The sequence below is a fragment of the Furipterus horrens genome, unplaced genomic scaffold, assembly GCF_987537825.1.
Source record: "Furipterus horrens unplaced genomic scaffold, mFurHor1.1.pri manual_scaffold_9, whole genome shotgun sequence".
NCBI lineage: Eukaryota > Metazoa > Chordata > Mammalia > Chiroptera > Furipteridae > Furipterus > Furipterus horrens.
In genome coordinates, this window is record NW_028327179.1 from 71,248,015 (window position 1) to 71,306,647 (window position 58,633).

General features: G+C 42.2%; 1 pseudogene; it reads left to right on the plus strand.

Moving 5' to 3' along the window:
• Positions 1 to 1,680: 1,680 nt before the first annotated feature.
• On the plus strand, positions 1,681 to 37,663 carry LOC150001905 (mitochondrial import inner membrane translocase subunit Tim17-A pseudogene; annotated as a pseudogene).
• Positions 37,664 to 58,633: the final 20,970 nt, after the last annotated feature.

Genomic DNA, 58,633 nt, shown 5'->3' on the forward strand with positions numbered 1-58,633 from the left:
TGCCTCTCCACAATCTCCCATGTGTGGGTTATTGGAATGATTTCCTTGTGATAATGTGGAAGAACCTAATTCCCACCTCCAACAGCTCCATCTCAGAGAAGTACTTTCTCATAGCAAATGTGTGTATTTGGTCCAACAAGTAGGTCTATGACTGCAGAACCAACTCAGAATAGTCCTATCTTGTTTGATGAGGTGCTGAGTTGTTTTTTAGGGACAGCAAACCAGGACTACTGGTCATGCAACTAAAGCATGGGCAGAGGAGAGAACTTTGGTCTCTAGTTGTACCTGGAACCAAAGTCTCATTCTCCCTCACCTCCCAATGGAACCAAAGGACCATAACATAACCAGAACTTGAAAACCTGAACATTTTCAGAAGCCAAGAGTCAATTTTCCAGAAAGATCTGGTGTTGACACTCCTCCAATTAAAGCCTACCCCACAAGCACTTGTTCATAAATATTCCCCCAACCCCTTAAAAAAACTTAACCTAGTCCAGCAAGCAAGATGGATTTGAGGCACCATTAAGTCTCCTATATTCTCAGTTGGCACCTTCTCAATCAATAAAGCTTTCCTTACTCCAAACTCTTATATTGTGAGTTGTGGCCTTACAAAACATCAGGTACACAGACTTTGGTTAGGTAACAGGCCCATTAGGGTTGACTTACTTATTAGACATAGTAGGTACAGTACCATAGTGCCCATGATACTTTTAGGGCCCCGTGGAAATGTTTTAGTTTTTGTTTCTTTTAAGATCAGAAAAAATATATTTTTATATAATAACATATTCAGTCTAAATTATATTCATCTTTGCACCAAAATAATTTTAAAGCCCTGGCCAGTGTGGCTCAGTTGGTTGGGCATTATCCTGCAAATCAAAAGGTCACCTGTTTGATTCCCAGTCAGAGTACATGCCTGGGTTGTGGGTTCAGTCCCCAGTTGAGGCATATATAGGAGGCATCCAATAGATGTTTCTCACATCAATGTTTCTATCCTTCTCTTTCTTTCTTCCTCCCTTCCTCTCTCTCTAGAATCAATACAAGAAAAAGATTTTAATTGTTAAGTGTAATTATTTATATTTTTATGGAGGAAGGAATCTACAAAGGCAGCATGCCTATAACCCCTTAATGCCATAATGCAGCCCTAAAGCGTACAGTTCACGGGAGTGATAGATCACAAGAGGTACTTGATGTGCAGAGCCCTAGCCCAGCTCAGAATCTATTTTCAGTGACAAATACCCAGTTTGTGTCATGGAACTTAATCATTCCCTTTTTGTCCTGATGAATTCCTTGCCTAGCATGTTAGAATTTTCCTATTCAATCTGAGGTGGCTGACCAACAGGATGGGCATCACGGGGCTTGTTAGAAATGCTAACTCTCAAGCTTCACCCAAGACCTAATGAATCAGAATCTAATTTGGATTTTCATAAGATTTTGAGTAATTTATAAGTGTATTAAAATTTGTGAATGGCTGGATGAGGCCAAATGATTCAGTTGGGGAGAATGGGGAGAACTGAGGCTACAGACAGAAAAGGCTGACCCTGAGGCAAGATCAATGCCTGAGGGTAACTTGGGATTTCCTATAAAGGACAGTAGCAGCACATGTAAAGAGAGAAAATGCTAAAAGGAGAGTCAGGAAGGAAGCAGGGATGAAATTTAAGAGAACCTGTCAGAGATTTTGCCTTTATGGTGCTTTCCCCATTGGACTCTGGAAAAGGCTCTTTAAGTGCTCCAAAAGCTGAAGGGACAGTGCAGTATCTTCCACCATTACCAGCACCACGGTCTCCTGACCTGGGCCCAAGCAACAGCACTGCATCCCTCAAAGCCTGTGCCATGAGCTTTGAGAAGGTGACCAGCAGCAAAGCCCTGGTGCACACTGGAGTCAGAATCAATGCAGAGGCAGAGACAACAAAGAGCGGCTTCCTTTTAACCATCTTAATAGGGATACAAAACCAAAATGTCAACTTTCCCACTGTTCTAGAGAAAATGGAGACAGATGCTAGTTCTTAGGTAATGTTTCATCTATTTTCTTCTTAAGGAAGTGGTTGAACAGTAATTCTAAATTTAGGAACTCTTAAGTTCCTTCCAGCTGTAACACCCTGTTTCAACCCTACTCCTCCCCATCTGGGAAGGTTTAGGGGTACCACTCACAGCTTTCCTCTCTCTAGCTCCTAAGCAGTTGAGAAATGCACACAAGGAGCCTGAAGATGGTAAAAGGACAATACCAACTTTATTACTCATGAAGCTGAATTGGAAAATAAAAACAAATTTCCATACCCTTAAGAAAAGCCTGATTGTCTTATATAGTGATGATAAGTAATACTCAGAGCCTGCTTGAAACCTGTTCACACATCAACAACTCACTTCAGTGGAAGGCTTTTACAAGCCAGCTAGTTAATGTCAGTCCCTTACTCAAAAGTCAGCCAATCACAGACTTACCCCAGTAAATACACCACATTGACAACCAATTGACAACAGCTTTATCCAAGTATCTGGGCTTCTGTGGATGAGATCCTCACCCCTTAAACTTCTGTAAATCTGCCAGTCCCTGAACTCTACACTTCCCCTATAAAACTCCATTAGCAACGTGATTGGCAGTGTTCTCAGAAAGACTGTGCCTCCTTTACTATGGTTAGCAATCGATTCAGTTTTGTCATTTTATTTCAAATATTGAATGAGGGTCACATCATACTTGATACCCTGAACCTAAGAATCTGTATGAATATTACGTCCCTAGCCAGTTGCTGGTGGAGAACTTAAGTTTGCTAACTCTTAGGTTTCAGAAATTCTGGTATAATTTTAGCAAGCCCCAATAAATCTGCTGCCCCACCCCCCAGTAATTGCTGACACCAGTGATTAGCTGTGTCCTTCAAAAATATGTTAGTCTGCTGGCAAGAATTTAGTAACTTTTTTGCTTTAGTAAACTTCTTTGTTCTCAGAGCCAACTCCCCCAAAGCCATCTTCGGAAAGTCTCTTCAACTCCCTCCCCTCTTATCCCCTTTAAAAATCCTTGCCTTACTTTTGTTTGGGGCTGACACCTTAGGGTCTCAGCCTGCCTGCTGCAGCTGGCCAAATAAACGTTTTAAACTCATGGCCTGTTCTCCTGTCATTTCTCCTCTAACTCTCACTGGATCTAACACTAACTATGTAGAGAAAGTGGCCATGTAGGCTCTGGCATCCTCATGCTAATGCAACGTACAGCAGAAAGGGGAAGAGAGATAATAAGAGGAAACCTTGTTTTCACTGTCCAATTGTCTAAGGAGTGGAATGTTCACTGGACCATTGCCATTTAGCCAAGCCTTTTAGTTACTTCTTGGGGCAATCACCAATGGCCAATGATTTAATCAGTCATGCCTAAGTACTGAAGCCTCCATGAAAACCTCAAAGAACAGGGTTCAGAGAACTTCCAGGTTGGTAAACCATAACACAACCATGTGCCACTCTACTGGGTGCCAAACTCTTCAGGGACAGAAACTTCTTTGTTTGGGACTTCACCCTGTGTACCTCTTCATCTGACTATTGATTCATACCACCTAATATGCTTTTCATTAAACTAGTAATCTGGTGTATAAACTGATTTCCTGGGTTCCATGAATTGCTCTAGCAAATTTACCAAAACTTAGGAAAAAATCATGGGAACCTGTGATTTATATAGTTAGTTGGTCAGAAGACTGGTAACAACCTTGATTTGTGACTGGCATCTGAAGTGAAAGAGGGGAGTAATTTCGTGGGACTGAGCCCTTAACAAGTGTGGTATCTGATGCTATCTTCGGATTGAATTGTGGGTTTCCCAGCTAGTATCGAAGATTGCTCAGTGGTGTAGGGAAAAACAACACATTGGAATTGGTGTCAAAATCATTAAGGGTAACCCTCAAACATCCAAGTGGAGATGTTTTATAAAAGGTAGAAATATGGCATAGCTGGTCTTAGAAATGTAAATTTGAGAGACAGCATAGAAGTTTTAGATAGAGCCTGGAAAAAGGACAAAAGCAGAGGTGTGGGGAAAGCATCTGGGACCAGCTTTGAGGCTAGTCAGAGCTTCACCTGCAACTAAGACTAGATGCCTCTCTTAACTGAAGGAGCCTCTTACCCAGTTATGCTTAATAGAATTTATAATATAATAATAAAGAATACATACATATACACATATATATTTGTGGATATTAAGACCTTTTTCTAGATCAGTGTTTTCTATAATGTTGTTTAGGAGAAATTATTCTTAGTGAAACTAAGAAAACAATACCTAATTTGATTCTATTATTTATCATTAAACACTTAAGCATGTCCCAGAGTCTTTATCCTAGGGTGAAATGCTAAAAGGAGAATCTAAGACAGTTTCTTAAGCATATTTGATAAGAAAATCCTTTATTCTTGGAGCACTGATAACATCTCCTGGAATCAATGTTTGCCAATAGTTTGGAGATTATTAATCAAGATTAGGATACTAAACCTTCTGCATCAGAATCAAAATGCAGATGCCTGCGCTCCACCCAAGACCTAAAGAATCCTTTTTTAACAAGATCCCCCAGGTAATTCTGAATTGCAGTCAGGTTTGGAAAAAGCTGATTTGGATCATTTCTAAGACTTTCTATAAAAGAAAACAAAGTATTTGGCAAAGAAGAACTTGGAAGAAAAAAGAAAGATGTCGGAAATGTGTTTGGCAAAAATTAAGCAAATGAGGCAAAAGAAAATATCATTGAATTGATAAGGCTAGGTCACAAGTGACTTTACTGCATGTTTTGGTCCATGTAAACTGAACTCTACCCCTTTCTGTAACACATAACTCTTTTATAGCTGTTCACCATTCCACTTATACAGTAAGCTGTGAGGGAAAGTTACATAGTGTTACAGAATGGGAGTGTCCAAAAAACCCCCAGAGCTTGCGGCTGGGGGATGGGGAAAAAGAAGCAGCTTTTAGGATGCCTTTGCATGCTTGGGGCTAGTGGCTGGCAATTTTGTTGCAAATGGCTTTGATGCTTCAGGGCCCAGGAAGATGGGAGGGGTCTTGGACCACGGGATGGTATTGAAAGAGCTTACAGAACCTGCGTAAAGTTCTGTGAATGGTCAAAACTGGTTACCACACCCACCGCATGAGAGGACCCAGTCGGGGATTTAAAAAGCAGTTGCAGACATTTTTAGTTGGGGCTCTCACCGTGTGCTTTTGAGAAGGAGAGGAGATCCATGCGGTTTGCAGGAAGAAGGCACTCTCTCTCCCCATGTGGATTAAAGAGGCTGAGTTCTCCATGTAGCTTGGTGAAGAGGTTCTCCATGCTGTTTTGAGAGGGAAACACCATGCGGCTTTGAGAAGGCAGTTTATAAGGAGGCTGAGAATCCATGCAGTTCTGCATTGAAAGCTGGCGGGCACCACAACACAGAAAGACCTCCCCAATCAGAACTGAATGATTGGCAGCTACCAGTAAAGCTGAACTGTGTCTAGGAAGTAGGGAAACAGTATCTCTAACTTTTCTAAAACTAGCCTGGTTTGGCAAGGGGAGGCAGAACTATATGTTTGTGGGTGTTTTAAAGAACATAAGACTTAACAGCAGAAATCCACAAATAATCTAAATCTATATAACTATTACCTCCTGGCTGGTTTGGCTCAGTGGATTGAGCGTCGGCCTGCGAGCTAAGTGTCGCTGGTTCGATCTTCCAGTCAGGGCACACCAGAGAAGGAAAACTCTGACTCCAAAAAACCTCCGCTGCCTTGCGGCATACCTCTTCAGGGGAAAGGCTAAGGAGAAGGGAAACTCTGACTCCAAACCTCCGCTGCCTTGCGGCATACCTCCTCAGGGGAAAGGCTAAGGGAGTAAACCCCGACAGAAAACCCGGGGCCGGAGTCCCTAAGGCGGTTTGACGTTGTAGTCAACACTGGCAACTCCTGCGGCGCACCTGAAGCCAAGCTGTATCGACTCTGTCTTTCCCCTTGGATCCTTCAGCTGCGAAGAGAGGGGGGGTCTGCTGCATGGGCAACAGCTGGCCCTCCATATCACCCTGCTCAGGCTTTGTAGCTTCACTGGAGAGGACACTCCAGCGTCATCGCAAGATGTCGACTCAACACGGGAGGAGACAGATACCGGTTATAAGCTCATCCGATTGGCGAAGGAAACGAGCGCCAGGGGTCTCCTCTGACGGTGGGAGAGGTCATCGCACCTCACTGGACAGCTACCGCCCGCCTCAAGCTGGGAAGCCCCCAGCCAATTAGGTGCCGTCTCGCCATGGCTCGCCTGCCCCACTGGGTGCGTGGGGATCAGAGAGGCGTCTCTTGAAAAGTGGGCCACAAAACACTCGCACCAGGCAATTCCAAGCAAACAACAAGAAAGAAGCCTCCAGCTCTTCGCCTCGCTAGCTGGAACATCAGGACCATGTGTCCCGGACTTACTGCAGACCTTCCGTGGATCAATGGTGCCAGGAAAACCGCCGTCATCGACAGGGAACTGGCACGACTAAACATCGACATTGCGGCTCTACAGGAGACCCGGTTGGCCGACAACGGAACTATCAGAGAAACCAACTACACCTTCTACTGGCAAGGGAAGTCTCCGGACCAACCGAGACAGCACGGTGTTGGGTTCGCTGTGAAGAACACGCTTGTTAACTCCATAGAGCCACCCACAGGAGGCACAGAGAGATTACTTACCCTCCGATTGTCAACAACTTTCGGCCCAGTCAGCATTCTTAGCGTGTATGCCCCAACCCTCTGCGCCACCACCGAAGAGAAAGAACAGTTCTACCATGCACTGGACGAAGCGTTATCCAAGATCCCCAGAAGTAACGCTCTTTATCTCCTTGGAGACTTCAACGCAAGAGTAGGAGCCGACCACATGGCCTGGCCCACCTGCCTCGGAAACTTTGGGAGAGGAAAGATCAATGAGAATGGTCAGCGACTGCTTGAGCTTTCGTGTCACCACGGCCTGTGCGTGACAAACACATTCTTCAAGTGCAAAGAGATCCACCAGGTGTCATGGAGGCACCCCCGCTCCCGCCACTGGCACCAGCTTGACCTCGTCATCACCAGAAGAACGGATATTGGCAGCACCCTCCTCACCCGCAGCTACCACAGTGCAGACTGCGACACGGACCATGCCCTCGTGGTAAGCAAGATGCGCATAACGCCGAAGAGGTTGCACCACTCCAAGATGAAGGGTCGCCCACGCATCAACACCAGTTGTGCCAGCAACCCAGTTAAGACCCAGCAATTCATCAACAGGATGGAAGATGCACTCGGCGAGGGAATGGCGGCAGATGACATTATCAAATCCAATTGGCCACGTCTCCGCGACGCCATATACAACTCCGCCATTATTGCTTATGGGAAGAAAGAGCGGAAGAACGCTGACTGGTACGAGGCTCACTGGGAAGAAATGGAACCCGTGATCGAGGCTAAGAGGAAGGCCCTACTGGCTTACAAGGCCACGCCCACTCCCAGTACACTTCAAGCTCTACGGGCTGCCAGGAACAAAGTCCAGAAGACCGCCCGCCACTGTGTCAACACCTATTGGCTAAACCTGTGCAGAAGCATCCAGGAAGCCGCCGATATAGGCAACGCATGAGGAATGTATGAGGGTATCAAGAAGGCAACAGGCCCAATCCCCTCCAAGATCGCCCCCCTTAAGTCCAAGACAGGTGAGGTCATCACTGACCAGGAACAGCAAATGCGGCGGTGGACCGAGCACTACCTCGAGCTGTACGCAACGAGGAACGCCGTAACAGACACTGCTCTTAACTCCATCCCAGACCTACCAGTCATGGAGGAGCTAGACACCCCACCTACTGCGGCAGAGCTCGGCAAAGCCATCGACCGCCTCGCTTGTGGGAAAGCACCAGGAAGCAACGGAATCCCTCCAGAAATCCTAAAGAGTGGGAAACCAGTCCTGCTACAGCCGCTCCACCATTTACTCTGTCTCTGCTGGAAGGAGGGTTACATCCCTCAGGATATGAGAGACACCAACATTATCACCATGTACAAGAACAAAGGAGACCGCAGCGACTGCAACAACTACCGGGGCATCTCTCTCCTCAGCGTCGTCGGCAAAGTATTCGCCCGGGTCGCTCTTGCCCACCTGCAGACCCTTGCTTCCCGCGTCTACCCAGAGTCCCAGTGTGGCTTCAGAGCTGGCCGATCAACAGTGGACATGATCTTCTCCCTACGCCAGCTGCAGGAGAAGTGTCACGAGCAGCATAAACCACTCTACCTCTCCTTTATCGACCTCACGAAGGCGTTTGATCTGGTCAGTCGAAGCGGACTCTTCAGCTTGCTACGGAAGATTGGCTGTCCACCACATCTGCTTGCTGTGGTCATGTCCTTTCACGACAACATGCACAGCACGGTGTCCTACAACGGCGCAACCTCTGAGGCCTTCCCAGTCAGCAGCGGAGTAAAGCAGGGCTGCATCCTCGCGCCTACGCTGTTCGGAATCTTCTTCTCCATGCTCCTCCAATACGCCTTTAAGGACTGCAGCGAGGGTGTCTTCATTCACACAAGATCCGATGGCAAGCTCTACAACCTGGCCCGTCTACGAGCCAAGACCAAAGTCAAAGAGGTGCTCATCCGTGAGATGCTCTTCGCCGACGACGCAGCCTTGACCTCACACTCCGAAGAGGGACTCCAGCAGCTAGTCACTTGCCTTTCCCACGCATGCAAGGAGTTCGGACTAGCCATCAGCCTGACAAAGACGAACGTTATGGCTCAAGGCACGGGGACTCCCCCATGCATCACCATCGACGGATACACCCTGGAGGTTGTCAACGACTTCACTTACCTCGGGTCCACCATCTCGAGCTCTCTGTCAGTTGACTTGGAGGTCAACCGGAGAATCGCCAGGGCAGCCACAGTTATGGCCAAACTGAACCGGCGAGTGTGGAACAATTCCAGCCTCACTGAGAAAACCAGACTGCACATCTACCAAGCCTGCGTACTCAGCACTCTCCTCTATGGCACTGAGACATGGACCACCTACGCAAGGCACGAAAGGAAACTCAACAGCTTCCACATGAGGTGCCTGCGACGCGTCCTGCATGTCGCCTGGCAGGATAAGGTTCCCAACACGGAGGTGCTGAAGCGAGCCAACATGAGCAGTTTGCATGCAGTTCTTAGTGAGAGACGCCTCAGGTGGCTCGGCCATGTCAAAAGAATGGATGCAGGCCGTATTCCCAAAGACCTCCTCTACGGCGAGCTAGCAGAAGGCCAGAGGATGACAGGGCGCCCAAAACTGCGGTTCAAAGACATCTGCAAAAAGGATATGACACAATGCTCCATCAATCTCAACACATGGGAAGTTCTAGCAGACGACCGCCTAGCCTGGAGGCTCGCGGTCAGGCAAGGTACGTCACGCGCAGAGGCTGCGCGCAACGAGGAGGCGGTCCAGAAAAGATCGAGGGGGAAGCAGCGTCAACAGCAGCAACAACAGCCATCTGCCTTCACCTGTAACAAGTGCGGCAGGGATTGTCACTCCCGAGTCGGACTGCACAGCCATTCTCGGCGGTGCAGATAGACTCTCAAGAAGCTACGCCATCGTCTCTCGAGACGGACGGCTGCTGATGATGAAGATGATATAACTATTAAATAAACAGTTATTTTTCTTTTCACTAAACTCTGGTATTGAGAGTTATAATTCTGGCAGCGGGCAATCGGGTCCCTAACTAAACAGCCTGTGGGTTCTGTTTCAAATTGGAGCAGCCCAAGGGTTCTGTTACAATAGTACTATTAAAGTGTAAGCAGAAACTGGACCATTTCTTTCCCTCCTCTGCCCCCCATCCCATCAATTGGCTGGCTCATTTTCACCCCTCAGGCCTCAGCTCAAATGTCATTTCTCAGAGAAGCCTTCACTGGCCACTGTGATGGTCTCCCTTAGTTACTTGTAACAGTGATTGCAGTAAACACAATAAACTAATCAGGTGGTAATTATAGAATAGTTTGTACTAACAAACTCATAGAAGATTTATATATTACAAGTTTCCTTATAAGTTTTTTATAGACATCAGCAGTTGCAGTTCCTGCTTAACCGAAGAATGACCCTGACCACAAGAAACTGGGCAAGTGAATGTAACTCATATCAGAACCAACAGAAACACTGGCTGCACATCCTGTTCCCAGATATTGGCAGTGAAATGAAATACGTGATGACGCACACAGGAGATAACATTGAAACCACCCAAGAGCAGAGCTGAGAAACTACACATCGTCAGAAATTCCTTAGTTACCCTCTTCCCATGGCTCCCCTATATAAACTAGCAAAGATGCCTGAGGTGCTGAAATGGGCTTTGAGACAAGAGTCCCCCACCTTCTAGGTTGCTGGCTCCTGAATAAAATCACTTTTCTTTACATCAACACCTACCTCTCGAGCATTGACTTTTGAATCGGTGGGCAGCCAGACCTGTGTTCAGTTACATTACCATCTCACTCCTTTGTTTACTTCATTTTACAGCATTTTTAGAGAAAAATTGTAAAGATAACAAAAATACAACTGGTATCTCTCAAAGATTTGGCCAACTCTTCATTTTTGTCATCATCTTGCTTCCACTGTTCCATCACCCTTCCCTCTGCGTCTTGTATTTTTGTCAAGCTGGGGTTAAAGACATTTCAGGCCACTGATACTTCTGCCTACACTGGCTTCAGGGCTTGCACTAACCACTGAAATGCTGGTTCCCCTACAGTTTCACTTCTCTGCCTGGGAAAGGTAGTTTATCTTTTCTGTGAGCCATGCAGAAAAGAAATACTGCATTTTTCTCCTCCTGTTCACTCTTCTTCCCCCTCTACTGCCCTGATGTTCCAGATCAAGGCTCCAGCCTCCTCCTGCTCAGCCAAAGAAGCCTTCAGAAGCCCTTTCTTTTCTCCCAGTAGGATCAGAATCTAGTGAAACAATTCTGAATATGCAACTGACAGTAAAGATATGTCCTAATTATAAAGAATCTCAGCTTCCTCAAAATTCTGTTTACCTCACAATAGGATTTTATTTGTGAAGATGAGCATTGTAAAATGCAGTACAATTCTATGAAATGTAACTTCTGTAACTTACAAGGGTAGAAACAGCCTTTTGTTCCTGTCTCAGATACGCAGATATGCTTGATTTGCATATATTTTTTTGCTTGGTTTTAAAATCACATTTTTATTTATTTATTTTTTATAGTTGACACTATTACAGATGCCCCCATTTAACACCCTTTTATCCCCCTCCACCCAGCCCACCTATTCACCACATTGTTGTTTGTGTCCATGGGCTATGCTTATATGCATATATGTTCTTTCGCTAATCTCTTTCAGTCCCCCTCTACCCCTTCCCCTCTGAGACCTGTCAGTCTGTTTTATGTGTCCATGCCTCTGGTCATATTTTGTTCATGAGCTTATTTTGTTCATTAGATTTCACATATTAGTGTATCATGTGGTATTTGTCTTTCTCTGACTGGCTTATTTTGCTTAGGATAATAATCTCCAGGTCCATCCACGCTGTCACAAAGGGTAAGAGCATTTTCATTCACTCATTTACTGAGGGGAATTGGTCTCTATCCAGATCTTGGTTATTATAAATAATGCTGCTATGGACATAGGGGTGCATATATTTCTCCTGAATGGTATTTTGGGATTCTTAGGATATATTCCCAGAAATGGGAACACTAGGTCAAAAGGCAGTTCCATTTTTCTTCTATTCAGGCCCTCAAAACAGTTCAGGTGATGTTCACCTACATCAACAAGGGAGATCTTCTTTACTCAGTCTACTGATTCAAACGTTAATCTCTTCCAGAGAAACTTGATAAACACCCAGAAATAATATTTTATCAGCTATCTGGCCAGAGAAAGGCACCTAAGAGCATAGGTCATAGGGAATGAGGTCTTTACCCAGCAGAGATGACAGATACTATCAACCAGATTCTCTTTCTTATAAGCTTGAACTGGAGACACAGCGAAGAATTAACCAGTGGGATTATGAGGGAGCAAAACTCTCAGGAAAGTGGAAGAGACAGGTTGGGTGTCATTTAATTTCCTCCACCCACATCTACTCTGGTTTACCTTTTTTCTTTTTAAATAAAAATAAAGTGTTATTTTGTTTTTTTTTCTGTTTTTAATTAAGATATAATTGACAAATAACAATATATTAGTTTCAGGAGTACAAGAGTCAACATTTGTACATATTGCAAAATGATCACCACAATAAATGTAGTTAACATTAGTTAACAAATTTTTTTTCTGTGGGTTTGATCTCTGGTCAGGGCACATACAAGAATCAACCAATGAATGCATAAATAAGTGAAACAACAAATCGATGGATCTCTCTCTCTCTCTATCTCTATCTCTCTCTCACAATAATTAAATTTTTAAAATTATTTTAATAATTCAACATGTGAGATAATAAAAATATCAGAAGCAAATGGTTAAAATTTTAAATAATAATAGATTCCAATACACTGTCTAAGATTTTATTGGACTCAGTGGTAAGCAAAACAAGTTGATGTACTATTTATTTATTTTTATTTTTTTATATTATTTTGCAATTAAAGTTGACATACATTATTAAATTAGTTTCAGGTGTACACTTCAATGATTAGACATTACATAGCTTAATAAGTATCTTTCTGATAAATCTCACACCCATCTGACATCATACATAGTTAATAGACTATTATTGACTATATTTCCTATGCTATACAAGAGCTAATTTTAAACCATGATTAGATAATATTGTGGTCAAAATAAATTTTCAACCCAATACCTCTATATCTTGATTTAGTTTTCTGTATTAGCATTATCTGCTTCTTGACACGCTTAATAAGAGCTTTCTTGGGCAATGTCCCCAGCCTAGATTTTTCCAGTGCAAGGGGTGGCTAATGAAACCACCCCATCTCAAGCAGGATCCTCCTCTATGTCCTCCAGCCCACTGAACCCCACCCCAGGCTCTCGGCCCTGCAGCCTGGCATCCCCACATCCAAGTTGCCCTGCCTCTGCACCTCCATCTCTGGCTTATCTTTCTTACTTTTGCTTTTTCAAACAACTGGGGGGAAGAGTAAGAATGAGTTAATTGATTTATAACTTTGGAAGTGCTAGCAGCAGGAGCAGAAAGGACAGAAAGGAGTTGAGTCATTTTAATGGCTAATCATGGAGTAGGGTTTGGTGAAATGAAGAGATGAACAAATAACCTGTATTCACAGCAGCCTTGACCCATTCTGAAGTGATCTTCCAGGTCCTGAAGGCAGTCTGGTCTCCAGGAGTCTGAGATGCACTTAGGGTTCTGTTTTTCTAATTAGAACTGGGGGCGTTCCTATTCTTGGGCCTCACACCTAACAATATCTCCATCTTCCTTAATTCTCCATTTTCCTTGTAATAATACTTAGGACTGAGGGAACTCCAATTTGCTCTGGTTCTGTATAACTAAAAATTATAATTAGAACATAAATTAAATTTAGTTTTTTTCATGTCACTATTCAACTGTGAAAACAAACAAAAAAAATCACTCTAGATAATTTTTCTTGCACTTTTTAAAAGATAGCCACTCTATTTTAGGTGCTAAACAAGTGTAAAATTTAAAAAAATAAAAAATAAAAAACCTACCTCTAATCTAATCATCACCAATGTATTAAATGTGGGATATACTTAACTACAGATGAAATTCTTTTAGGAGTTTCGTTTGTTAAAATGTGACCTCTTAAAGCTCCAAATATTTTTAGTGCATAAAACCAACTTCAGTGGTGTTTAGAAGAGAATATAGGAAGAAATTTAATGTAACTTGTTACAGAGCGAGCCTATACTTATGTATATTATTCAAATTTATTATTTTTGCTAATTGGTATGTTATAATTGTGTTTGTGTGTGTGAATTGTTTCAGAGATAATCATTATACTAGTCCAAGTTTACATATATATTTTTTGTAAGATGACAGAATTATAATACTAATAAAGTAATGCAATTTACTCTATAATTTAGTGGCTTTAACATGTTGAGAGTGTCTACCAGAATGTACAAAATAAATATTGACTTTCATGTCTCACAGATAATTGGGTGATCTATGAATTAGGGTATGTAATCCATAAGAACATTATAACACTTAATTATAATGTGGTGAAGTCTTATGCATTTATCAACCAAGAGAAACAAACTAATCATCCTCAAGAGAACTTGCATTTATACAGGCCTCCAATGTTTCTACTGTTTATTTTATTTTTCAAAGTGGGTGTGAATGTCAAAGTGTTTAAGGAGACAATATCTTCACATTCTTACTGTGTTTTACTATATTATTTTTTTGGAACATGTGGTGTTTGTTTGTTTGTTGTTGCTATACTCTAACAAAAAGTCTGAATGTTTAAATAAGGAGTCAGGCAAATCACTGCAATACACTTTGTTTTGTTTCAGTTTAGTTTGTTTTCTTAGTTTAATTTTTTTTTTGTTCAAGTAAGCAATTTTTATATGTTTTATTGCTTATGCTGTTACAATTGTCCCAATTTCTTTTCCCTTTGCTCTCCTCCCCCCAGCACCCCCCTCCCTCCAGCAGTTTCACCCTCCTTAGTCCATGTCCATGGGTCATATGTATAAGCTCTTCTCTACATCCCCCTGTCTATTCTGCCCCTTCTGACTATGCTTCTTAATTGCTGCCCCATTTCCCTCCTTCTCCCCCTTTCCCCCTTCCAGCTAACACCCCTTTACATGCTCCCCCTAACTATGATTCTGTTCCCACTCTGGTTGTCTGCTTAGTTTGTTTTTGTTTTTATTATTTAGCTTCTGTTGTTGATAGTTGTGATTTTGTTGTCATTTTACTCTTCATAATTTTGATCTCTTTTTTCTTAAACAAGTCCCTTTAACATTTCATATAATAATGGCTTGGTGATGAACTCCTTCAGCTTTACCTTCTCTGGGAAGCACTTTATCTGCCCTTCCATTCTAAATGATAGCTTTTCTGGATACAGTAATCTTGGTTGTAGGTCCTTGCTTCTCATCACTTTAAATATTTCCTGCCAGTCCCATCCTGCCGGCAAAGTTTCTTTTGAGATTCAACTGACAGTCTTATACGTACCCCTTTGTAGGTTACTCTGCTTTTCTCTTGTTGCTTTTAAGATTCTCTCTTTATCCTTAACCTTTGGTGTTTTGATTATGATATGTCTTAGTGTGGTCCTCCCTGGGTCTAGTTTGTTTGGGACTCTCTGTGCTCCTGGATCCACATGTACATTTCCTTCCCCAAATTAGAGAAGTTTTTCTTCATTATTTTTTCAAATAATTTTAAAATTTCTTGTTCTTTATCTTCTCCGTCTGGCACCACTTTGATTTAGATGTTGTTCCAGAGGTTCCTAAGCCTCTCCTCATTTTAAGAAAATTCTTGTTTCCTCCTTTTATACTGGTTGACTGTTTATTTCTTCCTTATATTCCAATTCATTGATTTGAATCTTAGTTTCCTTTCCTTTGCTACTAATTTAGTGCGGATTTTCCTTCATTTCACTTAGTACAGCCTTCATTTCTTCCCTATATGCTTAATCTTTTCTGTCAAGTCTGTGAGTATCATTAACACCAGAACTTTGTACTGTGAATCTGTTATATTGTCTACCTCTTCATAAGTTCTCCACTGGAACCCTGATCTGTTCCCACTGTTGGGCTGTACTCCTCTGTCTCCTCATCTTGACAACTTTCTGTGTTTGCTTCTGTGTCTTAAGTTCAAACAAAACACTCCAAGTTGATATTTTCCTCTTTCCCCCAGTCATTTTACACTTAGTACATAGTATCTGTGTTCACCCAGTTGATCAGGCCAGAAACCCAAGTGTCATTTTTGACTATTCTTTTGTCTTCACTTCCCATATCCAGTCAATCATCAAATTTTGTGCCCTCCAAAATATATTCTGTCAAGATGGAGGCATAGGTAGACATGCTTCACCTCCTCACACAACCACAAGAAGAATTACAACTAACCTCAAAGCAACACGCAGAACTACTAGAAAAGCCACGTTCATGCAGACAGGTAAGAGGGGTGGAGATGTGAAGTCAGGATGCAGAGGTGAGGAGACACGATGTGGTGTGGAGAGATAGCAGCGGCAACAGAATAGGTGGTCCCGCATTCACATGTGGTGGATAAAAATTGGGAGAGACACCTTGGGAGCAAGTGAATCCAATCCAAGCCAGAGAATACAGCCCGGGATTGAGTGCAGGGAAGATAAAGTCATAACTTCTGTGTGTAAAAACCATTGGGGTTTGGGGCAGCAGAAAAAACTGCCAGTTTCACAGGAAAGGCCATTTAAAGGGCCTGCACAGTCCAAGAATGTATGCACACCCATCCACTCTGAAAACTACGACCAGGACAACAACTAGAGGGGTGCCAGTTGCATACAGGAAATGGGTGAAGTGATCGGAAACAGGGCAAGTGCCAGGCAAACCTCCAGAAGCCAGGCAGTGTCATTGTCCCCTCGCTGAGCCCTCCCTCCACACAGAGCCACAAAGTAGTGTAGTGGGTTGCCCAGTCCTGGGAAACACCTAAGGTTCTGCCCAATAAAATTAAAGAGGTATACTAAGACAGGGAGTCAAAACAGCTCTACCTAATACACAGAAACAAACACAGGGGGGCCGACAACTTGAGAATACAAAGAAATATGGCCCAAATGAAAGAACAGAACAAAACCCTGGAAAAAGAACTAAATGAAACAGAGATAACCAACCTATCAGATGCAGAGTTCAAAAACTGGTGATCAGGTTGCTCAAAAAATTCATTGAGTATGACAAAAACATAAAAAAAGAAATGAAGGTTACACAAAGTGAAATAAAGAAAAATCTACAGCGAACCAAAAGTGAAGGAAAGAAAGCCAGGATTCAAATCAATGATTTGGAACATAAGGAAGAAATAAATAGTCAACCAGTATGGGATGAGGGAATAAGAATTGAAAAAAATTGAGGAGATGCTTAGGAACCTCTGGAACAACTTTAAATATGCCAACATCTGGATCATAGAGGTGCCAGAAGGAGAAGAGGAAGGACACGAAATTGAAAAATTATGTGAAAAAATAATGAAGAAAAACTTCCTTAATTTGTTGAAGGAAATAGACATAAGTCCATGAAGTACATGGAGTCCCAAACAAACTAGACCCAAGGAGGACCACACCAAGACACACCACAATTATAAAAGTCAAAGGCTAAAGATAAAGAGAGGATCTTAAAAGCAGCAAGAGAAAAGAAGAGAGTTACCTACAAAGAGATGCCTATAAGATTACCAGCAGGTTTTTCAAAAGAAACTTTGCAGGCAAAAAGGGGCTGGCAAGAAGTATTCAAAGTGATGAAAACAAGGACCTACAACCAAGATTATTCTATCCAGAAAAGCTATCGTTTAGAATGGGAGGGCAGATAAAATGCTTCCCAAACAAGGTAAAGCTAAAGGAGTTCATCATCAGCAAGCCCTTGTTATATGAAATGTTAAAGGGAATTATTTAAGAAAAAGGAGATCAAAATTATGAAGAGTAAAATGACAACAAAATCACAACTATCAACAACAGAATCTAAAAAACAAAAACAGAAACAAACTAAGCAAACATCCTGAATAGGAACAGAATCATAGATGTGGAGATCATTTGGAGGATTATAAACTGGGAGCGAGAAGGGGAAGAAATGGGAAAAGGTGCAGGGATTAAGAAGCATAGGTGGTAGGTACAGAATAGACAGGGGAATGTAAAGAACAGTGTAGGAAATGGAGTAGCCAAGAACTTATATGCATGACGCATGGACATGAACTAAGGAATATGGGATTACTGGAGGGTAGGGGGCTAATGTGTGGAGAGGAGCAAAGGGAAAAGAAGTTGGGACAACTGTAATAGCATAATCAATAAAATATACAAAAAAGTTTTTATTTCATCAAGATTTTGAGTAGCTTTTTAAGCTGCCTGTTTTCTTTATAAGCTGGTTGCAAATTATTTGATTCTCTTACTTATTAAAAATATTTTAATTCTTTTAAAAAATGGCAATAAATTCACAACTATCAACAACTGAACAACAATAAAAAAAAACCTAAACAAACAATAAAAACAGGAACATAATCATAGGTATGGAGATCATTCGGAAGGTTATTAGCTGGGAGGGGGAAGGGAGGGAATGGAAGAAAAGGGAAAGGGATTACGAAGCATAATTGGTAGGTACAAAGTAGACAGGGGTACATTAAGAATATTATAGAAAATGAAGAAATCAAAGAACATATATGCACGCCCCATGGATATGAACTAAGCGAGGGATTTATGGAGGGAAAAGGATCTGGGTGGAGGGGAGCAAAAGGGGGGAAATTGGGACAATTATAATCACATAATCAATAAAACATACTTAAAAATAAAATAAAATATACTTTGATACTTCTCTCCATCTTTATTACCTTTTATTCTATCTAACCCTCAGGCCTTGCCTAAACTAGGTCAATGACCTTTTAACTGGGCTCCTCTCATCTATTTTTTCCACTTCTATTTTATTCTCCACATCCTATTTGGGGTATTAACTTCCCTACTAAAATTGCCCTTAAAAAAAGGTCACATGTTTTTATCATTGCTTAATACATTGAGCACAGGTGGCAAGAATTCTTGTCATTTCTAAAAGGCATTTAAGTACCCTGGTATGCAACGTGTTAAAAAGGCCTCCTGTGATCTGGCCCCTGTTGATCTCACAGACTTCATCTAGTACTACCTCCACTGGTTTACATGGCTCTAGCCACAGCTCTTGTCTTTCTGTTCCTCCAGTCTACCAAGTTTATTTTCATAGGCCTTCAGTCCTCAACTTATAGCTTCTAGTTTTCTTTAAGATATCAACTTTATTCATTCATTAAATAAATAGTTATTAAGTACCTACTCTGAGCCAAGTTCTGTGCTAGGCACTGTGAATGCAAGAGACTTATATCATAACCTATGAAGCTTATAATTTAGTTGAGGAAAGTGGACACCATCTAAATAAAATACAAAAAATATAAAATAAGCTTCTGGTGAAGATGGCAGCAGTGAAAATGGTACTTGCATTCTCCCACAACCACATCAAAATAACAACTAAACTACAGAACAACCATCATTGAGAACCTCCAAAAATCTAGCTGAAATGAAGTTCTACAACTAAGGATATACTGAAGAAACCACATTGAGACTGATAAGAGGGTTGGAGATGTGGAATGAGCTGGTCCTTACCCATGTGTGGAGGTTTAAAATTGGAAGGGATAACTCCCATCCCTCTACCAGTCTGCGCAGCCCACGGTTCCAGTATTGGGAAAAGAAGTTTCAGTGAAAATTGTGGTTGGCTGAGATGGAGAGCTCAGGAGTCTCAGGAGTTCCTCTTAAAGGGCCAACATGGACTTATTTAAACTCACTCACTCTGAGCTCCAACATGGGGACAGCAGCTCAAAAGGTACCAGAACATACAAGGATGAACTGAATTATCTGGCTTCAAAACAAGAGCTGGATAGACAGCTTTCTCCCAGACAGAAGTGCAGGCAGAGGCCATTGTTCCATTGCTGAGCCCTCACCCCACAGAGCTGGCAGGGAGGTACCACATCTGAGTCTCCATCAACCTGACTAACACTGTTCACCCCATCCTGGTGATTCCTTGAGACATTGCCCTACCCAACTTGCAGGCCGACCCAAGCCATTTCCAGTGGCTTTTCCATATAAATGGCCTCTCTTAGTTCATGCTATGGACCTTCCTAAAATGCCTTGGGTTCACAAATCCCAAACAGGAAGTATCTGGCCTTTACATACCCTGTACCTCTGGCAAGAGATTAGTAGAGTCTTCTCTGGGAATTCTGACCAAACGAGAACCATAAAATGACCCAATCGGGTATTCCTAAAGTAAAGTTCAACTAATTAGTCAAACACTCATACACATGAGAGGATAACAGGAAAAACTCGATAGTCGGATTAGTCAGGGATATTACCTGAAAAGGAGTACAAAAAAGAAAAGATGTGTAAATTTAGGAAACAAAAGATTTGTATAAAATAGAGCACCAACCAACCCAGGAGGTAGAGCATACAAATAACTGGAGTTAGCAGAAAGAAAGTACAGGGAAAGTGGAAGAATGAAAATCATCAATAAAATAACTTAAGAAACTTTCTCAGAACTGAAGGACCCAATTTCCTAGATTGGAAGGATGAATAAGGCTCAATAAAATAGGTGAAAATGGACCCAAAAAAGTAACTTTATGTGACACTTTGGAATACTGAGGACAAAGAGAAGGTCACACACAGGACAAAATTCTAAGACAGTGGAACAATGCCTTTAAAATTCTGAATGAATATTAATTCCAATCTTGAATTCTAACATATCCAAATTATTAATCAAGGATAAGGGTTAAATAGATGTTTTCAGATATAAACAATTGCAAAAATTTACCTCTTAGATATCTTTTCTCAAGAAGCTTCTGGACAATATGTTCCACAAATATGAGTAAATTTAAAAAGAGGAAGTTGTTGGATCAAAAAAAAAGAAAAAGGAAATCTGACACAAAATAGGAGATCCCAAACAGATTCAACACATAGTGCAAAAGGCATCTCCAGATGAATTACAAAGGGAGACACCAAAATGAAACCTATGTACCTGGCAAAGAGGGGAACATGTCCAGATTGGAGTATAGCATGCATCAAGAAATAGGACATGTTGAGGGCCATCAAGATAAAAAATGCCTGCTGTCCTTTTATGGTCTTTGTAATCTAAGGGCTGAGCACCAAGGTGATCCTGGCTCAGATCTATATCTCTACTTGGCTTGTTTTGACCATGTATGGATGAAATTACTGCTCTCTCCTCCATGTCTATGGGACAGGGACCATCTGCCTAGGCAATTTGAGGATGTTCATCTCACCTCACAAAAGTACACTGCTTCAACCTAATCCTGACAGTAAGCAGTTGGCCATTGAGAACCTAGGATGAGAACATACAAGCCCATGCCCCTCTTTAACTCCTTCCTGTAATATATATTAAACCTAACCAACATTTTAGTACCTATTGTGGTGACCGAGTGTTTCTAGGACTCACTAATTGCCTTGGCACCTGACTTTCCTTAACAGACACTTGTAAATTCACAGAAATGCTGAAGCCAGATTATAACCCAGAAGCAGTTTAATCTTCTCTAGAAAGCTCTCATTATCATTGGCAATATTGTCCAGTCTTTGCACAGTGAAATATGTACTTGGGTACTGAAATTCTTAATCACCTTGTACATCCATTTACATGTAAACTACTGTTGATAAAATAAAATATTTTATTGAAGAAATAAGCAGCATAGACTAATACTAAATTCATGATAGTGTTACAGAGTGGGGTCCCCGAAATTTCCCAGAGCCTGTCGTTGGGGGATGTGGGAAGGGGACAGCTTTCAAGATTCCTTTGAATAACTATGGCTAGTAGCTATTGTCTTAGTTATCCAAATGACTTTGGTTCTTCCAAGACCTCGAGAAGATGGGAGGGTTTTGACCATAGAATGGTAAGGGAAGAGCATACAGGGCCTGCGCAGGATACTATGAATGGTCAGAACCCGTTACCCTATCCACTACCTCACAGGCCACAGTCATGGATTTAAAAATAAGGCAGCAGCCATTTGGGGGAGTAGAGTGATCCGCACAATTTGCAAGGAGGTAGAGGAGAGAGATCCAATGTGGTTTGCAGAGAGGGAACTCCACGTGGTTTGCAAGGAGATAGAAAGAGAGAATCATGTGGTTTTAGAAGGAAAGAGAGGATCCTGTGGCTTTGAAATAGAAGAGAAGAGAACCATGTGTGATCCAGTGCAAAACAGCATATGTTTTCCTGGACTGTTATATGGAGGCTGATGACATCGTACCCCAGATCCTGAAGGAGAGAGCTGACAGATAAGGGATGGGGAACTTCTGGGCATGTTTTTGGCTTATAGCCTTTTGTAGAGCAAGAGAAGTGCTGGGTCCCATGGGAGAATAGAGCTCTGAGCTGAAGTGCTCACTGCACTCCCCAGGTTGAAATATTGTAAATAAAGACCTGTTTTCCTCAACAATAGTTATTGGGTTTTACACCAAGGTGCAATGTGAAAGAAGACCCTGTCACTCTGTAACAATAGTGTTTACCTTTAGGAAGAAAAGGATAGACAGAGGACAATGAGATGAGAAAGGAAGACACAGAGAACCTCAATTGTACGTGTAATTTTTTAGTTATAAACATCAGATCTAAAGCAAATATGTCACAATGCTAATTAATGTTTGACAAAGGTTGTCTGTGGCTATGTAGTTATTTATATATCAACCTCTATTATTGCCTGCATTTTTGAAGCATTTTGTAGTAAAATAAAATACATTTTTAAAATGAATTGGAGAAAGGCTACACTAGAGGCTTAAATGTCACTTCTTTTTTTCAAAGTATATTTTATTGATTATGTTGTTACAGTAGTCCCAATTTTTTCCCTTTGCTCCCCTCTGCCCAGTACCCCCCTTTCCCCCAGAAATTCCACCCCCCTTAGTTCATGTCCATGGGTCATGCATATAAGTTCTTTGGCTTCACCCTTTCCTATGTTATTCTTAACTTCCCCCTGTCTATTTTGTACCAACCATTTATGCTTCTTAATCCCTGCAACATTTCCCCCTTTGTCTCCCTTCCCCCTCCCAGCTGATAATCCTCCAAATGATCCCCAAACCTATTATTCTGTACCTATTCTGGTTTGCTTAGTTGGATTTTGTTTGTATTTTTTAGATTCGGTTGTTAATAGTTGTGAGTTTGTTGTCATTTCAGGGTTCATAGTTTTGATCTTATTCTTCTTAAGTAAGTCCCTTTGATATTTCATATAATAATAGCTTGGTAATGATGAGCTCCTTTAGCTTTATCTTGTCTGGGAAGCACTTCATCTGCCCTTCCATTCTAAATGATAGCTTTGCTGGATAGACTAATCTTGGTTGTAAGTCCTTGCTTTTCATCACCTTGAATACTTCTTGCCAGTCCCTTCTTGCCTACAAAGTTTCTTTTGAGAAATCAGCTGATAGTCTTATAGGCACCCCTTTGTAGGTAACTCTGCTTTTTTCTTGCTGCTTTCAAGATTTTCTCTTTATCCTTAACCTTTGGCATTTTAATGATGATGTGTCTTGGTGTGTTCTTCTTTGGGTCTAGCTTGTTTGGGACTCCCTGTGCTTCCTGGACTTGTATGTCTATTTTCTTCTTCAAATTTGGGGAGTTTTTATTCATTATTTTCTCACATAAGTTTTCAATTTCCTGCCCTTCCTCTTTTCCTGCTGGCTCCCCTATGGTTTGGATGTTGACAAGTTTAAGGTTGTCCCAGAAGTTTTTAAGCCTCTCCTCATTTTTCAGTTCTTGTTTCTTCATTCTGGACTGGTTGACTGTTTCTTTCTTATGTTCCAAATCATTTATTTGAACCCAAGTTTCCTTCCCTTCACCATACGTTTTGGGTGGATTTTCCTTCGTTTCATTTAGCATAGCCTTCCCTTCTTCCGTTATGCATTTGCCGTACTTAAGCATATCTGTCAAGTCTATGAGCATCTTTATCACCAGTATTTTGAACTTTGTATCTCTTAAGTTGGGTATCTCCTCATTTGTTAGGTTGACTATCTCCTCGTTGCTTAGTTCTGCCACTGGAACCTTGATCCATTCCCCCATTTGGGCCATACTTCTCTGTGTCCTCATCTTGACAGGCTTCTGTGTTTGTTTGCCTCTCTGTCTTAGGTAAGCTGTCATTCCTGCTATGTTGTAAGGGGCAGAACCTTAGGTATTCATCAGTACAGAGCGACCCGTTTCACCACATTGTGGGGCTTTATGTGTGGTAGGGGTCTTAGAGGGAACAATGCCACCTGCTCAGCACTCACCCCTGTTCCAGGCACTTCTCCCACTTTGTATGGAACTGGCGCTTCTCTAGCTGTTGCCCTGGCTGCCGTACCCAGAGTGGGTGAATCTTTGGACAATCTAGGACCATGGGGACCCTTTAAACCAGTGGCCTCTGCTGAGAGACCAGCAGTTTCTTCCTACACTCCAACTCCTACTTGTTTGCACAGTCAGAAGCAATGAGGTTTTGTTTTCCCTGGTGCTGGGACCATGACCCCAACAGTCTGGTCTGGTGCTGGGAGCACTCCCCAGGTGTCTCTCCCTACTTTTTGAAATGTGTGGCTGCGCTTTCTGCCTGCCTGCTGCTGCTGCCACTGCTGCCGCCTCTACACTGCATCCTCTCTTCCCCAGCTCCACCCCTCCTGCCTGTCTGGATGAATATTTCTTCTTTATATCTTTGTTTGTTGGACTTCTGTGCAGCTCGATATTATGTAATTTCTGGTTGTCTCTAGTTTTGAGGTAGTTGTATTTCTTCTTAGTAGTGGAGGGAGACACAGCGTGTCTGTCTAGGCCTCCATCTTGGCCGGAAGTCCTTAAATGTCACTTCTTAAGCCTTGGCTGTGTAGCTCAATTGAGTAGAGCATTGTCCAGATATTCCAAGGTTGTGGGTTCAGTCCCTGGTCAGAACACATACAAGAAGCAACCAATGAGTGCATAATAAGTGGAGCAACAAATTGATGTTTCACTCTCTCTCTCTCTCTCTCAAATCAATAAATAAACATTTAAAAAAACTTTAATGTCACTTACTAGAATTGATCCACTTTTGTAACAGTTTTGTGATTCTTTTCTGCTTTTAGGTGCTAACATGTTAGCTGGTCAGTTCATGTATGCTGTCAGAAAACAAGAGATCCCCCTCCATTGCTCAGAAACAAAAGCCTTTATTACTTGTGGCACATCAAGCAACAAGAGCATCAGCATATTTGCATTAGTTTCTCTTGTTTCCATCTCATGTGGCAACACAGATAGATTCAGATGAAGTGCACACAAAATTGAATGCAATACAGAAGTGGAACCTTGAGTTTAGAAAACCAGAATCTTTTTGATAATGGACACTAAGCAAGCCTGTGCTTTGCTTTGGAGGGAGACACTATCTCCCAAGACTGTTTGCTAGGCAAACTTTCTTTTACTTTTTTTGAAATTAAATTTATCGGGGTGACATTGATTAATAAAATTATATAGTTTCAAGTTCATAATTCTATGATACATCATCTGTATACTGCATTGTGTGCCCATCACCCAAAGTCAATTCTCCTTCTGTCACTATACTCTCAACCGCCTGTACCCTTCACTACCTCTCTTTCCTTCTGGTAACCGCCACTTTGTTGTCTTTGTCTATGAATTTTTGTTTGTTTATTTGTCCTGTTTGTTCATTTGTTGTTTTCACCCACATATGAGTATAATCATATGATTCTTGACTTTTTTCTGTCTGACTTACTTTGCTTAGCATGATATTCTCAAGATCTATCCATGTTTCCACAAATGGCAGTGTTTCATCTTTTCTTATGGCTGAGTAGTATTCCATTGTATATATGTTCCACATTTTCTTTATCCAATCAAGTGACAATAATTAAAACATCATGATATTGGCATAAACGGAGGCACACAGGCCAATGAAACAGAATTGAGAGTCCATAAATAAGCCCACATGTATATAGGCAAGTAATTTTTGACAAAGGAGCTAAAACATACAATGGAGAAAAGAAAACCTTTTCAGTAAATGGTGCTGGGACAATTGGGAAGCCACATGCAAAAGAATAGAACTAGGCTGCTGTTCATCCCCGTATATTAAAAGTTATCTCAAAATGGATCAAAGACCTAAATTTAAGACCCCAAACAATAAGTTACATAGAAGAAAACATAGGTAACTAAACTTACGGTTCTCAATCTTATAGAAGATTTTATGAATTTGACCCCAAAGACAGGGAAGTAAAAGCAAAAATAAATTAATGGATCTATATCAAACTAGAAAGCTTCTGCACAAGAAAACGAATGACCAATAAAATTAAAAAGCAACCAACCAAATGGGAAAAGATATTTGTAAACAACAGCTCCGACAAGGAGTTAATATCCAAACTATATGAAGGAGTCATACAATTCAACACCAAACAAACCAATTGAGAAATGGGCAGAGTACCCAGACACGTCTCCCAAGAAGACTTACAAATAGCCAACAGATATATGCAAAGATGCTCAACTTCACTAATGTAAATCAAAACTACAATGAGATACTACTTCACACCTGTTAGAATGGCTATTATAAACAAGACAAGTGTTTAATAACAAGTGTTGTGGAGAAAGACAAACCCTCATTCATTGCTGAATCAAATGTAGTTTTTTAATTCTAAAAGTTAGTAGAATTACTGCACTACCCAGGAACCCCTCTTATGGATATTTGAAAACATTGATTCACAAACATATATGCACCCCTATGCAGCGTTATTCACGGTGAAAAAGACATGAAAACAACTGAAATGTTTTCAATAGATGCAAACTCTCTTAAAAGATAATCCAGAGCAAAGGGTAGTCACTCAGCTTGCAAGATGTGCAGGAATGTAAAAGACCCATTGAGAATGACCTCTCACTTGTACACTCAAATCACTGTGCACAGTCTCTTCATTGCATTTATCATAATTATAATTACATTGTTATTTGAGTGATTATTTGTTTGCTACATGTTTCTCCTTTAAATAATAAGCTCTATGTCTGTTTTGTTAATTGCTACATCTCTAATGACTAGGAGAGTGCCAGTATGTAATAGAAGCCCCCAAAAAATGTTTTTGGAGAACTGCTTATGGATTATTAGACTTGAGTACATTAGAGATACAACCAGAAGAAATATGAATGACAAGTTACTGATGTCACGAGGTATAAAGACCTTTTTAACCACTAAAATTACAAGGTAGGACAATGTCAAAATAAACTGGGGGAAATATATTCATAATGTTTCACTTGAATAAAAAGTTAAACATTCATAAAAATATTTTATATATTCATTACAGTTAGCAGAGTGAAGATGAATGATAGACTTTAGTTTTCATCAGACTGTGAATTATAAATAACAATACTTTATATATTTAAAAAAGTGTCCAACATTTATACTTTATGTTATTCTCACAAAACACACAAGATAAACATTGCCACTGTTTCCTTTTTAATTGATAATGCAATTGAGGCTCAGAATTATTACACTTATTAGCAGAAATCATACAGCTAATTTTCCTATAAATTAAAAATACAGAAGTGTTTAAATGAAAATATGATGTCTTCTTATGGAAAGAAATCACTCTCTTGTAATGCAGACATCCATTTCTTCAATACCATTAAAAAGAATTTATTGTAATATGTTCTGCTATACATGAATCCCTTATTTTATCCTACTATGTCAAATACTATGAAATTAAGAAACTGTTTCCTAAAATAAGCCATCCTATCTAAGAAGCAGTTAGTATATGAACTTATAGAAGCCATCACATATACATTTCTCTTTAGAATCTGTACTTTCTTTTGAAATATTATGATTAAAAATAAATATTAATAATTTAACATTGTAATATGCTTTAAATTCATACTTCAGTCATGAGATAGGCAGCATACCAGATTAAGAAATGCATAAGAAGGCTCTGGCTGTTGTGGCTCAGTGGATTGAGTGCTGACCTGTGAACCAAAGGGTCATCAGTTTGATTCCAGTCAGAGTACATGCCTGGGTTGTGGGCCAGGTCCCCCCTTGGGAGCATGTGAGAGACAACTCATCGAAGTTTCTCTCCCTCTTTCTAAAAATAAATAAATAAAATATTTAAAAATAAGAAAGAAATGCATAAGAGGAATAGAATTTTAAAGTTTATGTTTCTTCCTTTCATCCACTGTTTCAGCATAATTTATATCTATTAAAATTTAAAAACAAAACAAAACAAAACAAAAACAGAGACCAACATTGAAAAATCCCTGAGCAGGCAAAATCAGTTCAGTCATACAAGCATAGCTTAACTCAGTTTATTTTGCAAGGCTAACTTGACTTGTGTCATCTCTTGCTTATGTTGGAAATCATAAGCAAAACTTGAAATGTTTCCCCAATAGATATCACTTAAGAAAATTCTAATATAGCCCATCACTGTTAAGAATAAAGTTATCACTTTCTCACTATATTAACTGCTTTGTGATAATACTCCCAAGTACCTCATTCCATTTTTTGGTTTAAGTGCTCCCAGTTTGCAAACAGTCCTTTTGATGTGTGCACAATAAATTTTCACCAATTACTACTTCAGTAATTCATTGGTTTTACCACTATTATTTCTGTTCTTTTGCCACATTCTATTTCATATGTATAAAGAAAACATTTCTCATTTGTGCCACTTATTTTGTACTTATCACATATTGTTCTGTAGAGGTATCTTTCTACAATATATGTTGAATTCCAGTCCTTCACAACAAGAATATAATGTCCTAAAGTTTTAATACTTTAGGACATGGACCACTTCCTGTAGTCTAAAATTCTCTTTCCTTCTCCTCTCTGCTTTGTACAGTGTGAAGCTCAATTTGGGTGAGTTCCTGTCTTTGCTCACTCTGTTCCTCTCCATATTTTAAATCACCTGTAAAATTAGCCCTACTATATTCCCTGAGCTAATTATACTGAAGCAAGAGTAGGTTAACATCCAAATCAATATTTTGGGGCTTAACCTAAAGGCTAGTTCAATCTGATGTTTGATAACTGGCCTCCTACCAGAATCTGGGACACCAAAGCTCTGTCATCTGCAAAACCTATTGTCTATTCTATCACTGTTCTCGGGTTTCTACTCTGAGAACTTCTCATGTATCAGTCGCTCCCAGGAAAGAGGGTAAAGGAAATTGGGATTGGGGAAATTTGGAATGTTAATTACATCTCAGAGTTGTTCTGACCTGAGGCTAGGGAGCTGGGTTTTCATACCCCATCTCAGGGCTTGCTAGCAAAGCAGCCCCAATATCACAATAAGAAAGAATAATTGTAGGTTCTGTGAAGCTGAGAAAAAAACCACTAACTCACAGAAATAGTCAGTGATCCAAGAACATCTGATCAGAGCACTTACAGTGTCTGCTATAGCTCTATTCATCAGAAGCAGCTCAAAGGACAAAACTGAAGAAAATGGAGTGCCTCACCACACAGCCTGGAACAGTGACCCAGGATTGTCCAGCCCCTACCTGCAATGGATGCAGCTAAAGTCACAAGAAGATTGGATGACATGATCACTGGACCATATGTTCCATGAGGGGAATGTTAGGAAAGATGGTAGAGCTACAACACTGGAAGAAATCTCATGAGATATGGAACTGCAGACATGATACAAGCCATTTTCAAAGGGCATGTGATTCACTGTAACACCCCCCCAAAAAAACAAAGAAGGAATTTAGGCAGGTACTCCTGCGATTCATTGGATTAGACTTGAATTTGTCTGGCTTGGGAAAACACAAATGACAAATTCCCTTTCCTTCTACACTGCTATTTTTCCATTACTGAGTCCAAATAATAGTTAAAAATATTACCAGATATTAATGGTAAAGAATTAAAGATACTAAATTTATCTTTTCACTTACTACCAGAAAATCTGTTCATTGTGTTGCTTCATTTTTCCAGGCCAAGAACCTGACTTAATTTTTCATTCATGCCCCATAACTATATTGCCATTAGGAATTTTTCAAAGAAAGAAATTAGTCTTATTTTCTCTATTTATGTTGTTTTCAAGACTATGAAAAGAAATCATACTCATTAATTCATTCTATAAATACATTTGAATTAGGTACTGTATTAAATGGATATAAACGTTTTGTGTTGAAAAAGAACCAACATGAATGAGAATGATGAACACCAGATTCAGGATAGTGGTTACTCATGGAAAGAAGGAAAGGGAGTGGTATCTAAACACACACGCACATATACATACATAGATGACATATCATGTAAAAAATAGTTCAAATAAGTTAATGGAAACAAGCAGAAGCTTTAGACTTTCCTTGCCTCACCCTAAAGGATCACCTTAGGCACTCTCCATGACCTGTGCTTCATCTGGGACATGGTGTGATGATGCTAAAGGCTTGAACCTACATTGACTGAGAAATTAAAGAGCAGGAAATTAATTAGAGAGATACATAAGTGGTGACTGAATATGGAGTAGGAAAGAGTAGGAGTATTTGTATTATTTGAGATTTTATGGGGAAAGTGATTGCTCTCCTGTTCTGGACCACAGAGCTACACTTTAGGGCAATCTCTAAACTCTGTATGGTAGCTAATTCAATATTTTGGCTCCTTTTTAGGGATGCGAAATGAAAGAGTCATTTAATCACTAGGCACTTCAATAAAGCTCTGTAAAGCATTTATGAGCCAGACTCTGTATTTGTCGGACAGCTAACTAAGACATAGTCTATTTCTTCAAGGAGTAGATTGGTATTATAATGTGAAGATAATAGCTAACATTTATTGAGACCTTTGCTAAAGCCTGCGTTAAAAATTTTATCTGCACCATCTCATTAAATCTTCACAACAGTCCCATGAGGGAGGTGCCGTTATTATTTCCAATATATAGATGAAGAAGCCAAAGTTTCCAGAGCACATTGTCCAAGTTAACTGGAGCGAGAACCAAGATCAAAACCCAGGATTCACTGATTATAATTTGTACACCTTACCACTATGGTGCATGGCAAAAACCCATGGGAAACTTTATGTGGGAATCTAGAAGAAGAAATTACCAGGTTTGGCTAAAGGATTTAATGCAGATTTCATAGAAAAAGAAAAAACTGAACTGAATTTTAAAGGATAGATAGGTAGCAAAACATTTCAGGTAGAGTCTTGACATCATCATCATCATCGTCATCGGCAGCCGTCCGTCTCGAGAGACGATGGCGTAGCTTCTTGAGAGTCTATCTGCACCGCCGAGAATGGCTGTGCAGTCCGACTCGGGAGTGACAATCCCTGCCGCACTTGGTACAGGTGAAGGCAGATGGCTGTTGTTGCTGCTGTTGACGCTGCTTCCCCCTCGATCTTTTCTGGACCGCCTCCTCGTTGCGCGCAGCCTCTGCGTGTGACGTACCTTGCCTGACCGCGAGCCTCCAGGCTAGGCGGTCGTCTGCTAGAACTTCCCATGTGTTGAGATTGATGGAGCATTGTGTCATATCCTTTTTGCAGATGTCTTTGAACCGCAGTTTTGGGCGCCCTGTCATCCTCTGGCCTTCTGCTAGCTCGCCATAGAGGAGGTCTTTGGGAATACGGCCTGCATCCATTCTTTTGACATGGCCGAGCCACCTGAGGCGTCTCTCACTAAGAACTGCATGCAAACTGCTCATGTTGGCTCGCTTCAGCACCTCGGTGTTGGGAACCTTATCCTGCCAGGCGACATGCAGGACGCGTCGCAGGCACCTCATGTGGAAGCTGTTGAGTTTCCTTTCGTGCCTTGCGTAGGTGGTCCATGTCTCAGTGCCATAGAGGAGAGTGCTGAGTACGCAGGCTTGGTAGATGCGCAGTCTGGTTTTCTCAGTGAGGCTGGAATTGTTCCACGCTCGCCGGTTCAGTTTGGCCATAACTGTGGCTGCCCTGGCGATTCTCCGGTTGACCTCCAAGTCAACTGACAGAGAGCTCGAGATGGTGGACCCGAGGTAAGTGAAGTCGTTGACAACCTCCAGGGTGTATCCGTCGATGGTGATGCATGGGGGAGTCCCTGTGCCTTGAGCCATAACGTTCGTCTTCGTCAGGCTGATGGCTAGTCCGAACTCCTTGCATGTGTGGGAAAGGCAAGTGACTAGCTGCTGGAGTCCCTCTTCGGAGTGTGAGGTCAAGGCTGCGTCGTCGGCGAAGAGCATCTCACGGATGAGCACCTCTTTGACTTTGGTCTTGGCTCGTAGACGGGCCAGGTTGTAGAGCTTGCCATCGGATCTGGTGTGAATGAAGACACCCTCGCTGCAGTCCTTAAAGGCGTATTGGAGGAGCATGGAGAAGAAGATTCCGAACAGCGTAGGCGCGAGGACGCAGCCCTGCTTTACTCCGCTGCTGACTGGGAAGGCCTCAGAGGTTGCGCCGTTGTAGGACACCGTGCTGTGCATGTTGTCGTGAAAGGACATGACCACAGCAAGCAGATGTGGTGGACAGCCAATCTTCCGTAGCAAGCTGAAGAGTCCGCTTCGACTGACCAGATCAAACGCCTTCGTGAGGTCGATAAAGGAGAGGTAGAGTGGTTTATGCTGCTCGTGACACTTCTCCTGCAGCTGGCGTAGGGAGAAGATCATGTCCACTGTTGATCGGCCAGCTCTGAAGCCACACTGGGTCTCTGGGTAGACGCGGGAAGCAAGGGTCTGCAGGCGGGCAAGAGCGACCCGGGCGAATACTTTGCCGACGGCGCTGAGGAGAGAGATGCCCCGGTAGTTGTTGCAGTCGCTGCGGTCTCCTTTGTTCTTGTACATGGTGATAATGTTGGCGTCTCTCATATCCTGGGGGATGTAACCCTCCTTCCAGCAGAGACAGAGTAGATGGTGGAGCGGCTGTAGCAGGACTGGTTTCCCACTCTTTAGGATTTCTGGAGGGATTCCGTTGCTTCCTGGTGCTTTCCCCCAAGCGAGGCGGTCGATGGCTTTGCCGAGCTCTGCCGCAGTAGGTGGGGTGTCTAGCTCCTCCATGACTGGTAGGTCTGGGATGGAGTTAAGAGCAGTGTCTGTTACGGCGTTCCTCGTTGCGTACAGCTCGAGGTAGTGCTCGGTCCACCGCCGCATTTGCTGTTCCTGGTCAGTGATGACCTCACCTGTCTTGGACTTAAGGGGGGCGATCTTGGAGGGGATTGGGCCTGTTGCCTTCTTGATACCCTCATACATTCCTCGTGCGTTGCCTATATCGGCGGCTTCCTGGATGCTTCTGCACAGGTTTAGCCAATAGGTGTTGGCACAGTGGCGGGCGGTCTTCTGGACTTTGTTCCTGGCAGCCTGTAGAGCTTGAAGTGTACTGGGAGTGGGCGTGGCCTTGTAAGCCAGTAGGGCCTTCCTCTTAGCCTCGATCACGGGTTCCATTTCTTCCCAGTGAGCCTCGTACCAGTCAGCATTCTTCCGCTCTTTCTTCCCGTAAGCAATAATGGCGGAGTTGTATATGGCGTCGCGGAGACGTGGCCAATTGGATTTGATAATGTCATCTGCCGCCATTCCCTCGCCGAGTGCATCTTCCATCCTGTTGATGAATTGCTGGGTCTTAACTGGGTTGCTGGCACAACTGGTGTTGATGCGTGGGCGACCCTTCATCTTGGAGTGGTGCAACCTCTTCGGCATTATGCGCACCTTGCTTACCATGAGGGCATGGTCCGTGTCGCAGTCTGCACTGTGGTAGCTGCGGGTGAGGAGGGTGCTGCCAATATCCGTTCTTCTGGTGATGACGAGGTCAAGCTGGTGCCAGTGGCGGGAGCGGGGGTGCCTCCATGACACCTGGTGGATCTCTTTGCACTTGAAGAATGTGTTTGTCACGCACAGGCCGTGGTGACACGAAAGCTCAAGCAGTCGCTGACCATTCTCATTGATCTTTCCTCTCCCAAAGTTTCCGAGGCAGGTGGGCCAGGCCATGTGGTCAGCTCCTACTCTTGCGTTGAAGTCTCCAAGGAGATAAAGAGCGTTACTTCTGGGGATCTTGGATAACGCTTCGTCCAGTGCATGGTAGAACTGTTCTTTCTCTTCGGTGGTGGCGCAGAGGGTTGGGGCATACACGCTAAGAATGCTGACTGGGCCGAAAGTTGTTGACAATCGGAGGGTAAGTAATCTCTCTGTGCCTCCTGTGGGTGGCTCTATGGAGTTAACAAGCGTGTTCTTCACAGCGAACCCAACACCGTGCTGTCTCGGTTGGTCCGGAGACTTCCCTTGCCAGTAGAAGGTGTAGTTGGTTTCTCTGATAGTTCCGTTGTCGGCCAACCGGGTCTCCTGTAGAGCCGCAATGTCGATGTTTAGTCGTGCCAGTTCCCTGTCGATGACGGCGGTTTTCCTGGCACCATTGATCCACGGAAGGTCTGCAGTAAGTCCGGGACACATGGTCCTGATGTTCCAGCTAGCGAGGCGAAGAGCTGGAGGCTTCTTTCTTGTTGTTTGCTTGGAATTGCCTGGTGCGAGTGTTTTGTGGCCCACTTTTCAAGAGACGCCTCTCTGATCCCCACGCACCCAGTGGGGCAGGCGAGCCATGGCGAGACGGCACCTAATTGGCTGGGGGCTTCCCAGCTTGAGGCGGGCGGTAGCTGTCCAGTGAGGTGCGATGACCTCTCCCACCGTCAGAGGAGACCCCTGGCGCTCGTTTCCTTCGCCAATCGGATGAGCTTATAACCGGTATCTGTCTCCTCCCGTGTTGAGTCGACATCTTGCGATGACGCTGGAGTGTCCTCTCCAGTGAAGCTACAAAGCCTGGGCAGGGTGATATGGAGGGCCAGCTGTTGCCCATGCAGCAGACCCCCCCTCTCTTCGCAGCTGAAGGATCCAAGGGGAAAGACAGAGTCAATACAGCTTGGCTTCAGGTTCGCCGCAGGAGTTGCCGGTGTTGACTACAACGTCAAACCGCCTTAGGGACTCCGGCTCCGGGTTTTCTGTCGTGGTTTACTCCCTTAGCCTTTCCCCTGAGGAGGTATGCCGCAAGGCAGCGGAGATTTTTTGGAGTCAGAGTTTTCCTTCTCTGGTGTGCCCTGACTGGAAGATCGAACCAGTGACACTTAGCTCGCAGGCCGACGCTCAATCCACTGAGACAAACCAGCCAGGAGGTACAAAAAAAAAAAAAAAAAAAAAAAAATTTGAAGAAATAATAGGATACTATTCAATAACTAAACCTAATTGACACAGAACACTTCACTCAAAAATAAAAAGTGTATATGAAACATTTATCAATATTGACCACATTCTGGGCCATAATAAAAGTATCAATAAATTTTAAAAGTCTTGACAGAGGCATGATAAAAGGTGATACATAAGTAAGAAGCTTAGTGTTTCAATAATGTGTGCATTTGAAGTTGTGACAGAAGTGAATTTGGAAGTGAGGTTGGTAAGAACCAAATTATGCTCACAGCATATTCAGGAGGGAGGACGAATTAGAAACAAGCTTCTTTAATAATACCTTGGTAGCTCTAGAGAGATCTATGTTGGCCTTCTCCAGAGCTGCTACTTGTGTGAACCTTTTCAAATCTAGCTGAGGAAATGGACTACATGTAGGCTACACCTAACTACAAGTAACCAGTAGTTTAGGTAATTATTTGGTTTAAAAAACAATTATTTTTAAAATATAAATGGTTCTTGACATTTTCCTACTGCCATAAAGAACATTACTTGAGACCAGTATGTTCACTGAACACGAGACAATAACAAACAAAAAACTAGTTGTCTAATACTGGTAGTTTTTTCAGAAGTAAGGTAAGCTATACTTTTAAACGACATATACTAGTTTTCCAGTATGGAAATAATTAAATAATATGGTATTACTAAGTTTTTATTTAGTACAACCATTTAGTGATCAGTCAGTAACACTGATTATTTAGCATCTCATTATACATCATATGGGCAAAATACATAACATATCATACAAAGAATCAAATATGAACCTGACCATCAGGACACTTGGGTTCTAAAATAATGTCAGTTAGATGTGTTATTTTTACCAAGTCATTTAATTTATCTAAGGCTCAACTTACCAGCAAAATGATAATCTTGCACCAAAGAGACTCTAAGATTGTGATTCTCTCAAACTCTATTACCCTGACAAGCTTAAAAATCTAATTGAGGACATATATAGCACATCCACAGGAAAATAGATTTATAAGCATACAAGTAACTTAAGAACTAACAATATAAAGGGAAAAACTTTTAAAAATCAGGTTCTGGTGCAGTTAATTGGGAAGGTCAAGATTATAATATTAATAAGCAGAAGAAAAGCAAGTTTAGAAATTAAATGAGAAAGGGGTAGAAATCTTCACATAGTAGGTAGAATTGTGTGTGGGAGGAATATTTTGTTTTGTTTCACTTAATCATAAAATAACCGGTTATCAACAATACCACTACAACATTACTACTTGCATTCATATAATGATCATTCCATATTTATACCTATTTTGTGTAACGCCTTAAATTCTCCCCAGAATTCCTAGGTTACATGAATTCTATAATTTTGTGTAACTATATTATTACCAAATTCAAGGGGTTCACCGCTTGGGGTGCTCTGTGACATAGTTGTGGCAGGGTAGTTTTATTTAACTTGCAGCAAGTAAAGAAGACAGGAAATTCATATCCAGAGCTCTGTCTCTCTGAAGAGATTCTTAGCCACTGCTTATATAGACTCTTTTGGTCAGTTACATGTTGATTTCTTCTTTGCAGTTTGCTACATTTATCCTGTTCAAGTTCCTGTCAGGATCATCCTCGTCCTGTTTACAGCTGCATCTGTAAAACACTGTGCTACATATTAGCATATATCAAGAATAACATTTAGTAATAACATTTAGTACTACCCAGACCTTGGGACCTTTGTCCTATCTAACAGTATAAGAGAGTGGTATTGGGAAAATTTTGAAAGGATTATCAAAAATTGTACATAATTACTGGTTGTGTCACTATGCAAAGCCACATGTAAAATATCACCAAGGTTACAATTATAAGCAAAGTCTGACTCAAGTTATTGCAAAACATTACCAGGTTTGGGTGAGGTTTCTAGAGGGCAGCCAACCAGTCGAGCAACATTTATTGAGTACCCACTCTCTACAAATTATTGATATTTGATAGTGCTAAGGAAACAGAAACCCAAAAGCAGAAGGCAAAAAAAAAAAAAAAAAGAAAGAAAGAAAGAAAGAAAAATCTGGTCAATGCAGCAGCATGTGGTGGTAAATAGAACTGATGGGATGGGAGAGTGATCACCTTCACTAAGTTTTATTTGGTGGACAGTGCCTAGAATTTAGTGAAAAACAAAAATCTTGAAATGGGAAGAATATAGGATAAAAAATTAGATATCCGGGTTCCAATCCCAACTCAGTTACTTGGGAGCTGTGCAACCTTGAACAAATATTTAGTCTTAGCTTTGTCTCCTGTAGAATTGATATAATGTTTGTAAATACTTAATGGTGTTGCAGTGAGAACAACAAAGCAATGACTTGTAAACTGTAAAAGAATGAAAATGTTATTTATTTATAGTAGTCTCTCTCTATATCGTGGTTCACTTATCGCAGCCTCACTGTATCGTGGGATTTTAAAAAACATTATATTTAATTATTTATCACAAATTTTTTGCTGTATCGAAGGATTTTGCGGTACCGTATCCATATATTGTTAAAGTTACATAGGTTTAAGGGTGTAGAATAAATGTAAGGTTCCTACTTCGCAGGGGGTCTAGAACGTAATACCCGCGATAAGCGAGGAAATATTGTATGTCCAGTGAAGTCCTTGGCCAAACTATGTGGTTTATTCTCTGTCATGTCTTCTCTGCACCATTTATCCTCAACAAGACACCTGCCCACTGTCCACCATAACCCACGTGTCAGAGTCAAGATGGAGGTGTAGCACAAGATCCCTGCCCCTGTCGAATTGTGGATTGCTGTGGTGGAGCCTTCACAATGGGTACCATAGGTGGTGGGGGTGTCTTTCAAGCAGTCAAAGGGTTTTCAAATTCTCCAGTGGGAGTAAACCACAGACTAGGAGGGAATTTGATAGCTATCAAAACCAAGGCTCTGCAGTTGGGAGGTAGCTTTGCAGTTGGGAGGTGGCTTTGCTCTTTGGGAAGGTCTGTTTTCCATGAAGAATTGCAATATGGTTCAAGTCAGAGGGAAGGAGGACCCCTGGAACTCCATCAGGAATGAAGCCTTAACAGAAGCCATCCTGCAAACAAGAAGTGCTCAGTTTGCTGAAGACCTCTCCTACTTGCCTTCAGTCTAGTTACCATCCTCACCTTTTGGAGACTCTTAACAATATCAATAGGACTTCTTTAGAAGAATTAGTTGTAATTCAAGAAAGGACCCCAAAATACCAAGTTGCAATCTGTTTTAAAAACCACAGGTGTGACAATGTTGGCCAAATAGGCTACTGAAGAGATATTTAGTGCTTTTTTCTATTTAAAGGAATATGGAGGAGGAGGCGGTGTTAAAAGATAATCCATTTATTTATTCACACATAGCTTGCATCTGTGATCAAAGTAAAAGTCTAGTATCTAGAAAAGAAAATACACTAAGTGCTTAGAAGATGAAGGATCAAAGGGTAAACAGCAGTGAAACTTAGCCATCATCTTCTAGAGGGGCTCTACCTGGTTTTGTGTGTCTGTTAGTCAAACAATAAAAGCTCCTGGAACTTGCTCCTTCTTTTACAATAAATTCTAGGCACTATCCACCAAATAAAACATGAAAGAGATTACTCTCCCATCCCATCAATTCTATTCACCACCACATGCCGCCGCATCAGCTAGACTTATAATTCTTGAACACTTCAGATAATGCAGAGTACATTAAAAATCACATGTTTAATAGTGAGGCCCTCTTCTCACTTGAAGTAAATTGTGTATGAGGAGAATTGTACAGAGTCAGCATGGATTTTTCCACAGTAGATACTTTATGAATTGAGGGCTAAGGTAAAATATTTCCCTTTATTTGGAAAGTAAAATATACTATTTCTTGGTTTCAAGGATGTCAGATTCAAAATTCCCCTGAAACCTCCCCAGAAACAGCTTCCTTCCAACACCCAGTCCTGTGTGAGGAGACAGCAAGGAGGGCCCCGTCATACTGGAATTTTGGTAATTATTATTGCTTGAAAATAAAATAGATGCTGTTTTAACTGTAAAAAAAAAAAAAAAAAAGGACACTTGCTTTTTCCTGCAGGTATCAGCAAGCTTTCCCTTCTTGTTATCTCCTCAAATGGATTTTAGCTACTCAATAGCATGTTTTCGGCTCACTTTGCATCCACAATAAACAATGATTTGCTCCCTATAAACATATATTACTTAATGATAGTGCATATGAAATTATTTGAACTATCGATGGTACTTTTGTAACCAAACTGGGGGGGTGGGGGGCGGTCTCACTGCCTGCCGCTCACAGGCAATAACTCTGAGATAGAATCTATTGGAAAGGAAAATAGAATTTTTATTTACTTATGGACATACATAGATGTATTTTTTAATTAATTTATTTTTATTGTTGTTTTATTACAGTTGTCCCAATTTTCCCCCTGTTGCTCTCCCCTGCCCTGCCCACCTCCCACTCTCACAGTCAACCCCACCCTGTTGTCCATGTCCAGGTATCATTTATACATGTTCCTTGACTAGGTTCTTCCCCTTCTTTTTCACCTCCTCTCCCCCCTCTCCTCTGGTCACTGTCAGTCTGTTCCTTGTTTCCATGTCTCTGATTCTATTTTTCTCATTTGTTTGTTTTGTTTATTAGGTTCCTCTTATAAGTGAGATCATATGGTATTTTTCTTTCACTGCTAGGCTTATTTCACTTAGCATAATACTCTCCATTTCCATCTATGCTCTGATAGCATGGATGGAAAGTACAAGTTCCTTCTTCCTTTCTGCTGCATAGTATTCCATTGTGTAAATGTACCACAGTTTTTTGATACATTCATTTACTGATGAGCACTTAGGCTGTTTCTAGCATTTAGCTATTATAAATAATGCTACTATGAACATAAGAGTGCATAGGTTCTTTTGAATTGGGGTTTCAGGATTCTTCAGGTATAATCCTAGCAGTGGAATCGCTGGATCAAACGGCAGTTGCATTTTTAGTTTTTTGAGGTAATTCCATACTGTTTTCCATAGTGGCTGCACCAGTCTGCATTCCCACCAACAGTGCACTGGGGTTTCCTTTTCTCCACATCCTAGCCAGCACTTCTGGTTTGTTGATTTGTTGGTAATTGCCATTCTGAATGGTGTGAGGTGGTATCTCATTGTGGCTTTAATTTACATCTCTGTGATGGCTACTGATGTTGAGCATCCTTTCATATGCCTGTGGGCTCTCGGTATGTCCTTCTAAGAGAATTGTCTATTCAGGTCCATAGTAGTTGTTTTTTTTTTTAATTTTTTATTTATTTGTTTGTTTATTTATTTTTAGAGAGAGGGGAAAGGAGGAAGAGAGAGAGAGAAACATCACTGTGTGGTTGCCTTCTCACTCACGCCTCCAAATGGGGACCTGACGTGCAACCTAGTCATGTGCCGACTGGGAATCAAACCAGCGACACTTGGTTCGCAGGCTGACGATCAATCCACTGAGCCACAGCAGCCAGGCATAGTAGATTTCTTGATGCTCAGCACCACCCCCGCTGCCAAAGGAACAAGTAGGCTGCTGGCAGGTGGCCACTGCAGCGGTTTCCCATGGCTTCACAACTGGGCTTGTCGTCCTGCCATGTTGCCTTCTGGACCTGACTCCCTAAACCTGCCAGCCCAAATCTCCTGCCCACTTCTTACCAGCCTGGCTCCCAGAACCAGCAGTGCTCCTGGTCAGGCCAGAAGCACTCAGGGAGGGGCATGGGGCCTGATCCTCCCAGGTGGCACTGGGGCCGTAGCCGACAGGTCTGCACTGGCATGGGCCATGGGTGGGTGGCAGCCACCATGGCTCCCCACCTTGGGAAGGGGCACGGGGCTTGCTAGGCCCATGCCAGACACATGGGCTGCAGGTGGGCGGTGGCCACCACAGCTTCCCACCTTGGGAAGGTGTGTGGGACTTCCCAACCTGAGCTGCCAGATTGAGCCTCCCCAAGCCTGCCAGTCTGAGCCATATACCCCTGCCTACCACCCAAGCCCTAAGCCTCTTCCCCACCCTCCTACCCAAAACCTGCTGTCGTCCCAGCTAGGCAGGTCCTGCAACATTATAGCAGGAGGCACTGAGAATTCCTCCAGCTGGGTCCCCGGATCAGGAAATTCAACCCCCAACTACAGACCCACCAGCCAGGGAATGCGGGAGCACAAAAAAGCATGGTGTTTGCCCTTACTCTGCTTTTAAAGACCCCCCCCACATAGTCCCCCTGTGTGGCAGAAGTAGATAGGAAGATATGTCCCTCCCATTTAATCACCTTCCTAGTTTTGACACCAGCCTTGTGTGCCTCTTTTTCTGTGCTATGTGTGTGTCATCCCAGTTGCCAGGGTGATGCACACATGTGCCATCTTTGGTGTTTCTCCATCCCTTCACATTTCCAGGGAGAATTCTCCCCTGTTACAATTACCCCTTTAACACTCTGGACACTTGTAATGTTACAAGTGCAGATGGATGAAGGTCTCATTCTTCTGCTGGCCAAGGAGCATAGTCCTACCTATCCTCTGGTCCAGTGGTGCCTAACAAAGGGGGTCTGAAGTGGAGGAGAGCTTTCACATGAGAGAGAAGGGTCTTGCAAAGTCCATATTAGTTGGTTTTCCCTGGAAAGCAGCATGTGTGATTTCCAAAGGATGGCATTACTGGATGAGTTCGCATCCTTGTTGTATTTTGGAGGTGAAAAATTTGGCAAGAGTGTTAGAAGGTACAATTAGAAACATAACAACTAAATGACAAAGGTAGGAGTTAATTCTAACAGTGTCTCTGATTAAGAAAAAAATGGCTTCCTTGGAGGAAGGTGTGCAAGGTGTGTCACACCTGTCTGAAGCCTTACTTCCTTCTATACTGAAATTAGGCTGAGGGGAATATCCTGAAACTCCCCCCTTTATCACGTCTGGACCCTTTCTGTCCAAACTATAATGGCAGAAAAGAAAGCAGTTTTAAAGCGAAGTCAGTAGGCTACCCCATACTTCACCAACTCAACTGTTTAGCCCAGACAAACCATTGAGTCTCAGTAGGTGGCTATGCAGGTGGGTTTCTTACGACTGTTCTTGGAAAGATGTTCAGTTGCAAGGAATGATACTAACCAGTGACAATTTGACATCGTCTAGTTAAACAAGTTCAATTCTCAAGTGAAAACAAACTTTGAAGACAGCTGCACTAGAATCCGATGATCATGACTGAGCATTTTGATCTTCCTTAAAACCTAATTCCACTCCCTAAGATTACCCTCACTGGCCTCAAAAAGACTGCCAGTTTTCAATTTTGCCTCATCGTTTGCATAAAAATAAGAGCAGCACTGAATACACAGGCTTTTTAAAGTTTACTATGCTGGAACTTCCACAAGGAACCTTCAGATTGATCCTTAGACAGACCTTCAGGTCAGAGAACCTAAGCCACACAACTGCCACCCAGCTTTGTCTGCAGTACATATACTCCTCAAGCCTTCGAGGTTCCCATCATATCTTAAGGTTACTCCTTGCCAGTCTTTCAGGAAAGCAACCTTCATTCCTTCCCTGGAAAGAATTCCATGAACCACATGAAAAAGCAAGGTACCAGGCCACTTCTCCAGTGGGCTTTTGTTAGTTTCCAAAGTCAATTTTAGTTCCGCAAGGCTTTCTGGTAACAACCAGAGGCCAGGCATGCCTCCTTCAGGCATGGCATTCTAGTCAAAGTCTTGGTTATTAAAACCATAATTTGAAACTGGTCTTATTGGTTTCATGCAAAGGAAATTTTATATCATTACTCATTAAGAATGCCAAATTCTAGAGGAATCAGGTATGGAGAAAAATACAAAGCAGAAAGGAAAATCCTTGTCCTTCCAATATCCCCCAAAATTGCATTTCCATGCCTTATGTCTTTCATTACTTTCTTCCTAACCTGATGTTTTAAATCTTAGGAACCTCGATTTCTTTTCAAAACAGAGACAAAACGAAAGTCCAAAGCTGACAGTGTTAAAAATATATATATAAGAGGGGACTAAAGCTAGCCTTAGAATCTTTTCTCCCACCAACCATTCACACTAACCTGTCACACAGATGACTTTTCTCAGGTACCAAATGGCACAAAGCCCCAATGGTGGAGACATTATCTTGCCGTAACCAGCTCCAAATGGCATGAGGCAACATATTTGTTAGGTTTGTGCCCAGAAGAAGGGAGGAGCTGGATGGACCAGCTCAAAGCCTTTATTGAAGGATGTTCAAGCAGGTGGACTGAGTCCAAGTGGACTACAGCACCAAGGGAAGGGGTAGAGGCATTTTTAAGGGCATGGAGCAGACCCCCAGGGGGGGGTGAGTGATCTGCTGGTGAGCTCCAGAGTCCAGGATGTCGGTGAAATAACAATGTCCTCTGGTTAGGGATGGTTGCTGTGGGAACAGAAAATCCAGGAGATTTATGGCTCCTATTTCTGGGAAATGCTTAAGGGGGAGAGAAACCAGGTCTCAGCAGGATGCTGGCAACTATGCCTCAGATGCCTCTGATAATAGGGAATTTCATGATCAGGTACATAGATAGTGAAGCATATCCTCTTTGTTTCAGCACAGGTACTGGCTCGGGTCCTGTGAGACTGCAGGCCATAGTTTCCAAGAACACAGTGACCACTGACTATGGCCTGTTTTGCAAGTCCTGACACAGGTGGCAGGTTTTGGGGTGGAGAACTTGGGGGTCTCTGGCCATAACACTTTCCTAGGTCCAAATGGCATGAAGTCCCAAATGACAGAGACGTGTTCTCACATCAGCCATATTCTACCTGGCACCAATGGCACAAAGCTCCAATGGTAACAGACATTTTCTCACCTACCAGTGCACTCACTGGTCTCCTGGCAGAGACACGATCTCTCACCAACTGGTCTCATGGCAGAGATATGCTCCCTTGCCCCATCCAGCTTTAACCAGCACCAGATAAACTTACTTTTTTTTTAAGTATATTTTATTGATTATGTTGTTACAGAAGTTCCAATTTTTTTCCCCTTTGCTCCCCTCCGCCCAGTACTCCACTTCCTTCCAGCTATCCCACCCCCCTTAGTTCACGTCCATGGGTCGTGCATATAAGTTCTTTGGCTTCACCCTTTCCTATATTATTCGTAACTTACCCCTGTCTATTTTGTACCAACTGATTATGCTTCTTAATCCCTGCACCATATCCCCATTTCTCTCCCCCCCTCCCAGTTGATAACCCTCCAAATGATCCCCATAATTATGATTCTGTTCCTATTCTGGTTTGCTTAGTTGGATTTTGTTCTTATTTTTTAGATTCAGCTGTTGATACTTGTGAGTTTGTTGTCATTTTAATGTTTATAGTTTTGATCTTCTTTTTCTTAAGTAAGTCCCTTTGACATTTCATATAATAATGGCTTGGTGATGATGAACTCCTTTAGCTTTATCTTGTCAGGGAAGCACTTCATCTGCCCTTCCATTCCAAATGATAGCTTTGCTGGATAAAGTAATCCTGGTTGCAGGTGGCCTTTCATCACATTGAATACTGCTTACCAGTCCCTTCCTGCCTGCAAAGTGTCCTCTAAGAAATCAGCTGATAGTCCTATAGGCAAACCCCTGTAGGCAACTCTCTGTGTCTCTCTTGCTGCCCCCAGGATTCTCTCTTTATATTTCACCTTTGGCCTCAATCATGATGCGTCCTGGTGTGGTCCCCTCTGGGTCCAGCTTGCCTGGGACCCTCCATGCTTCCTGGACCTGTATGTTCATCTCCTTCACAAAATTTGGGAAGTTTCCCTCATTTTTTTCAATACTTGCTTCCTCATTCTGCACTGGTTGACTGTTTTTTCTTCTTTATGTTCCAAATTATTGATATGAACCCCGGTTTTCTTCCCTTCACCAATGGTTTTGTGTGGATTTTCTTTCGTTTCACTCAGCATAGCCTTCACTTCTTCTCTTTTTTTTTTTTTTTAAGATTTTAAAATAATTTTAATTTTTGATAGACAATGCATTCCCAAGCTTTAAATCTAAGAAGAAAAAAAATAGGATATTTAATGATAAGTTTTTTCCCACTCCATCCCATGGCCACTTACACCTCTGAAGTAAACAATATAGTCAGTTTCTTGCATATTCCCAAATATTCTTTATGCTGAAAAAACATATACATACACACACACACATACAGTCCCCCCAATTTTTTTTTTAATTTTTTTATTTTGGTTTTTCAATTACAGTTGTCCCCTTTTCCCCCAATTTCTCTCCCCCACCCAACCCACCCCCTCTTCCACAATCATATCCCTCCCCGTTGTCCATGTCCATGAGTCTTTCATACAGGCTCTTTAATTAATCCCTTCCCTTACTTATCCCCCTTCTCTCCCTCTCCCCTCCCCCCTATTGACTGCTATTCTGCTCTTTGTTCTATTTAGTTCCTTTGTTTGTGTTGTTCTTTAGTTTCCTGTATTAGGTGATATCATATGGTATTTTTCTTTCTTTGCCTGGCTTATTTCACTAAGCATAATTCTCTCTAGTTCCATCCATGTTGTTGCAAATGGCAGGAGTTCCTTCTTTCTTTCTGCTACATAGTATTCCATTGTGTAAATGTACCACAGTTTTTTGATCCACTCATCTACAGATGGGCACTTAGGTTGTTTCCAGCACTTAGCTATTGTAAACAGTGCTGCAATGAACATAGGGGTGCATAAGTTCTTTTGAATTGGGGTTTCAAGATTCTTCGGGTATAATCCTAGTAGTGGAGTCATTGGTTCAAAAGGCAGTTCCATTTTTAGTTTTTTGAGGTAATTCCATACTGTTATCCATAGTGGCTGCACCAGTCTGCATTCCCACCAACAGTGCAGTAGGGTTCCCGTTTCTCCACATCCTCGCCAGCACTTGTTGCTTGTTGATTTGTTGATGATGGCCATTCTGACTGGTGTAAAATGGTATCTCATTGTGGTTTTTATTTGCATCTCCCTGATGGCTAATGATGTTGAGCATTTTTTCATGTGTCTATGGACCTTCTGTATGTCCTCTTCGGAGAAGTGTTTGTTCAGGTCCCTTGCCCATTTTTTAATTGGGTTGTTTGTTTTCTTGATGTTGAGTCGTATCAGCTCTTTATATATTTTGGAAATCAGTCCCCTGTCTGTGATGTCATTGGCAAATATGTTTTCCCATATGGTTGGTTTCCTTTTCATCTTGCTGATGTTTTCTTTTGCTGAGCAGAAACTCTTCAGTTTGATGTAATCCCATTTATTTATTTTTTCCTTTATTTCTCTTGCTTTAGGAGATGTATCCGTGAAGAGATTGTTACGTGAGATATCTGATATTTTCTTGCCTATGTTTTCCTCTAGGACTTTTATGGTGTCACGGCTTACATTTAAGTCTTTGATCCATCTTGAGTTTATTCTCATGTGTGGTGTAAGTTGGTGGTCTAGTTTCATTTTTTTTGCAGGTCCCTATCCAGTTCTCCCAGCACCATTTGTTAAAGAGGCTCTTCTCACTCCATTTTATGTTCCTTCCTCCTTTATCAAAGATTAGTTGACCATAGAGGCCTGGGTTTATTTCTGGACTCTCTATTCTGTTCCACTGATCTATATGTCTGTTCTTATGCCAGTACCATACTGTTTTGATTACAGTGGCTTTGTAGTATTGTTTGATATCTGGTGTTGTGATTCCTCCTGCTGTGTTCTTCTGTCTCAAGATTGCTTTTGCTATTCGGGGTCTTTTTTGGTTCCATATGAATTTATGGAGTATTTGTTCTAGGTCTGTGAAATATGTCATTGGTATTTTAATAGGGATTGCATTGAATTTGTAAATTGCTTTGGGTAGTATGGCCATTTTGATGATGTTGATTCTTCCCATCCAAGAACATGGTATTTGCTTCCATTTATTTGTTTCTTCCTTAATTTCTTTCTTCAATGTTATGTAATTTTCAGAGTACAGGTCTTTTATCTCTTTGGTTAAGTTTACTCCTAGGTACTTTATTTTTCTTGTTGCTATAGTAAATGGTATTTTCTTTTTTGTCTCTGTCTCTGCTATTTTATTGTTGGTGTACAGAAATGCCTTAGATTTCTGTATATTTATTTTGTACCCTGCGATTTTGCCAAATTCACTTATTATATTGAGTAGTCTTTTAGTGGAGTTTATAGGATTTTCTAGGTATACTATCATGTCATCTGCATATAATGAAAGTTTCACTTCCTCTTTCCCAATTTGGATGCCTTTTATTTCTTTTTCTTGTCTGATTGCTGTGGCTAGGACTTCCAACACTATGTTGAAAAGGAGTGGAGAGAGTGGACAACCTTGTCTAGTTCCTGAGTTCAGGGGGAATGCTTTCAGTTTTTGTCCATTGAGTATGATGTTGGCCTCAGGCTTCTCATATATAGCCTTAATTATGTTAAGATATGCTCCTTTTATTCCCATTTTGCTGAGTGTTTTCATCATAAATGGGTGTTGTACTTTATCAAATGCTTTTTCTGCATCTATTGATATGATCATGTGATTTTTGTCTTTCATTCTGTTTAGGTGATGTATTATATTTATTGATTTGCGAATATTAAACCATCCTTGCATCCCTGGAATGAAGCCCACTTGATCATGATGTATGATCTTTTTGATGTATTGCTGGATCCTGTTTGCCAATATTTTATTGAGGATTTTAGCATCGATGTTCATCAGTGATATTGGCCTGTAGTTTTCTTTCTTTGTTGTGTCTTGACCTGGTTTGGGGATTAGGATAATACTGGCTTCATAGAAAGAGTTTGGGATTTTCCCCTCTTCTTGGATTTTTTGGAACAGTTTGAGGAGGATAGGAGTTAGTTCTTCCCTGAATGTTTTGTAGAATTCGCCTGTGAAGCCATCCGGTCCAGGGCTTTTGTGTGCCGGGAGATTTTGGATTACTGTTTCAATTTCCTTTTTTGTTATTGGTTTGTTGAGACTTTCCACTTCTTCTTGATTTAGTTTTGGAAGGTTGTATGTTTCTAGAAATTTGTCCATTTCTTCTAGATTGTCAAATTTCTTGTCATACAGTTGTCTGAAGTAATTTCTAACTATCATTTGTATTTCTGAGGTATCAGTCGTGATTTCTCCTCTTTCATTTCTGATTTTGTTTATTTGTGTCTTCTCTCTTTTTTTCTTGATTAGACTGGCTAGAGGCTTGTCGATTTTGTTTATTTTTTTGAAGAACCAGCTCCTAGTTTTGTTGATCTTTTGGATTGTTTGTTTAGTCTCTATGTCATTTAGTTCTGCTCTGATCTTGATGATTTCATTCCTTCTTCTTGCCCTAGGCTTTGTTTGTTGTTGTTGTTCTAGTTCTTGTAGCATTGTGGTTAGGTTTTTTATTTGAGATTCTTCTAGCCTTTTCAGATATGCCTGTATTGCTATAAACTTCCCTCTCAGGACTGCTTTTGCTGTGTCCCACAGGTTTTGGGTTGTTGTGTGCTCATTATCATTAGTTTCTGGAAATTTCTTGATTTCTTCTTTGATGTCATTGTTAACCCATTCATTATTTAATAGCATGTTATTCAATCTCCATGAGTTTGGGTGTCTTTGATTTTTTTCTCTGAGGTTGATTTCTAGTTTCAGGGCATTGTGATCTGAGAAGATGCTTGATATGATTTCAATTTTCTTGAATTTGTTGAGGCTTGTTTTGTGACCTATCATGTGGTCTATCTTTGAAAATGTCCCATGTGCACTTGAAAAGAATGTATATTTAGCTTCTTTGGGGTGAAAAGTTCTATATATATCAGTTAGATCCATGTGGTTTAGTGTGTTGTTCAATGCCTGTATATCCTTGGTGTTTCTTTGCTTTGATGATCTGTCTATTGTTGATAATGGAGTGTTGAAGTCCCCTACTATGAGTGTGTTGTTGTTGATATCCTTTTTGTGGTCTTCTAGTATTTGCTTTATGTATTTGGGTGCTCCTATGTTGGGTACATATATGTTTATCAAAGTCTTATCTTCTTGATGGATTGTTCCTTTAAGTATTATGAAGTGTCCTTCTTTGTCTCTTTTTATTGTCCTTGCTTTGAAATCCATTTTGTCTGATATGAGAACTGCTACCACGGCTTTTTTTTCCAGTCCGTTTGCTTGGAATATTTTTTTATATCCCTTTACTTTCAGTCTGTGTAAATCTTTTCTTTTGAGGTGTGTTTCTTGTAGACAACAAATATGTGGGTCCTGTTTTCTTATCCATTCCGTTACCCTATGTCTTTTAATTGGAGCATTTAATCCATTTACATTTAAGGTTATTATTGACGTGTATTTATTCATTTCCCTTTGTACCTCTGTTCCTCTCCTCTCTTGTTTTTTTCTTCTTTTTTTCTTAGAACAGTCCCTTTAGCATCTCTTGCAATGCTGGTTTGCTGGAGATGTATTCTTTCAGTCTTCCTTTGTCTGAGAAACTCCTTATTTCATCTTCTATTTTGAATGAGAGCCTTGCTGGGTAGAGTATTCTTGGTTGTAGGCCTTTGTTTTTCATTGCTTGAAATATTTTTGACCATTCCCTTCTGGCTTGTAATGTTTCTGTTGAGAAATCAGTTGATAGCCTTATCGGAGCTCCCTTGTATGTTATTTGCTGCTTTTCTCTTGCTGCTTTTAGGATTCTCTCTTTGTCTTGGAATGTTGCCATTTTAACTATGATGTGCCTTGGAGTGGGTTTTTGGGGGTTCCTCTTGATTGGAACTCTCAGTGCTTCTTGGACTTGCATAGCTTTTCCTCTCATCAGGTTCCGAAAATTTTCTGTCACTATTTCTCCTATCAGATTTTCAATTCCATGTTCCTTTTCTTCTCCCTCTCGTATTCCGATGATCCTTAAATTATTTTTCCTAATGCTATCCTGTAATTCCCTTACATTTTGTTCATATTTTTTCAATCGTTTTTCATTTTGCTGTATTGTCTGGGAGTTTTTCTCTACATTATCTTCTAACTCACTAATCCAATCCTCTGCTTCGTTAAGTCTGCTTTTGACTGATTCTACTGTGTTTTTCAGTTCAGAGATTGTATTCTTAAGTTCTTCCTGGTTCCTGTTAACAATTTCTATGTCTTTTTTTATGCTGGTGTAGTTCTCTGCCAGTTCCCTGTAATTTTCTTGGAGCTGCTGGTAACTTCCTTGAAGGTTGTCATAGTTGATTTTAAGGATGTCGAGTATATTGAGCTTCTTTACCACCATTGTTTTGAATTCCATGTCTGACATTTGGGCTATGTCTATTTCGTCTATCTCTCTTTCTGAGGATTCCTCTTTTCTTTTCATTGAGGGGTTATTTTTGCGTCTTACCATGTTGGATTCTTTTTGTTTGTTTTTATTTATTTATTTATTTATTTGGGGGGGGGTAGTCTGCTTTGACTTCCCTCCTTTGTGGTGTAATATTCTTTATCGAAGGTCTGGGAGTTTCAGTGGTGCAGTCTCTTTGATATCCTCAGCCTGATGGTCTTGAGTTACCCTTTATGTCGTTTGTTTATGCTGTTCGGTTATATTTCAGATGTTCTTTGATAGGATCTTCCTTCTGGCTACTTGGTTGAGAGTCACTCTATCTGCTTTGTCTTGAGTTCTTTTGTGGATATGCTGTTAAAGACATAAACACAGAGCCCAGGCAGGAGACCCACACCCTCAGAAAGTATCCCCCACTCTATCCTGCTATCGTTAGCCAACTAGCCCGTATTAATATAAATGTAAAGAGATTTGAGCTTTTATACTATAAGAAGAATAGATAAGAGTTGTTTTGGGGGAGGAAAAATATAATTTTTGATAGAGGGGTTGATAGATTAATAATAGTTGAGACTGTGCAAGCCAGTTAGTAATATTTACATTGTATGTTAATAAAAATAGAAGAAAAGGATAGAAAAATACATAGTATAGTAAGAAAGTGGGATTGTATTGTATTTGGGTTTATATAGTAATTATATTATATTATTTAGAGTGATAGAGCGGCTAAGCTAGACACACAAACGAATAAACCACGATTAAAGAGAAAGGATGAGAAGGAGAGGTTATATGCAACACGTTAGAGATAAAGTTTGTTATTATTGGAAGAGGTGAAGGAAAAACACCCCCCCAAAAAATCCCCAAGAAAATAGAAGAAAGAAAAGAAGAGAGAAAGAGAAGAAAATAAAAAATTTACCACAAACCCCCCCCTTAAAAAAACCCCAAAAGGGAAGAAAGAAAGGAACAAAGAAAGATAGAAAAGAAAGAATAAAGAAGAAAGAAAGAAAGAAAAAAGAGAGAAAAAAAATTTAAAAAAAAATTATATATATATATATATATATATATATATATATATATATATATATATATACACCCCAAACCCCCCCCCAAAAAACCCCAGGAAAAGAATAAAGAAAGAAGGAAAGAAAAGAAATAATTAAGAAGAAAGAAAGAACAAGGGAGAAAAAATTTGGGAGAAAAAATTTGGAAAAAAAAAATCGATGTTTTTACTCCGTTTTAGCCTTGGTGTGTTGCCTTCTTTTTCTGGGTCCGCAGCTGGTCTAGTGTGGCAGGTCAGAGGTTCTTGTTTTTTGCAGGACTGGTGTGCGCCCCCGGTTGCCGCTATGGTGCGCACCCGCGGTTGCCAGCACGGCGCGCTCCCTTGCTGCTTGCTGGAGCCAGTTGAGGTGCCCTTGCGCGCAAGCCCCTGCGCTCTCGGGCGGCCCGAGAGTTTGCCCCGCGGTTGGAGCCCACTGCTGCCGGGCCGCGGCGGTTCCCAGTTCACGCCGAGGTGTCCCTGCCCGCGCGGGCGGCCCGAGCTCTTTCCCCGGGATTGGCTCCTGCTTTCGCTGGGCCGCGGCGGTTCCCCGTTCGCGCCGAGGTGTCCCTGCCCGCGCGGGCGGCCCGAGCGCTTTCCCCGGGATTGGCTCCTGCTTTCTCTGGGCCGCGGCGGTTCCCCGTTCGCGCCGAGGTGTCCCTGCCCGCTCGGGCGGCCCGAGCGCTTTCCCGGGATTGGCTCCTGCCTTCGCTGGGCCGCGGCGGTTCCCCGTTCGCGCCGAGGTGTCCCTGCCCACGCGGGCGGCCCGAGCGCTTTCCCCGGGATTGGTTCCTGCCTTCGCTGGGCCGCGGCGGTTCCCCGTTCGTGCCGAGGTGTCCCTGCCCGCGCGGGCAGCCCGAGCGCTTTCCCCGGGATTGGTTCCTGCCTTCGCTGGGCCGCGGCGGTTCCCCATTCGTACCGAGGTGTCCCTGCCCGCGCGGGCAGCCCGAGAGCTTTCCCCGGGATTGGCGCCCACTGACCCCTGGCTGAGGTGCTTTTGCGCTCGCGCGCCGCCCCGTGCCCTCAGTCCCGCTGGGCCGAGCTCCGGGAGTTGGTCTCTCGCCTCTTAGGGCAGGGCCAGGGACACTTGTGCTCAGTGGAATCGAGCGTCCATGGGTCGCCGCCTCCCGCTGTTCCCGTGCTGCAAGCTGCCCACCTTGCCTCACCCGTCTGGGCGGGCACAAACAGAGCCTGCGCTAGTGGTCTGCTTTCCGGCCTGGGGCCCTGCGCCCACGGGAGCTGTCTAGGGGTGTCTGTGCACAGTCCTCTGCGTGTTCAGTGGGCCCTCCCTGTGCCCGTTGGAGCACTGATCTTATGTCCGTTGGGGAGTGTCCGAGGGACGCCTGGACTCACGGCCCCGCGCACCTGGGCCAGTGAATGAGAGCACTTCCCTATGTGCGCCCCCGCGACCCAATGGTAGGGTTGAGGAGTGGATGAGCGGGCCTCTGCGCCTGGGCTCCTCCAGAACGGCCTACCACCCACAAACTTTCCTCCCGTCTCCACCGTCCACTAGAGAAAAATATAAAAAAGAATTATGTTCTCACTTGCCCGGCAGCACGCTGTCTCCTGTCCTTCAGCGCCAATGCCACTTGGTCGAGTCCCGTCTCTGCCAGCAGGCAGAGATCCGCTCTCCGCCTGACTCCTCTCTGGGGTAGCCTGTGGTTGCCAAAAATCCTTTGTGTGCTTCCCGCCACAGCTCGGGCAGCCGCCCCAGTCAGGAATCCCGTTTCGTCCCCTTTTTCTCCACTATCCTCACTAAACAGGTTGTTCCCAGATGAATTTTCTCTAATCCAGCAGTGCCTTGGCTCAACTCCCGCCAATGTCCAGCTGCTCACTGAGATGTTCTGTCTGCAATTAGACCAAACTGCAGACGGGTCTCCGGAGCCTAAAACCGCAACCTCTCCTCACTCCTCCGCCATCTTACCTCCTCTCACTTCTTCTCTTATGCGTTTGCCATACTCAAGCATATTTGTCACGCCTGTGAGCATCTTTATCACCAGTGTTTTGAATTCTGCATCTGTTAGGTTGTCCATCTCCTCATCTGTTAGGTTGGCTATCTCCTCATCGCTTAGTTCTCCCATGGAACCTTGATCTGTTCCCCCTTTTGGGCCATACTTCTCTGTCTCCTCATTCTGACAGGCTCTTGTGTTTGTTTGCCTCTGCTTCCTGGGTAGAGCTGTCACTCCTGTTGTAATGGATGAAGCCTTAGGGATTCGTCAGTACAAGGCGACCTGTTTCACCATGTTGTGGCTCTGTATGTGGGGGGGGGGTCCAAGAGGGAACAATGCTCCCTGCCCAACACTCGCCCCTTTTCCAGGCACCTCTTCCACTTCCACACCAGACTGGCGCCCCTCTAGCTGCTGCCCAGAATGGGTGGGTCTGTGGACGTTCTAGCACCGTGGGGGCCCTTTAAACAAGCAGACTCTGGTGAGAGACCAGCAGTTTCTGCCTTAACCTCAACCCCCACTGGTCAGCACAGTCGGAAGCAATGAGGCCTCATTTTCCCCCATGCTGGGACTGTGAGCGGTGAGGTCCAGTGAGGAGCTGTGAACACTCCCCAGGTGTCCCTCCTGACTTTTTAAAACATGTGATTACGCTTTCCGCTGGCCTGTCCCTGCCACCGCTGCTGCCGCCACCACACCGTGTCCTCTCCACCCCAGCTCTGCCCCTCCTACCTGTCTGGATGAGTATTTCCTTTTTATATCTTTATTTGCTGGACTTTCATGCAGTTTGATTTTCTGGAACTTCTGGTTGTATCTAGTTTTGAGGTAGTTGTATTCCTTCTTAGTTGTGGAGGGAGATGCAGCATGTTTGTCTACACCTCCATCTTGGCTGGAAGTATCCAGATGAACTTTCTTATGTCCAAATGGCAAAAAGCCCCAAGTGGCAGAGACATGTTCTCGTGCAAACTGATACTGCAAATGATCTTTACAAGGTCAATATGACACGAAGCACCAAATGACAGAGACAGAATTCCCAGTGTAAACAAAAATGTTAAGTTCCCCACATCCCCAAAAGATCAGAAAGCAAGAAACTAAACAAAACCTAAAGCAAAGACTAACTGAATCCAAGCACTGAGGTGTCTTTACTTTCAAAAAAATATCACACTCTCCAATGGCCTCTACAACCTTCACAACCCCTGCCCCCCCCCCTTTTTTACAGCTTTCTATACATCTTACTACTTTCTATACACCTTCTGTGACTTTCATAGACCTTCTTAGTCAGGAATAACAATAACTCACTTTCAATCCTTTTACTTTTTAACTATGGAATGGACCAAACTCAAACTCAGTATCTGGCAGCTAAAAATTGCTAAATCTGCAAAAACATAAATAAAGGAACATTGTCACTTTGCAATGGGGCCCTCTTCTGAAAGAGAAATTTCAAATATCATTCTGGAGTATAGGTCCAGCTTTCCTTTTCAGCATCAAACACATTAGTAGGATTCAAATACTCCTCAGGCGGTGCCCATTTTATTTGTGTGTGCTAGATCCAAGGCATAGTTCCTGCAAGTTTCAGAGAAGAATGTATTGTCAGTAGGACATTATAGGGACCAGCACATTGCTTGGCTAACTACTGTTAAGGCCTTTGAGTCTTCCACATCTTTTGTAAGACTTGGTCTCCCTGCTGGAATGGTAGTAAGGACTCGTCAGATGGGTGGGAGGACTTGCAACGAGCAATCTTGTGCAGAATTGTTACTGTTTGCCCTAAATGTTGTACATATTGCTTAATTTTCTATTCATGCTCCAAATATAGGCAGGGAGTGGGGTGGTGAGGAGAGGGTGCATTCCCAGAACCAAGCTTTGGAAGGGTCGCCCGTTAACTATTTCAAAAGGGTTTAACTTAAGCCCACTTCTGGGTGCTACCTTCATCTGGAGCAAAGCAATGAGAAGCACTTGGTTCCATTTCAAATGTGTTTCCTGGCATATTTTTGCCAAGATCTTCTTTATTTTGTGTCATTTTCTCAGTCCTTCCTATAGAGGTCTCCAAGATGCATGTAGTTTCCACCTTACTTGCAATGTCTCTTCAACCTTCTGGGAGATCTCTGAAGTGAATGATGGTTCATTGCCACTCTGAATACTGTGAGGAAGTCCAAACCTGGGAATTATTTCTTTAAGTAGAAGTTTTGCTACCTGTTGCCTTCTCAGTTCCAGTGGGGTATGACTCTACCCACCCAGAAAAAGTGTCCACAAAAACTAATAAAATTTTGAAATTCCTTCTGGTTTTAGGCATTTGTGTAAAGTCTATTTGCCAGTCCTCAAATAGGCACGACCTTTTATATTGTACTCACTTTTTCACTGGGGTACATTCTGTCTTAGGATTGTTTTTTGGACATATCTGACATTCTTGGGTAATCCTCTGAACAGTTCTTTGCAAATGGGGGCCCTTCAAATGTGACCTAATGAGATCTATCACAGCATCCCTCCCATAATGGGTTCCTTTATGTAGGTGTTTGAGGATAGAATACTCTAGAAGCTTGGGAAGTAAGATCATTACATAGGTGTTGATTTTCCATATGAAATTGGGATCAGTGTTAGTAAATCTCCATTCATGGGCCCATTCCTCATCTCGTTCCATGTAATGAGGTTTAAATTCTGACAAATCCAAGCAAGGGATCAAAACCTCTAAACATGGCAGCCATCAAGCTTCTTGTCTTTGAAACTTTGTCAGCAGTCTGGTTTCCCTGGCTTGTTTGGGAACCATGCCTTTGGTGTCCTGGGCAGTGCATTATGGAAGCCTGGTCAGGTAGATTCACTGCCACAAGCAATTGTAAAATTTCCTCTTCATGTTTAACATCCTTGTTTTCCAAAGTTAAGAGCCCTCTCTCCTTACATGTTGCTCTGTGAGCATGGACGACCATGAAGACATATTTGGAGTGTGTATAGATGTTAATCTTCTCTCCCTGTGACAGTACTAACGCTCTCCTGAGGACTATCAGCTTATCTTTCTGTGCTGAGATTAGCAGCACAAGGGCTTGGACTTCTATTACCTTGTCTATGATGACCACCACAAACCCAGCTCATCATTGGCCATTGTCCATGAAGCTACTCCCATCTGTGTACAGCTCCCAACCTGGTGCCACCAACAGTTGGTCCAGTAGACCCAGCCTGCTAGAATAAACTTGGTCAATAATTTCCAAGAAGTCAGGCTGGAGGGCTTAGTTTCCCTCCATGTCTGGAAGTAAAGAAGTCAGATTCAAAGTTGTGGTAGTCTGCAAGGTAATATTTAAGTTGTCCAACAGAATGGCCTGGTATTTCCCCATGTGCCCTGCCATCAGTCAATACCCTCCTTTCTATTCCAATAGAGTTAGTGCCTATTGTGGTACCAATACTACTGTATGCTGTCCTAAAGTGAACTCCTCAGCTTTCTGTAAGATATCACAGGTAACTGTGTTCAAAGACATGGTGGCCATCTCTTTGTTGTGTAATCCAACTTCTTTAAGAGATAGGCTATGGGTCTGGGAATATTTCCCAGAGTTTGGGTTAGTAAACCTAGTCCAATCCCCAGGCATTCACGAACATACAATTTGAAAGGCTTCTGTAAATTAGGCAATCCTAGTGTGGGAGCCAAAACCAGCTTTTCCTTCAAGGTATCAAATGCTACCCAGAATACCCTGTCCACTTAAAGGTTCAGGGTATAGTCCTTTCAAGGAACTATACAGTGGTTTTGCTATAAGTCCAAAGTTTGGAATCCAAATTCAGCGGAACCCTGTAACCCTAGGAACCCACAAAGCTGTCTTCAGTTTTCTGGGATTTTTTAGTGTAGCAATGGCTTCTTTTCTATCCACCATCAAGCTCCTACTGCCCTGTTTCAGTTGAAATCCCAGGTATGCCACCTAATTCTGGCACATATGAGCCTTGTGAGGCAATACCTTATATCCCATTTTTGCCAAATGATTAATGACTGTGATGGTGTTGAGCAAATAGTCCTTGTAGGTGCTGCTAGTTATCAACGTCATCTACATATTGCAGAACTCCTGATTTCAATTGAATATCCTTTAAGTCCTTGGCTAATACTTAACCAAATATAGTCGGTGAGTTCTTAAATCCTTCTGGCAGCACAGTCCAGTAGTATTGGAGCAGGGCTTTTGTTCTTTTGTTTCTGGGTCCTGCCATTCAAAGGCGAACAGTGGTTGAGGTTGTTCATCTATTGGGATGCAGAAAATGGCATCCTTCAAGTCTAGGACTGAAAACCACTTGCTGTCTACATGCACCATGGTCAACAGAGTATAAGGGTTGGGCACCATAGAATGAGCATCCTGAACAGTGTCATTTATGGCTCTAAGATCCTGTACAAATCAATATTCATCAGTGAGGCTTTTTGACTGGCAAAACAGGAGTGTTATAGGGAGACTGGCATGACTGGATTAATCCCAAATTTCCCTAATACTAGCTGAATCTCTAAAGCCTCCTTTTTCAAAGGGGTATATTTCTTCTGTGGGATTCACACCCCTCTTTTAGGTTAATTTTTATGGGTTGCACATTGACTGCTTTACCTAGGGTTCCATCAGCCCAGACAGTTTGGTCGACCTGTTCATACATCTTAGGTGGGAAGTATTCACCTCCAGGGCCTTCCAGGAAAGTCAAGAGTACCTGTAGCTGGAGAACATGCTCTAGTGGGACCTCTATACATAGTTGCTGCTTTTCAGAAGAAAGTTATTTGTATGCACAATTTGCAAAGTAGATCTCAGCTCAGCAATGGAATAGGGCAGTCTGGCATGTAGAGAAAACTACATACAATCTTTTGATTCCCAAGCTGGCATTCTAGGATTTAAAGGAACACCTGTTTTTGTAATTATCCAGTCAATCCAGGAACCATTCCAGCATCTGAATTTGCCTTGGTTACTCTTGTTATTCTGCACTGAGCATGTAGCTCCCATTATCTACAATAAAATCAATTAGCTTGATCCTCACCTTCAACTGTACCCAGGGCTCCTGTGGGGAGATGTCCAAGGGAACCCCTGGCCATCATCCATCATCAGATTCCCCTCATCTTTTTAGGATTGCCTGATGAGGGTTTCCATCCCTACTTTCCCTTTTGAATTTCAGGCACTTCTTTCTACAGTGTCCCTCCACCTTGCAATAGACACCCTGATTGGTGCCTAGTGGGCCTCTCTTTTTTCTTTAGGATCCCATCTCTTCTGGTCTCACCAAAGAACACTGTGGCCTACTTTATCTTTCTTGCTTGCCAGGCATTGTAGACTTTAAACACTATGTCTACCAACTTAGAGGGATTAATTCCCAATGCCCCACCTAAACTCTGGAATTTCTTTCTGATATCTGGCACTTTGCCCATTGAAAGTCATGTTCACCATCTGCACAATCTCTGTACCCGTGGATCAGCATCAGTGTGCTTTCTGTAGGCCTGATAGATCCTTTCTAAAAATTCAGAAGGGCCTGTATCATATTCAGGTTCTTTTGCTTAGGTCTCCCTTTCTTAAGCCCTTTCTGTATGCACTTTCTGTAATGTTCCAGGAAGGATAGGTCCCACCATTTGGGTTCCAATCAGGCTCTGTCAAGGGAATTGCCCCAGCAGGGTTGGGGGTCCCATTGGGTTTTCTTGGTGGAGACGTTGGCCTCTTCATTAGCCTTATTTATAACCAGCTATCTCTCATCCTCTGTCAATAAGATATTAAGGAGAGCCTGTACATCTTTACATGTTGGAATATGAGTGGCAAAAATAGAGGCAGTAAGATCTGCTAGTCTCTGAGGATTATCCCTATATAAAGAGTTGGAATTCTTTCAATTCGGTAAGTCTAAAATGGAGAACAGAGTATAAACCCAATAGCAGCTGGCGTGCTGGCCTTCCTGATTTACTCTGCCTATGGAATATCACCTCAAAGGAAACGGCCTTGTTCCAGATAGGGAAGCTCCCTGGCCAAATTTGGTGTACTGATGTGTCTTCAAGGGGAAGATTCATACTTTGTCTTACAGGGGTGGGGCTGTTGCCTCTTTGGGCTCTATTTCAGGGGTATCTTGGAATAGGGATGA